This window comes from Hydra vulgaris, chromosome 09, assembly GCF_038396675.1.
Source record: "Hydra vulgaris chromosome 09, alternate assembly HydraT2T_AEP".
Taxonomy (NCBI): Eukaryota; Metazoa; Cnidaria; class Hydrozoa; order Anthoathecata; family Hydridae; genus Hydra; species Hydra vulgaris.
In genome coordinates, this window is record NC_088928.1 from 22,424,841 (window position 1) to 22,496,929 (window position 72,089).

Below are 72,089 nucleotides of genomic sequence, written 5' to 3' on the forward strand. Positions count from 1 at the left end.
AGTTAGTACCTCCTTCCTTACCGTGACGCGAAAATATGTCCAGAGCTCTTTTCGAGCCTGGACATATTTTACTGCTTCTAAAGCATGCACTCTAACCACTGCGCCACGGCTGTAATTTAGCGGTGGGCTGGTAAAACATATTAAAAAAAAGAAAAAAAAAATTTAAAAACGTTTTCTTTAAAATGGCGTAGGGTTTGAATTTACTATTGGATGTTCTAGACGCGAGTATATTACATAAACGAACTTTTTTTTTTCTTTATGTTGACCAAGCAACACCATGTTGAAATATATATATTCTCCACCAATAAATATCGTGTTAATTTTTGGTACTTATGTCATTTAGATAATAGAATCAACAACATTGGAGCTCACAGTTATTTTTGAAACTATTTAGATTAGTTTTTTGAAGTTGTTATACATCTAATTTAAAAGATGTATGCAGATAAAAGTTTATCACATGGAAAAAATTTGGTTTAATTAAGTAAATATTTGGTCGCCATATTGTAAAATTATTATCATAAAGCACATAATTCTGCTGCAGTTGACTGTTTTATGGGTTATATTTCTGAATGACTTTAAAATCCTGATGGTACAAAGATTAACTAATTTCTTCATGCAGAAAATTGGTTCATCAAAGTTAATGTTCAAGATAAAAGGCTATCAGATGTAAGAGAGGTAAAAGGCTGGAAGAGGCATGAGCTTGTCCTTGTCCAGCTTTCTTGTATGATTTGCTTTTATAAGGAAGTAAAGGAAATTTTACTTGGATTCAAAACTCCCCGACAATAGGGCTCTTGGCTGAGTAAAAACTAGAGGTGATATCTCAATAAAAGTACTTATCTTAGACAAGCATTAGTGATTACAGCATATAGTCTTTATTATTCCTTTAATTTTTCCTTATTGTTAGTTTCTTATTGGACCTCTCTCTACGCCATACTTTTCATCTTCTTATAGAACCACAATTTTTTATTTTTAATCGTTTTTTTTACTTTTAACAAAGATCAATCTAGAGAACAAATATGTTTTTGATTTTCTTTTTTTAACAAATTTAATCCAAACAAGGCTGCAAACAACCACTATTTCATTTAGGAATCAAACAGTGTTTACAAAAAACAAACAAATTTAAAGAGCAAAAAGTTTATATGAGTCAGAGAAAATAAAAAAGAATTCTAAAGCATTAACATATAAAAAATGTTATTAGATCCTCCATGCTATAAAGATTTTTATAGCATGGAGGAATAAATACAGTAAAAGGATGCAACTATAAATGACATCGAATAGGATATTGAGTTATAGTTAGTTTAAAAGATGGTAGCTTGTTTGAGCTAAGATTATGGTAGTATCTTTAGAGAATAGAGAGGTTTAAATCACTCTATAAATTACCATAGTTGGATGAATGAAAAATATTTATAGAGAAAGAGAATGAAATAAAGAGTAAGAAAATGTTAAGCAAAATAGTAAATGCAAATTTTATAATCGATTGTAAATAACGTTTTTATGAAAGGTCAGTAGTAGAAAATGACCTATGAAGATGAGAAGTAAGGTCTCAGTAAGAGTGCTGCTATTCTTTAGTAAAGAGACATATGCAACATTGTAGCAGTTTTTAACAGTAAATAAACTAAATTTAGTTTGTATTAAAAACCATTGATGTTTCACAGCTTTTGATAGAATCAACTTCTCCGAGAGCTACCGCAGAGTTGGGATATCTAATTACTAGCCGGCCTCAGAGCCATTAAGCTAAGTTTGAGGGTTTACCCTAACTATGAAAAAGAAAAAAGCAACTGCATAAAAAATTAAAAAGGCATTAGCAAAAACACAAGAGTAAAGTCAAAAAGATCCAGTTCTTATAATCTTAGGAAGGAAGCAATGTAACACAGTTTGATTTTTGTGCCAACCTAATATAATTTTAACAAGTATAAAGTAGTATAAAAACATAATTTTTATATTGTTATACTAAATTCAACCAACTTTAACAATTTTTAAATTGTTATACTAAATTTATTGAAAACTATATGAATTGACTGACTCAGAATCATGTATTTTATTTTTATATGTGAATATCCGTATTTTATCGTAATTAAAAAAAAAAAAAAAGTATTTCATATACTTTGAGTTAATTTTTTAAATTAGCAAAGAACTTATTACGCTACACTGTGCCGCTATTTATTAACCAAATAAATTATATTTTGTAGCCATATAGTAAAGTGGTTATACATTTGTATGTTTCATTTTTATTATCATGAAAGAAAAAAAAAATTATTTTGCAATGTAAATCCCTACTGTTTTAAGACGAATAACAGCTCTATATGTTATGGTGGGTCTTCTTTTAAAAGAAAAAGGTCCTGCATATAATTTATTTATGATAAATTTAATTAGCGATTTAAATTAAATTAAAATTTAATTTAAATCTCACGTGCTCATGTAAAAAATCATCAAGTACACTAGGTATTTAAGTGGAAATAAGGGTTTCTTGCATTTTAATTTGTGTTTACTTTTAATCACTTATCAGATCAGGGGTTATATTAAAGATAAACTGATTGGTTTAAAAAGCTCATTTTTCATATCAGTATTATAAGAAACTTAACTTTGTTAACTTTCAAGAAATACAAGTACTGAAATAAAATATTGTATCCGCCTAAAATATCATAACTCCATAAAACCCATCAAAAAATAAAAAAACGCAGATGCGATTTTAATTTAAAGCATTTAAAAGTGTACCTACGACGTCCGAAAAAATTTTGATTTAAAAAAATTTTTTAGCAGGTTTGTGTAGAACAGAATTTAAACATAACGTGGTATTCTGACTAAAAAAGTTGGTATTTAAGCTATATTTTACAAAGTTTTATAGTGGAAATAATATTGCTAAATAGGTGATATAATATTCTAATATACAAAACGATATAACAAGCAATATTTTTCTAAATTTTTAATTCCTATACGACGAATTTATGATATTCAGAGTATCTTTTTCAGACGGCTTAAATGCAATTCCAAATAATGCAACTTTTATTCACGTCTGCGCTTAAATTTTTTTCTATCGGAGATATGATATTCTTGGCGTAAACGATGTTCTATTATGGCATCGGTAAATTAAAATAAGAAACATTATCAAGAGAAATAAAAAAATTTTCTTAGGAGTATATTTAAAATCAATTTCTCCAACTATTTTACTTAATATTGCAACTGTTACATTGACTACTACAGTCTACGTTAAATCATTTTATACATCCAGGTCTTTGTTTTGTTTAAATTTATTTAGACCAAATAACTATAAAAAAAAACGTGTTATTTTCTTTACTAATTTGGGTATTCAATTTCTTTATTCACAACTACTAATGCTTGAGTTGAGAGATAACCAGCTGTCTCCGATAAAAAACCTTCTTAAACAAAGATTACATACTCAGGTTAATAAAATTTGCAAAAGTCGATTAACGGAAAACGGAAAACGGAAAAATGTATAATCAAAACCATATAGGTTTAAACAACTTGATCAGACTATTGTTCGAAATGAATTAATAGTTAATCAAATGCGTGAGAAGTTAAATAAATTTTGTTATAACTTAAAGTTAAAGCAACTTGAAAATGCAAATTTTGATTTGAAATAGCATCAGCCTAGAACCAGCTATTTTTGCACAAGCAAATTGCTGACAAAAAGCAGAGATCAAATCTTGCAGAATGGTATGTTGATATTACAGAAATTAGTTGGAATCGGTGCAACAAATATAAAAATCTCCAGATATTCTAATATCTTATAATATAATAATACTTACCAAGTATTAGGGCACAAATTTATGACATGCTTATGCGTCATGTTCGTTCTAACAGTACGCCACCGTAACTCCATAAAATTGAAGTACACACACAGTTGTTCAATGCTTTTTTGCACACACACACATACATACACATGCACACACACGCACACACACACACACACACACACACACACACACACAAACACACACTCAAACACAAACACTTAACTGCGGAGTAATTTTCTTGTTGTATATACTTTTTTAAGTTATTTGTTTTAGTTTATTAAATTTAAAAAAATACTTCAATTTTGCAAAGACTTTTTATACATGCCTTTGTCTTTATCAGAGAACAACAAGCTTTTCGGAACTCTACTAACACACTTCAGGGGAGGTTGACCACACTGCTTTCACATGTGAGGAGTCTTAATTCAACACAAAGCTCTGTTAAGTGTTTTCCTGTATTCTGGTGTAATTTTATGAGGAGGACTAAGACACAGCTTGTTCCTAGATTTTATATTAATCACTGGTCCATGGCCTACTATATAACACGGCCGGATTTGTTGCCTTGAACGCAAAAAATTAGTGGGCCGATTTTAGGTTTTTAGCTTTTGAATCAAAACCTGAAGGTAATTCTATAAAGACATTAATAATATTTAAATAATTTGCTCTTAGCTATAATTATTACTATTACCAAAATTCTTAACCTTCAAACACTAAAACAGTTAGCTAATAATAAATCATGATTGCATTAAGCCGAATGAACTATCTATTTTAGCCATCAACTTTAATTTACAAAATCTTAGTCTTAAAATCATTGGTTCAAACAACTAAAATTAACAAAAATGTTAGTAAAACTAGCATAATTTTTAAATGTACACATTTACTGAAAGCATTTACATATATTACAAATAGATTAATCAAGTAAAGTTTCTTTTGTTTCTCAAAAAAACAATATACATATACTATGTTGTTATGGGTTTATTCATTTGTCTTTTTTGGTTTGTCGAATTTTAAAGGCAGCAACTTCATTTTTTCTAATGTTTCCATTTTTAATTTGTTGCTCATTGTTAAAATATATGTTGGTAATAATTGTGTTTACCAAATGCCTTCCCCATTCCTCATGTTCTATACACATAAAATCACTATCACTTGGTTGATATTTTTCTAGCGCTAGCAAGGATGCATTTTTTATATCATGGGAATACTTTGATAACATTTTCTTTACAGTGAATTATAAACCCATTACAAACATAGTTAGCTAATTCTTTGGAAGGTTTTGTTAAACCACCAGGTGAAAGACTTTCCAGATATTCTGTTGAGACTTTATTGAAACTTAATGATTTCAGACAGTTAGAACAGTTATATTTATCCCCAATCTTTTTCGTGATGTAACCAAATATTTTGATTGTAACTTCGTAAGAGTCATGACAAAGCTCATTCTCTTGAATTTCATTGTTATATTTTTCCAATTTTATTAAAAGTTCATTTTTGTCAATTTTTGTATCAAGTTTAAGATTGCTCGTTTAACAATTGATATTGGCTTTAATTAAGTATTTCATGCATAATATCTTTTCAGAGCTTTGAACTTCACGTAAACTGACTAAAAATCTTCCACCGCTCATTTGTCGACATTTACTGAAATGTCTTTCTAATGGATCAGTTTGAAACCTGCTAGTTAAAACATATTTATATCCTTCTGAAAATAAATCTTCAATCAGACTTGCAGTACCCTTCAGTGTTGTAATTAATGCATTAGTTGTTTGAGCAGATAAAGTATACTTATTACATCTTTGAAACTGCAAGTTTTTCCATTCATTAATCCATGTTGCAAAAACTCGAAAAAATTGTGACTTTTTGTCACCTGGAATAACTGCATTACCAATCCTATTGTTTGTATTAAACATTACCTTTGAATTAGAAATAGTCCACCAAATATTAATAAGCCTTAGAAATCCAGCAGCTGCAGTTTCGTTTGGAAAATAGCTGATGATTGCAGCAAAGGTGGTTTCATCAAAAATATTTAAAGCTAAAGGAACACTTTGTTTGTTGTTTCCTGGATGTAAAGTTTGGGCAGACAATTTGAAAGCTTTTTTTAACTTAGCAGGTAACAATTCATCTTTCTCATAAACATTATGCAATAAACTCCAAGAAATTTCTCCAGCTTTAACATGAATAATATCATCAAACTCAATAAAATCAAAAGGTGGAAATACAAACCGTTTTGAATTTAATAAATTATTTCTAATGTTTTTCAGTAAATGAACACTGTCATATAAATTGTAAACCCGGTGTCCCATAAAAGTAAAATATATTTCATTATCTTGTTCACCAAACTTTAAACGTAGAATTTTAAATGCTGAAACATTTGTTGCATGATTGTCAGTTATTATAGCTCGTACATTAAAAGATGCTTTATATAAAGTATCTAACGTTTCTTCTATATGTGAATTCTGGACAGGCCTTAATTACAAAGGGGATAGATTCTTTCAAGCTAACCATCATGAACACAACTATACCAGAATAGAAATTACCATCATCATCAGCACCAATTAAACTTCCTCCATGATATTGGAAACCTTTTTGTAAATACATCTCATCAATTAAAACAACACAGTCAGCACTAATACTACCATTTTCAAAAAGTAATAATATTCCTGATAATGGATCAATGCCACCCTTTGAAAGTGATTTTAAATAAGACAACGAAGGAAGTGGAAACTTCTCTAATAGCAAAGTATAAGCCTGTTTTGATGTATATCTGTGCATTAGAGAAAATCTAATGATTTCATTTGTGTAGATTGAACGTCCTTGTGGTTTATAAAGAGATAATTTATATAAATCTGATAATACACTTTTTGATACGTTCTTTGCAACTTCATGCATATAAGAAACAAAATTAACAAGCATACTGGCACTGGCCAATTTACAAACACTGCCTTCTCTAAACCATTTAGGCAATGGAACTGGGATACCTTTCATATGTAGCTTTACATGTAAGTCTTTATCAATAGTAATACTCTCAATGTTAGGAGTAACATCCCCGTCGTCGAAATAAATTCGAAGAAATAACACACGGTTATCAACTAGTTTAAATGAAAATCCTGCTTGACAAAAACTTTCATTAAGATCTATAATGCTTTTAATTGTATCATGTTTTCTAAAATCGTATGTTTCATCGAGAAAAGGATGAGAATATATACGAACTGCAGGGGGCTTACGTAAAGCTGAGGTTGATTGAATTAAAGATGGCTTTGATAGGGTGTTTTGGTTGGTAATAATTGTTGGTATAGGATTTTCGCAATAATTCAATTTTATACGTTTACCTCTTTTTAAATATTTATCTTCAAAATGATCGATACATATAACTGAGTTTTCTGTGGGGCTCCAATCAGCTCGGTTGACAAACTTAATCCAACAATTTCGAAGATCTAACTGCTATCAGGAAAACTAAACACAGTTTTGTATGTTACGTGGTTGCTGTTACTGGAACATTCTTCAATCTTTCGCTTATAATTACTTCTACAACCAACAACACAACACTTTTTTGGCATTGCAAAATAAAGTATTACTTGAATTAAAAAAAGTTTAATTTAAGATTGTTAAACCGGTTCATTGTAAACTTCAAACTCGTGTTTTTTCGGCGCACTAATTTTTTGCGTTCAAGGCAACAAATCCGGCCGTGTTATATAGTAGGCCATGACTGGTCAGATTTTACATATTTGAAATTAAAAAACGGATTTCAATCTTATATATGGTATTTTTTTTTTTCATAATTATATATGTATTTTTAGGTATAAGGAATTTGTGTACAACAGGTTTAACAGGAAAGTTATTTACAAGCTTCGAAAAAATAAGGAAAAAAAAATTGTGAAATAGATTTACAAAAATTGTATACCTCAGTGAACAAAAAAAGTATTTTGTTATTAAAAAAGAAATAAGGCTGCAGATAGTGAAGATATTCTTGTTGAAACTGTCATTTGGCAAAATATATGCCAGATGTGGTATGATTTTACCGCTTAAAGTCAGGAGATCTACTACGGTAGATTTCTAAGATTTTAAAAAGGAAACATTGGTGTATATATCATTTCTTACTGGAAACCAAATTAGTGTGAGGACGACGACCCTGTTGAATATGAAAGGAATAAGATAAATATGATAAGATAAGTTAAATATGAAAGGAAAATAACTATCTGCAGACGTTACACATGATAGTTTAGCCTTTTAAAAATAATTTGTGAGAGTTGTAAGTCATAAGGTATATATTAATTTTAGTAATATATTTATAATATTATACATCTCACGTTATTACATTTTGCTTAGTGCTTATCGCCTATTAACTATAAACAAAATATTTTTTGCCTAGAATTTTTGAACGTTTCAAACTTAAGTTAGTCATTTTAACGAAAATCATATGCAACTCTGAGATACCTATAGGTAACACAGTTATACACATATTATCTTTACGTTATTCTATATATAGGATATCAAAAAGATAATATGATTGCATACTAAATAAAAGGTATTCTATGTGAGAATTTTTTGTAATACATTAAGTCAAATATATTGCTTGAGTTATATTGAATACAATATAAAAAATTTTAAATTTTATTTAATTTATTAATTTACTTAAGGATATTTTGCCACCAATCTCACTTATTAAGCAATAATAATATCTGTAATGTTTCTGTTACCGTTTGCAGATTCATTTTATTTTAGGTATTAATACAAGGTTTTGAATCAGCACACAGAGCATCTTTGAAAAAATTAACTACAATGCTTAAACAAGACAATAAACATCTTTGTTATACTTCTTTCTATTAGAAAGACAAATTCTTCAAAAAAAGAACGGCTTTTTTTACAGCCACAAATATCTTAAGAACATAATTAGGAAAATAAATGATTGCATATTCAAGATACTAGATATATTTGGGTTTACTGGTGGATAAATTTAGCTGCGGTGGTGCAGTGGTTAGAGTTTTGGTCTAAAAACTCAAGTTCCGCAATTTAGAGCGCGATTTAAATCCAGCATTAGCCATATATGTATTATAGGTAAAGAGAGAGGCGTCAACTTCCTGGTTAAATGCAATTCCGCGGTGCTTTGTGATAAGATTCTTATGACATCATTCTAAACATTGTGACGTGAGAGTTAACAATATAAATCCGAATCCATTTTCTTTATTATTGAGATTTTGATTTTGTTTTTTACAATTTACAAAAAAAAGTTGAAAAATTAATGTGACTCCTACGTTAATGCATCCTCCTAATACGTCGCACTAACGCACCGCAATTTTATTGCTTTCTAAAGACTCAAGAAATATGTTTTCTTAAAACCTATTGTACTCTATATAAACTTATAAATAATATATAAATATATATATATATATATATATTCTATAATACTTATTTTTATGCAAGTTCGTTAAGATTTAGCAAAAATTAATGAAAAATTTTAATTTTTCAGCTAAATGTTTACTAAACGAAAGGAGCATTAAGTCCTCCTAGCCGCCCCTGGGAGAGGACTTAACTTCCCTACTTTTAATATATTATCATTGCTCTGTCCGAAAATCTTTCTTTAGAACAAATTTGTGTGTTCTTAAATAGAAAACATTAATGCAACATTTATTCTGTAAAAGGTTCTGAAAGTGTTTGTTATCTTAGCTCAAGCCCTTTTAAACAAATTTTGTCATTTAAATGTTTATATCTTTTTATAGAACCATCCTAATATGATAAAATTTTTTATCTTTATTATACTTATTAGAAGATTTTTCCAAAATTAAAAAACATCTTAGCACTTGAACATTTACACACAATCCCATAATGTAACTGTCAAAAAAAGCATTAATTCATATTGTACTTCAATAAAATTTAATTGACAATATAGTCGAATCATATTAAATTTATCTTACTTCAATTGAATTGGTGAAAAGAAGAACATTACTAGTCCATTTTTTGTTATTTACACTTTTTTTCATAATTTCATTTAACTTATGTCAGTCTCTCTATCTACAACATAAAAAAATACTAGTTCATCTTTTATTATTTTTTATAATGAAAGAAAGATGGACTAGTATTATTTTAGTATAACTGTTTAAAACTTAAACATAGATTATCTCAAATTGAAAATATCGGACTAGTACTGTTTTCTTTTCACCAATTTAATTGATTGTCACTGAAATAAAATAGTTCAAACTCCATTTTACAAGTCACACTAATTTAAAAATACGTTATTTTCACGCACAAAATAAATGACTTAAATCCCCATGAAATCAACAAATAATTGTCTTTAAAAGCAACAAATCGTTTAAAAATACTTGTTTAATTGAACCTTCAGTAAATGAGTTGGATACTTGTTAAGTTTAATCATAGTTTTTAAATGTTTTACTGCACTAGCCTTTTTAGCTCAGGGCGATTTGTATGCGTTTTTTTCAACATTAATGTATTTAACAATACATTTTACCAAAAAATTTATGCTTTGCGCTGGTTTTATTTTGCTTGTATACTGTTGGTTACTTGGCAAAATAAGTTTGGATTACTGTGTTTTCATGAGTTTGAAATTGAAACAAGAGCAAATATGAAAATGCTGGGTTTTAATGTGGATTGGAGGGAGACGTAGTGGGAGGAGAGATTGCTGTTGAGGGGAAGAGGATGCAGAGGTAGGTTTTATTTCAGTACAAAAATATGTCCCAGAATGCAATTTACTGAATTTAAAGCCAAATGAGGTGGTATAGAATTGTTTAAGTTTAATTATCGTTGTTATTACAACTATGTAACAAAATGGCCTTTTTTTAATTGCTTAAGAGCAGTAGATTTGCCAATATATGAAGATGTGATGAAATGCTATTTTCTTATAAGACATAACCTCAAACGAGACATTATCAAAGGAGCTAACTGTAAGTGAAGTAACTGATATTTTAGATTCGAAAACTAAAAACATAAAGTTAAAAGCTTCTATTTCTTTAGTTTCCAATCCCCGAATATTGTAAATGATAATTTATAGAATTTTGTTATGATTTATGACCAGGAAATGATCGGAAAAGCATACCTCCAACCTAAACTTAAATAACATCCTAAACACATATTTTATATTGCTGCCTGTAAACGTTCAGACTTTCAACAATGTAGTTGTACAATAGAAAGGACAGTTCCTATTTTAGAGCCGGAGTTTTTAAATGACCAACAATTGTCTAGAAAAATGGTTGTGAGTAACGTTGATAGAGCTACGACAAACGCTTCCTTATTGAAAAATTCCAGAAATGCAGAGAAGGTTTAAATTTATTCAAGAAAATCCAATAAATACCACAATGCTATTAACATTTACTGATAGTGAAGATATCATTGAAGATCAAGAGAAAGTTTCAGAATTTTCACTGTTAGTGACAAGGAACAAGATAAGAGAAATTCAGCAGATTCTTCAGCATTACAAGAACATTAAATTTACTCAAATACGCATTAAACTGTCATCAGTTGCCTCCATCTGTGATTGAATAGGAGTATTCAATAGAACTGCAGCAATTACGAACACTTCATTGCAGTACATGGGTTTAATTAATAACGATGACGAATGTAAAATAATTGACCAAATGAAAGTTAAACGAGCAAGGTCAAAAAATCCATTCAAGACTTTCAGGACCTAATAAATGAAAATTGAGGATTTTATTTTGATGCACGAAAAAATAAGATAATTATTCAATAACAGTAAGGAATTAAGTTTTACAATATGATTACTACAGTAAAGCACATTACCCTAATAGAAAAACCAAACTCAAAGTTTTAGGCCACATAACACCATTATCTGGTTTTGGTAAACACATTGCAGAGAGTATTATTGAGTTTTTTCAAGATCGCAACCATGACGAACAACTTGGTGTATTAACCGCAATTAGATGTAATGGATCTGTTGTAAATACTGAGTCAATAATGGTGGGATTTTGTTGTTAAAAAAAAAATAGGAAGATCACTGCAATGTTATTTTACTAATTCCATAGTAACGAACTGCCTTTATGCCATCTTTTTTGTTCTTTAGAAAGTAAAACTATGGGTCGTAATGAGTTTAAAGGGGGAATCGGGTAAGAAATTGCAAAAATGTTATGAGTTGCCTGTAGTTTCTATTTTAACAATTGAAAATAACCTCCCCTTCTTAGAAAATGAAAGTGAGTTAAGTACATGTCAGAAATACTTAATGGAAATGTGTATTGTTGTATCTTGTGAATGCTGAAGTTAAATTTTATTATTGAAAACCCCTGGAAATCTATTCAACTCTAGATGTCTGACATTAGCAAATCCAATACTTTGATTGTATGTGGCAACTTAAAATTCTATTAAAAATCTTAAAATTCTGGCTGATTTTATTTTAAAAGTATATGCACTTGTCTGGTTTAATATTAGGTTAAAACCTTCATGTTGGAATGGCTCTAAACATATCTATAGGCTTATTTCTTACTCACGTTATCTAACTACTGATCTAAAAATAAAATAGATCAAATTATTGAAAGAAATAGATACTTTGCTGCTCCAGAAAATATTCTTTCGTTTAAGTTATGTGATGACCGAAACATATAAGAGAGCTTGGTTTACGTAGACTCCTAAAAGCAAGACCAGAGAGTAGATGTGGTGTTAGAAAATTTATCATTTTAAAAATAAAATTTGGCGCTAAAGATTACATATATATAATCCTATGTACGATATTGAACTAAAAGAGTTCCCAATGACAAAGCATATTACTAATAATTTTCTTAATCAGTTTATTAGAGAAAAATTAGATCCAACTGTTGCAGAGAACCCATTAATTGACTTTCCTCGATTTCCATGACACACACATGCAGTAAAAAAAGCAGTTAAGTTAGTTACTGAGTCATCTGTCTCTGGACCATCTTTTTTTTTTTTTTTTTTTTTTTTTTTTTTTTTTTTAGTATTGTATTTGCCGATTGAAAATAATTTACACTCGTAATTTATAAAAACAAATATTTACATGACTGGGGCTTGAAGAAGACAAAATTCATCTTATCATTAAGCCCCCCCCAAAAAAATGCATATTCATCAAATAAAATGTTTTAACAAAATGCAAAAAATAAAATATATAACGTTTAAAATATTTAGTAATTCAAAGAGTATTTATATTTAAGAACTGATTAGTAAAATAAGATGATATATAAGTATTAATATTACAAAAAGAATTTACAATAACTCTTTTTAATAAAAATTTAAATTATAAAATTTTACAATATTTTTAGTAATTAGTATTTCAAATAATAAAACTTAAAAAAATCGTTTGTAAATTCAAAACTTATAAGATAAGAAATAAATTTACAATAGCAGACTAATGTTTAGAATATTAAATATAATATTAAAGAGTAATTAGTAGGTTAATTTTTGTTTTTGTTTGCTAGTTTAAAAAGCTTTTTAGAAGAACTTTAATTCATTTTCATGTATCATCAGTAATTGCTTAAGTTTTGTTTTAAACTGGTTTAAAGAATAATTAGATTTCAGCTCATTATTTAATATTGTATTCCACAGCTTAGGACCTCGGTTAGCAATTGAGAATTTGGTTGCTGAATAATGTGTTTTGGATTGAATGTAATTGTTTTTTGAAAATCTGGTAGGGTATATGTGGTTTATTTTTTCAAAAAGTGAATTAAATAACATTGGTGATATTTTTTTATCAAGTTTAAACATGAAGATAAGAATATGGTAAAGGTTTAGTTTATATACATTTAGAATATTAAGTTTATTAAATAATGTTTGAGTGTGAGAGAAACGGTCTACGTTTGTAATTATCCTTATAGCCTGTTTTTGTTTACTAAACAGTTTTTTTACTTTTGTTGCGTTTGTGCTGCACCAAGCAACGTTTGCATAATTTAGGTAGCAATGAATTAAAGAAAAATATAAGTTTTTTAAACAAGATAGATTTAAAAACTGCTTGGCTTTATACAAAACACCTATATTTTTTGATATTTTATTTTCAATTAGACCTATGTGGTCCCTCCAGGTTAAATTTTCATCCAGAACCACACCTAAAAATTTTATTGATTGCTCTCTTTTTAATAATGCGTTATCAATAAAAAGATCAGGAAGTTTTAATGGAATATCTTGTTTTTTATGAAGACGATGGAACAAAGTGTATTTGGATTTATTGATGTTCAAAGATAGTTTGTTTGATTTGAACCATTGGGTTAATTTTTCAAGTTCTTTGTTTACTGTTTGAAATAATTTACTGATATCTTTACTAGAATAAAACAAGTTTGTATCATCTGCAAACAAAATTAAGTTTAAAATGTTAGAAAATTTATATAAGTCGTTAATATAAACGAGAAATAAAAGTGGTCCTAAAATTGATCCTTGAGGAACACCACAGGTGATTGACTTATATTCCGTTTTTCCGCTATCATATGAAATAAACTGCTTTCTATTAGACAAGTAACTATCAAACCAGGACAAATTAGTATTTATTATACCATAACTTTTCAGTTTGGATTGAAGGATTTGATGATTGACAGTGTCAAAAGCTTTACTTAAATCGATAAATACACCTAGGGTATACTTGTCTTCATCAAACCCTTTAAATATATCATAAACAAGGTGAGTGATTGCATGATCAGTTGAATGACCAGATTTAAATCCAAACAATCCAAATCTTCAAATAAAAGTTTTATTAAATCAAAAATCTTAAAAGAATATACCAAAATTTGTTTCAAAAAAACATTATAATGTGAAAAATAAACATTTGGAAATCTTGGGAATCTTTTAATCTTGTCAAGTATTTTATGTGTTTTAAATTTATTAGTCTCATTAGAATGAGTTTTTTTGTTTATATGTACGAGATAATAAAGCACTTATCAATTACAATATTTCGTTTTATTTCATTTAAATTCCTGTATCATGTGCTAACAAAGTATAGTATTTTTGTAAATAATGTAATAAATACAAAAATGTGCTCTAAATCTGTTTTTGGTGAGAAGCGTTTGTTTATTAAATATATTAAACATTCATTGTTAAGGATTAACGTATTTCACAGGAGGTGCGTATTTGTATAAATTTTTATTCAATTTTTAAAATTTTTAAATTTTGAGGCTCTTTGCGGCACCTCAAAACGTTGTAGAAGAGCAATGAAATTTAAAAACTCTTTAATGACTATAAACAGCAACTTTTGGCCTTATAAGGAATTCCGAATAATGAAAAAAAAATTATGCCCATTTTTGTGCCACCCTAATGCAAACATACACATTTTTAGACACATCCACACTTTCTTTTACCAGAATTAAAGGTAAGGAGCTTTCTTTTACCTGAATTATTATTTTTTTATATACCTATTTTTTGATTAAATCTTGTATTTTCATAATAACTTATCATTCGATGCTAGAAAATTAACTAGTTTAAAGTCGTCCATAAATTGATATTGAAGAACTAAGTTTTTTTTATTATAACTCATTTTAAAACAAATGTTTGTATATTTCCGTATAAATTTTACCAAACAAATTGAATTTTTAGTGCTATGTATTGTATATCCGTGTTTTGTTTAAAAAAAGCGATAAAATAATCTTGTGTAAATAAATAAAAAGATGTTTTTTTCTGTATTTTGTTACGTTCGTTTTTTTGTTTTTATAACTTTTAGCAGCATTTAAAGATTTTTAATATTTTTTATTTATAACGTAAAATTTTGAAGTCACTATATATAATCACAATCTATTGATCTTTTGAAAACTAAGTTTTCTCCATTTTACAGTATAATCCAAATTTTTATGACATGTCATAATTTCAACCAATAAAAACGAATTTTCGAGTGATATATTTCCCGAACTTCTTATGTATTTTTTCTATATGCAAATCAGCTAAAAACTAATTATCTTGAAAAATTTACCTTATAAATCAAACGGAAGATTGATGAAGTAAATGTTAAAACAAATGTTATGCAAAAAGTATTAGACTCAATAAATTTTGCAGATAAAACAATTTTGCTTGATGTTTCAAGTTCTATAAACAACATTTTTAAAACTGTAAGCCTAATATTTCTTAAACATAATGCTTAGATTATGTTTTTAAGATATGATTTACTAAATGTTTATAAATATATACAAAGCCCAAAAAGTATATGTAAACTCAAAAAAGCGAATTACGGTTTATTTTAATTGGACAAAAAAAATGCTTCATCAACTCTTTAATATCTATTCTACTATACCAAATACCCTGGATTTTGGGGTATGAGGAAACACGGGGCAAGGAAGCGAGCATTTAAAAAATACCGAATTTTTTCAAATATGCTAGTTACGAAGCAAAAGTATTTTTTAAGCATGTTTATTTTATCATAACAATTCATTGTTTGCATTAATTGTTGTTTCGTTTTCACCTAATGTATGTTTATATACATTTTGGACAAATACTTTTAGTATTAAACAGCATGAACCAGAAATCATAATTAAATTAGTGATACTTTAAGAATTACAAAGTTGTTTAAGTAATAGTTACTTAAGTTGATTACGTAAGTACTAAGTTAAATAAATGATTTCGTTTTTTTTAAAAGGCATTTCAAAAGCGTCATTATTTAAAATAAATGTATTTGTCATCAAAATCAATTTATCAAGAGATAATATTTAATTATGTTTAAGTATGCTATAAAAAAAAGAAATTTTAAAACTATAAATAAAATAATGATTACTAAAAACAAATAAAACAACAAAATAATTTTAAAAAAAGCGTTCCTGTTTTAAATAGCTGTATTTGAAAATTTTTGATGTAATGCAAAGTATGTGTTATATAAGGCCTAAAAAGGAATTTGTTTGCAAAAAATTTTAATTTGCATTGCTGTTAGCATTCCAATACTTTAATATGAGTCAACAGGTAGACCTAATTAATAAAAAACATTTCTAAATATGGCTGCAGCCCACTATGGAAGGCTTGGAATGTTAACAATAACAGCTAGATAAATGAAACAGTTTTTATAAAAAATATTCTAAATAATTATAAATTAATCTAAATTCCATCTATGTTATCTAAGCTCCTTACAAAAATAATTAACAATAAACTGCATAAGTGTTTATGATTAAATAATCTTAAGAAAAAATCAGCGCAGCTTTGAAACATAAGTTTCAAGTGTAAATTTACAACAACATAAAAAAACCAAATCAATTTTAACTATTTTTTTAATGACTTTATAACTTTAATTAACTATTACTTTGAACGGTTAAAACCTTTAACAGTAAAACAATTTTAGATAAATTTAAAAATCTGTCGACGAACTGAAATTTAGTAAAAGTTAGTAAAAAAACATTTAATGAACTTTTTGTACTCACACATGATGCAAGTAAGGGAAAAATTTTTTGATAAATTTATCCCAAGGCTTGAACAAAAAAGAAAATGAACAGAGAAGTATGTGTTATATATTTAATTTGACGTGTAAAGTATGTTTTATATAATTAAATATGCATAGAAATGTTATCTAATGTAACTTTTTCAAACAATGTTCAATTTAAGTTGATAGTATTGTCAGCATTTCAATTCCCCTAAGAAAGCCTAAATGACACTAAAGGTAAAAAAAAAACACACACACTTCCACAATGCCCACTGTGGAAGGCTTGGAATGTTAACAAAAACAGCAACGTAAATGAAACATTATTTTTGATAAAAACAATGATGCATTTTAGATAATACGTTATGCCCTTTACAGGTTATATAACACAATCTTAACATGACGTCTGCTACGCTAAATAACAAAAAGATTATACGTACCAATTGTATCTTATATAACTTGATTTATCAGGTTATGTAACATACCTTTCGAATTTCTTGTGCAAGTATGAACTTTATAAAAGCATTGTTATTTATTGAGCAACGGTTTAACTTTACAAAATAATACTATAAATCTCACAAATACTGAATCCAATGTATTTTTATTTTAAATTCAGCGAAAGGAAAATAAAGTAAGGGTTATGATTTTGTTTCTTTATATATATATATATTTATATATATATATATATATATATATATATATATATATATATATATATATATATATATATATAATAATAATAATAATAATAATAATAGTATTAATAATAATAATAATAATATAACAAAATAATATTTTTTTAAGTATAAAAAAAGCTAAAATTTTCTTAAAAATATTTGAGAAACTAATTCAATTAACAAAATTTGAATCTTTGGGACTGAATTTAAAATAAAAATACTGAATCCAATGTATTTTTATTTTAAATTCAGCGGAAGGAAAATAAAGTAAGAGTTATGATTTTGTTTCTTTATATATATATATATATATATATATATATATATATATATATATATATATATATATATATATATATATATATATAAATATATGTATATATATATATTATATATATATATATATATATATATATATATATATATATATATATATATATATATATATATATATATATATATATATATATATATATATAAAATAAAAATAATAGTAATAATAAAAATAATAATAATATAACAAAATAATTTTTTTGTAAGTATAAAAAAAGGTATATTTTCTTAAAAATATTTGAGAAACTAATTCAATTAACAAACTTTGAATCTTTGGGACGATTCTGTGACGTTAATCACGTATTAACGAACTCTTAAAAATGTCTAAGCAATAATTACTATTCGGTAATTCTATTGTTGAGACTGACTTTAACTTATTCAAAATTACCTAAATGCTCAAAACATCTCGTTTTTATAACAATTTGTCACATTCGTTTGTATCACGCGCAGAAAATTATAAAAATTTTGTAGTTTTAAGAATAATTCTACAGCCGTTTTTTAAAACGCCTTAAGGTTAAATAAATCAAAACTGACTTTTTTACAAAAGTAAGTAGTTTAGAATCCTTCAAAGGTTGTTGAATAAATATTTTTAAAGTAATTTGAAAAAGATCATACAAATTATAAATTTCAAAAAACGTTTTACGAAAAGTTTCTCATTTTTTTTTTTTTTAATTGCGTTTTTCTTAAAATATAGGTAAAAAGCATCTGAAGGCGTTTTGAAAAATGGCTGCTGCTTTGCGAGCTATTAGGCTGGGTGAATAAAAATGAGCAAGTGCTTTTACTTAGTAATTGGTCAGTTTTATGTGAATAAAATCTTTAGCAATATTGCTAAAGTTTTTAATCACGCAAAGGTGAGCAATTGCTGAGTAAATTGCTTAACTTTACGAGAATAAAAATTTGAGCAAAACTTTGAAAGTTTTTATTCATGTAATGTTGACCAGTTACTGAGTAAAAGCAATTAATCATTTTTATTCACCTGGCCTATTACGTTGTATGACGTTGCTACTTGGCTAACAGTAAAAGTTTTCTATGCGATCTCTTAGTACATTTTTTATTACATATGTTGCTTTTATGACTTAAATTATATTTAAATAATGATTGTTATTAAAAACAAAATGATCTAAACATATTTTACCATTAAACAAAATTTAGTCATTAGTCGTTTGTCCTTATTTATTAGCCAATACATAGTTATTAGACAAAGTTTATCAGTTTTTGCTAAAGGAATTGATTTACCCTACAGTTAAACTTATTCAACGTTTAAAGTATATTTGCAAGTAAATGATACTTGTTATAAATTAAAGCAAACTTTGCAAAGGTAAATATAAGTTATTTTATGTTTTTTTATTTTAAATTTGACATTTCAAAATTTCTATTGTCAATTGTTTGACATAATGAAAGGAAGAAAATGTAAAAGGAAATAATTATATTTATTATGTCAATCTATTTTAAATTTTAAAAGAAGTTTTAAAGTTCTTAACTTATAGTAACGACCAGTGGTAAATTAGCAAGTGAAACTTTTTATTAACTTTTTAGCTTTTTATTATTATTATTATTATTATTTTTATTATTTTATTATTCCACACGTTACGCTTACTAATCACTTTCACTTGCACAAAAAATTAATTTTACTCTCTATTCTTATATATCGAGTAGTTATTTTAACCTTACAAACTGCGATATTTATATGACAGATTAATACAAGTATATTGCGACAAATGATATGATTAAAAAATATCGACAGCAACTGATCGTTGATTTGCAAATTACCTAAGTTTATGAAATACAATGTTATTTTAAATAGGATCTCTACTTAATTTCCTATGGGTATCGTTTCATATCAGTGGTTCTCCAACCAAGAATATTTATTTTACATAAGACTTCAAAGTTTAATAAAATAAAACTTTGCATAAAACTGTTTATATCAAAAATTTAAAAGTAATCTGTTCTTTATAAATCGTTATATTTAATATATAAATCTTCTTTGATTAATATCAACGTAATATCGTATAATATCAAATATTTTCGGAAAGTTATACTATTATAAGCTGAACAATTTGTTAGAAAAAAAAAAATGTTATTCAATTTGTAAATTAATTAATTAAAGTTCAACGTAGTATGAATTAAATATTTTCAAACTTAAAAACATTTATACTTGTTTCTTCCATAACAAATATATTTGATTTATTAGTCCCATTATATCTTAATAATAAGTAGAGTAGAGCAAAGTACTAAAACAAAACGAAGAAAACAAAAATTAAAAAAACTTCAAAACCTTCAATAGTACTTTAGAATAAGTAAAGTATTTGAAAGTTTAAAAGTATATAAACTTATAGGTAATAAGATAAATAAATATAACACATGCAACTAAAATTTACAATAAAAAATTATGTAACTCTTCAGTACTAAGAACAATAATAAGATAAACAAATATCTAGATACAAATGCATGAATATGTTTAGGAATACTTATATAAACATCTACTTGCATCTATATGATGATATATCAATATTATCTAAGTATTATTGATATATCATCATGTAATTATAAATTTGTGACTTTTTTTCGTAGTTTAATTTTTGTACTTTTCAATTGACATTCGTTACAAAAAACAATTACAGTTTATTTATTTTTTCGTCATTTAAACCAAACTTTGCAATATTTTTGCAACATATAAAGATAAAGTTTTATTATTTCAACTTAATAAAAACAATAGAAATATTAAGGCATTAGCATTAACACAAACACTTAATCCATCTTCATCAACTTTCGCAGCCTCTGCAGCACCGACACCATCTTGCTTAGACACAGCTTCATCATCTTCAATCGTCGACGCAGCACCTACTCCAACTACGCACCAATTACCATCTTTCTTAACTACACCAGATTCAAGTTTTGATAGATATCAACCTAGTGTTGAGCGTTGCAAAAACAGTACCGAGATAGAGTTGGAGCAGTTTTTTCAAGCCAGAAACCAATCCCATGTTAAGAAATCGAAGCAGTGCAACATGTCAAAACTTGGCGAAAAAAGTATTAACGAAAAAAATGTGATCAAGTACCTCAAACAAAAACATGTAAAAAAAACAAAAAAGAAAGCCGCGATAGTTGCTACACTTAACGCAAAGCAACGACTCTCTATGCCAAGTACTCAAATGCCTGAGCATAACAGTGCTGAGCAACCTCAGCAAAGCAATAATGATGAACAAATACTAGCAGCCAAACGATTAAATGTTTCAAACTGTAAAAAGTGTAGGGTATAGTTACACATAGAAATGTTGCATTGCTAGAATTCGATGTGTCGGGAACGGTTGTGCAAATAAACATGTTTACCAAAGAAATATGTAGTTGGAACTAAATTTTTTTGTGGCAAAAAATGTAAAAACTTTAATATAGTTTCTTAAATATAAATTGTGTTAAAAAAAAAGAATACAAAAAAAGTTAAAGTTCAAAAAGTTTAATGTTTTCTCAAGTGTGCGGTTTTATAAAAAAGTCGCATAAAATTGCACTTTTTTTTTTTCGTTACATTTAATATTTTCCAAATTTTTTTTTTTAACATATAATTATATTATCTTATATATTTTTTATTACCTATCTAGTAAAAAAAAATGAAAATAAAAAATGAAAAATAAAAAAGTTATTTAGTTTTTATTGATAGGTGTGGAATTTGATCCAGTTTAACTCTACTTAATTTAAAACTACAGAATTTTAATACAGTTATTGCGTCAATATATATGACGTTTAATAAAAAGGATTAAGAGACGTTTTTAAACTTATTTTCTTTCCATTAAAACAAAATAAGTGCTGTTTTGTTGCACGTTTGAAATGTTAAGTTTATGTTATAATTTAATCAATATTTAATTAGTTAAAATATTGGAATTTTAAAGTTTAAGGCTGAGAAAAGCATCTAACACACGCATAGACCCTGGAAATGATGTGAACTTTTTTCTTTACAATTACAAAAACTTTACTCTTACAAAAAAATTCCCCTTTTTTATATCCTTTGACCGATTATGTATTTTCAGCCGCTTTGTCAATATCTGTTTTTGAGCACACACTCACACATATACATGTACACGCACACTCACACATACTATATATAGTAAAATGAAAAAGTCACGAAATAGACATTTTACGTTCGGTTTTGTGGCAGATACCGAAAAAACATGATCTGGTGTGCCGATACCAATTACAACTGTAAATTCGTATAATTTTAATTCACAGATAACCAATCGAGTAATTTTTTTTTAAAATAAGGTTTTGTTGATTTTACACCTTCGGAGTAATTTAAAAATTGGAAGTAATAATAGAGATCAAATGTTAGAGCGCAGAACTTTTTATAAATCTTGATAATAAAAAGTTAAGAAAAATTTGTTTTAGTATTAACAAGTTAAAAAAAAACCTTTAAAAAAAAAATATAAACAGCTTTAGAGTTAAAACTGTTGAAAACTATAGAAAAAATTTTTTTTGTATTATTTCATAAAGTTTGTGGAAACAGTTCTATTTCGTACTTAAGGTTCACCTTCAACTCCAGCTTCAGTTCTAATAAGTTGAATTTAAGATCTCCAGCCAACTCCAACTCTCTTTAGAAACATTTAATTTAGTAACATTTAATTTAAAAAATTTGATAATAAGTCACACATACACACAAAAAACTCAATCTAAACTAACGGAAAAAAGTTAGGACATATAATCCACGGCCCTGGGTTCCAAATCAGCTCAGCGGGTTATTTGTTTTTAACGTGTTAGTTTTTGAACAAATGCAAATAATAATTTAATGTAAATGTAAACAAAAACTTTAGTTTATATTTAAAAGTGTTTGAAATTGAATTAGAATTAATGTCTATTCAACACTAGAATCCAAGCATGCTTTTGTGACGTGCTTTGGAGTTCTTTGATGTTTCCTCGCGTTATGTGTATAAGGGTGTATACACCTCAGAATGTAACTAATACTATAGTTTACAAACTCGAATTTGTACAATAAAATAAATAGATCTAAGTCTTTTGAACTGAAAAAACTTAAATTTTACAAGATTTGGCCCTAAAAGTTTAACTAATAATTAGACTGCAGTATTTTTTGAAATGATTTAAACTTAATCACAGTTTCTTATAAAATAACACAGCCATATTGGTATAGGAAAAGCGGTTTTTAATAAATATAGGAGCGAATAGGATGACATATTAAAACTTGGCATCTAACTTTATTTTTGATATTTGCAAATATCTATTTTACTAGTTTTAAAATTTATTTTACTAGTTTTAAAAGTATTTTTTTGTTATTTAAGTTAAATCATTACTATTTAAAATGAAACCATTACTGCTCATTATGTGATCTTACAGAAAGAAGTATGTGCATAATTTGAAATATTTAACATAACAAGCTGGGGCACTTAATTTTTATATTTATCTAAATGACTTTAAGAATGCATAAATAAAAGTTAATGCCGCGGTTAAAATAGAGGTTTGCAGCTGCAAATATTAAAACAATGAAAACAAATTATTGGTTGATAGCAAAAAAAAAAAAAGATCATCTTTTCATTTAAAAAATTAAAATTAAAAACAAAATCTTATTTTAATAATAAATTATTCAAATTGATTAAAATCTGATTTTATACGATTTCAGAAATACTAACTAATTGTATTTAAATTGTATTTAAATTGTATTACATTTTGTAATCACGTTTTGTAATTACGTTTTGTTATTATATTGTGCAATACATTTTGTAGTTATATTTGTAATTTAATAATATCTAAAGATAAACTTTATATTTTAAAAACACTTTTAAAGTTGAGGTTAAGAATATTATAACTAGAAATGTTTAGAGAAGAAACTTAGCTGTTGTTGTTTAACAGAATTTATTATTATTATTATTTGAAAATAAAAATTGACTCATGTTTACAATAAATAGTTATTATAAATTTGTGTTTTTGTGTGTTTTATTTGTGTATTTTGATTTTATAGAGAGACCCAGGACTTTTATACATAGCAAGGGCACGGGAAATACCCCCAACCTTCCTCGCCAGACCAACCCTGGTTTAGTCACTGTTTACGTTTTAAAAAAAATTAGGTTTAATCTTTTGCGGTAGTAAATAAAAATTTTAAATTTCAAAGTAAAAAAAATGCCAACTTCAAATGTTTAATAGCACATCTTAGATCTGTCTTTTAGGAATATTTTAAATTTTATTAAGAGCTGCGACAATTAAAAATCAAATGCAAAATTGTATTAAAAACTTCTGTTCAATAACGTACACCATTACCTGCCACTTTAAAAACAAAACAGCCAGTTATATGTGTGCTAAAGTAGTTTTTTCACAAATACTAATAAATATTAATCTCAATATAAATATGTATATATATATATATAAATATAAATATCTATATACATATATATATATACATACATATATATATATATATATATATATATATATATATATATATATATATATATACATATTTATATATATATATATATATATATATATATATATATATACATATATATATATATATATATATATATATATATATATATATATATATATATGTACATAGATATGTATATATATATATATATATATATATATATATATATATATATATATATATATATATATATATATATATATAAATATATATATATATATATATATATATATATATATATATATTTATACATATATATATTAGGCTGCATCAAAAGCTATGTTTTTGTAAACATTAAAAATTTTGACTGGACCTAAATTAATTTTTTTCCAAATATTGTTTTAAGTTTTTGAGTGAAATTTGAGTATTTCAAGTCAGTGTTTAAGGGGTCCTCCATTGATGCAAAGTTTTGTATATAGATTAACGTAGCAAATAATGTATTACGCAAAATTATAACAAGAAAAACAGCTGGAAAACTTAATATTATTAGTTTTTATTAAGTTGTTTAGTGCTTACTTATTGTCAGTAAAGTTAAAAATACATTAGTAATAGTTTACTGTGCATAGTTAATTGCTTATATAAACTTTAGCTTGATTTTCTTAAATCTGGTTGCCTTTGCCAATCCTTTTCGATCAATTTTAATTTATTTTGGTACACTGCTTCATTCTTGGCAGCTATTAAAACGTCCCTGCTAAGCTTAATTACTCTTTCTGCACTGTCATTAAAGAAATTTATTGAATATTAGTGATTGAAGCTTGATAGGCTCCGAATTCAGGCCAGCGAGAAACGTTTTCTATTAAGAAGCTTGGCTGCAGTTTTTCGTAAAACGTTAAACATGAATCTAATAGAACAAAATTTGTAAGTTTAGTTGATAATGTGATATCTTCTTTAGTAGGGAACTGTATTTTTCCAAAACCTGTCTCCTATCGTACTCTTGGAGATGTAACAGGTGCGGCTGGTTGAATTTCAAGCAACCGGTTGGCAAGCAGACGTTTCCAGCGCATAGTGTAAAATGGCTAATTAGAGCCAGAGACACCATTTCTAAATATAGATACCACATATGGCGCTAAAATGCACGTAAGGCACTTTTTGCAATATTAGCATTAACTGTTTCATATTGCAAAAGTTTGCGAAAAAGCTGAAGATTGTTCCAAGGAGCATCTGCAGCTAATGAGCACGTCATATACCATGTGCTGTAGACATGTGTCACAAATACAACAAAATCGTTAATATCGTTAATATGCTGTTGCAACAGGCATATTTCGATAGAATAGATTGGTTCGGCCATCCATCTTGCCTTGTGCAATGCACCCGGTCTTTTAAAAGTGTTAACACTGTCTTCTGTATCCTCTGTATCTAAGAAGAGTGTGCATAGATAAGTTAACTCCTTTTAATCATCACGTTTTAGTTTAAGCTCAGCTTGAGTGTCCTCAGGACTTCAGAGCTGCATGAGGAAAAAAAAGTTTTGGCTTCCTAACTATAAGACTTCCTAACTATAAGACTATTAGTTATACTATTGTCTGCAGTGGCATAAGAAGTAGACATATTAGTACTGTTGCCTTGTAACTCTTTAATAAAAGCTGCTGTAAATGTTACTTGTTGAGCTGGAGACATATTCAAACGTGTTGCTAAAGCAACAAGTCTGGGACGTTTTAATATATCATGAGGAACAAATGCAGATGTCCCAGTGCAACTTTTGGATCAAAAGATAGCATGTTAGATAAAAAGATTCAACGAAGTAATGTGCGAAAGGTAATGGCATCTTTTACTTGTCTTTGCAGTCTCAAAGTTCAATGTCACATTAACCTTCGTTGCTAATATCTGTATCTAATAAGCTTCGAGTTGCTGTTTTTTATCCTTCTTTATCTGCTCTTTGCTTCTCTTTATCAGCTCTTCTCTGTGCCAATTGCTTTCGCACATTACTTCGTTGAATCTTTTTATCTAACATGCTATCTTTTGATCCAAAAGTTGCAGTTCTGTTAGTTTTCATGGAGTGGAGAAATGCAATATTTTCAACATTCGCAAAAAGCTTTTCTATATCAGCTGGCCGGAGTGGAAAAGTTTTACAGAGTGAAGCTTCCATAGCATTTGTCCTGCTTACAACTAATGCATTTGAACTGCGTTCCTTTGGTATCGCCCTGAGTTTATCATTTTCCTTTAGCAGTTGTATGATGCGTTCACAAGCTTTGAGTTCTGAAATCGTTGGAATATTTGCTTTGCCATAAAATACCACTAGTTGGTTCAATACCAATCTTGCTGCTTCCCGTTGAGAACAGTTTACATTAGTGATTTTATTTCGAACATTTGTGTGGTACATCATGCAACGGAGTACTTGACGTCTGGTTGGAAGGAGGGCACCAGTGATCACTGCATCATCAGTAAAAATAGCTACACCCAAACCAAATATTGCAAAGGACTTCCTTGTACCTTTGGATTTTGAATTGGAAAGAGATGCCATTACAGGTCATACTACTGAAAAAAAGGTAAGTTACAGTTATGGTAAGTAGTGTTATTTGAAGGTAAAAAAGCCACCACAGGTACCATTAGCCATTAAAAGTAAGTTGGTAAATAATAATGAGAAGTTATTTAATGCTACTAAATTTCACTATTATCACCCATGCTCTGAAAAATAATAAAAATTAGTAAATATGTAAAATTTTTGTTATACAATTAAAAAAGATAGTTGCTTACCAACTTATATATATAAAATAACAGGAAAAAATTCCAAATTTTCTGTCATAAGGAAGTCCGAATATATTTAATTCAGTCTAATGCGGTCAGCAAGGATATAATAATCAAATATATAGTATTATTAAAGTAATTTAACATTATTTATTTCAAACTTATACATGAAAAACCGTTGAAGAAATTAATAACAGTTTATAGTCTATGATAGGTAAATGTGAGTTTTTCAAATGACCGCAGGACCCCCTAAATGTTAACATAAGTACGAAATATTTTAAATTATATCATTTTGGCACAAAAGGAAACTTTTTAAAATGGGTACAAAGATACATAAAATTCTTGGGGCGTTTGATGCACTCTAATATATATATATATATATATATATATATATATATATATATATAAATATATATATATATATATATATATATATATATATATATATATATATATATATATATATATATATATATGTATATGTCTAGATAGATAGATAGATATTATTTATTAAAATATAAACACACCAACAACAACAGCAGCAATATCAACAACAACTAAACTTAAAACAGTAATAATATAAACTCTTTTTTGATTTCTATTTATCCTATCACAAAAAACATATTGATTCAGAAGACTTAAAAAAAAATATATTACTTTATATTAAAAAGTTGAACCTTTTTCAGTCTTTTATTTTTGTATCAGAATTTGTATTCAGTTTATTAAAAAAAAAAAAAAAAAAAAAATATATATATATATACAAATATATATATATATATATATATATATATATATATATATATATAAAAATATAAAGAATAACAACTTAAATTAGGAAAATAAATATATATATATATATATTTATTTTCCTAATTTAAGTTGTTATTCTTTTTAATTTTTAGCCCCGTGGGAAAAATAATAATTTTTATTTAGGGGGGCGGGGGGGGGACAGTGCTGGAGACCCTTTCTTTTTTTTATTTTGTTTAGTCGTTTTTTCTCCAAAAAACCAGCCCTGGCCCGCTATCCGCCACTGTGGTGGTGGTGGGGGGGGGGGAGAGCAATGCTACTGGGTAGGTCAAATAGTAGTAGTTCGAAAACTTTTGCAAAAGGAACTTACGTCGAAAATACGGTTAACAAATTAGTTCTCTTCCATTCTTTCTTTTTTTTCTTTTATATCTTAACTTTTAATCGTTTGCTATTTTCTAAATACTAACTTCAAAATTTTTTTTATTTTAAAAACTATTAGTGGAGGGAAGGGAGGTAAAGGGGCAAACGTCCCTGCTGAGCCCCCGGTTGTTACGGGACTGATTTTTTGTTTTTTGTTGTTGACTTGCTTACTTTTGCTTTTTGATTTTTAATGCGTTTTGTCATATGTTTTATTTTTTTTGATTTTTCATTTTTTCATATAAAGCGTAAAACATAAAACCGACATTCTCAAATGTAGTTTCTACCGCTGAGGTTGTAGAAACTGGCTTGATGGCTTTATTATCACGATTTAAAGCTTTTTATTGTTGTGGGTTCAAATATTTACGTGACATCGTGTGCAAATTGACTGCTTTTGATCGAATAAGTTTTACAGCCATTGCTAATAGTCAAGTCTTACAATCAGCATTTTTTACTCAATGATGTATTATCTAAAAGGTTTTTTTTTTTTTTTTAAGTTTAATTTTTAGTTTACATTATTTACATGTCGTGATTTACATGTAATATATAAATATACAAACTTGGAATCCGGAAGAAGATCATAACGATCTTGTCGCCAGAACCATATAAAAATTACAATACAAATATAAAACAATACAAGTAGATTAAGACAAAATAACAATCCAACAATTCAAATAATAAATCGTTAAAATGATATCTCAAAAATATTTCAATATATTATCCGATGAAAAAATAATATTCTTTAATTTGTTTTTAAAAACAGAAAAAGAGATAGATGAAAAATTTAGGCTGGACAATTTTATTCCAGAGATAAGGTGCTCGATAATCTATACAAAATTGATTAAACTTTGTTTGACAAAAGGGTTCTTTTAAATAGTTATTTCGCAAACTATATTTATTCTTTTCTTTAAAGGTAAATAGATCTTTAAAAACATGCAATAAAGGGTTGTTCATACAACAAAACGCAAAACATAAAGTATTTTACAAATTAAGTTCAAAAACGTTTAATACATTCATATCTTTGAATAAAAGTTTTGTATTTGAAAAGCGATTTAAAAAATGTATTATTCGCATTGCATGTTTCTGATGGCGGTAAAGACATTGCAATTTACTTTTACCTGTACTTCCCCAGGCAATATTTGCATAGTTTATATAGCTATAAATAAATGAGTAGTATAGTTGTTTTAAATTATTTTTATTCAAATAATTTCTGGCCTTATAGATGATTCCAATACTTTTTGCAACTTCTGTTGATATATAATCAATATGAGTTTTCAATGTCATATTTTCGTCAAGATAAATACCTAGGAATTTTAAAACGGAATCTTTTTTTATTTCTACTTCATCAATATAAAGTTTTGGTAAATCATTAGGCAAAAAACGCTTTTTTGTTGAGGAGTGGAAAAGGATCCACTTTGTTTTGTCAATATTTAAGGTTAGTTTGTTGCATTTAAACTAAGTCGAAATTTTTATAAGTTCTTCGTTCATATTTAAAAAAAGTTTGTTAATTTCTTTGTTTGATAAAAATAAATTTGTATCGTCTGCAAACATGATGCTCATAAGGTTCGAGGCCTTATTTAGATCGTTGATGTATACTAAAAAGAGAAGTGGACCAAGTATAGAACCCTGTGGAACACCACATTTTATTTCAATTAATGTTTTATTTTGAAAATCAATAGGAAGCAAATCTTCTCCGTGGTAGACGAATTGCTTTCTATTTGACAAGTCGCTTTTATACCATTTGATCAATTTACCAGTTATTCCGTGGAACTCAAGTTTTTTAAGTAGGATATCATGATTGATTGCATCAAAAGTCTTTGATAAATCGACAAAAACACCGAGTCTATATTGTGATTTAGCAAAAGAATTTGAGACTTCACGTGTAAACTAAATAATGGCTTCTTCAGTTAAACCATTTTTTTTAAAGCCGAATTAATTTTTATATAGTAAATTATTTGAAATCAGGTAGTTGTATGTCTTTTCAAAGATGATTTTTTCTAAAACTTTTGAAAACGTAGGAAGGATAGAAAGAGGGCGATAATTATTGACGTTTGATTTTTCACCGTCTTTATAAATCGGGATAACTTTAGCAATTTTTAATAGGTCAGGGAAAACCCCTTGTTGTATAGATGTTTAAAAAACTTTAAATAGAATATTTTTCAAACTTTCAAAGCAATCTAGAATTATGTTCCCGTTTATTCCATCGGCACCGATTGCTTTGTGTCTTTTTAGAGATTTGAAGGCTCTTTCAAACTCTTCAATTGATAAATCTAGGAATAAGTCATGGGGAGAAAGTAATTATTAGAAGTTGTCAAAAAATCATTAAAGGAAATATTCGTAGAAGGAATCCTAGCCAGCCTACTTCCGACATCAGTAAAGTATTTATTAAATTCTTCCGCTATTTCATTTGGTTCATATACACATAAGTTGTTTATTTTAATCATTTTCAGAAGAAAATTTAAACAGGTTTCCTGATTCCCCGTTATTTCTTTTAATATTTTTCATATTTGTTTTGAGTCATTTTTATATTTAGTAAAAAGATTAGAGTAATAATTTTTTTTCAGGTTTTTACGAATTTTTTCAAATAGAGTTTTGTAGTTTTTATTTATGCGTAAATTAGCATGAGATTTTGTTTTTAAATATTTTATATACAAATTTTGTTTAATTTTTGAAGATTTTTTAAGACCCTATGGTAATCCAAGGACTTTTTAAGGTTTTTGGTTTTAAGGTTATTTCGAAAACGGGAAAATTTGCATCGTACACCGAGAAGAATGTATTAAAGAACTTATTATAGATTACATTTATGTTTTCATTAAAATTTATATGCTTCCAGTTTAACATTGATAATTGATACTTAAACGTTTCTAAATTTTTTTTGTTAAAAATACGTTTTTTTATAGTTTGGCTTTTAATAGTGTTAGGAGTTAAAATTGTGTTGATTGTTAGAAAAATGGGAAAGTGATCTGATATATCTGATTTTATAATGCCTTTTTGTATGTTACTGTTATATACATCTGTTGTTAAAATATTGTCTATTAGGGTGATTGAGTTTTCTGTTATTCGAGTAGGCCGGTTGATAAGCGGTATTGCTCCTGATACAAATATTTCATCATAAAATTTTTTTATTTTTTTGTTTTCGCTATATCGCAAGCAATCCATATTTAAATCGCCAATTACAAAGTGTTTTTTCTTTTCTTTGATACCTTTATGAAAAATATTGTGCTTTAAGTATAAGCTTAAATTTTCTGACGCACCACCAGGTGGTCTATAACAACAGCTTAGTAGAATGCTTTTGATTTTAAACTTATCGCTTTTATTGTTTAAAATTTCAATTGTAACGATTTCTTGATCGCCATCAGAAACGCACAAATCATTTCTAACGTTGTGCGCAATGTTTTGTTTTACGTAAATCAGAATTCCTCCGCCGCGTTTATTCAGTTGTCTTTCTAATAAAATTGTTTCAAAACTGGGAAGATGGAAGTTAGAGTTATTATTAGGCTCATTTTGTGTACACCAAGTTTCCGTTAAACAAATAATATCAAAATAGTTTTTAATTTCTTCTATAAAATGTCAAAGATATTCAAAATTTTTGTTCATACTTCTTATATTTATGTGGACGATTTTGATTTTTTTGTTTTCATCGCCATTTTTAGAAAGAAATTCTTTTAAGTCACTAGCATAATGATAAAAACAATCTATTTTTAAGTCATTAAAATAATTAACATCTGGATCTGTGTTTTCATCAGTTCCAATATATTTGTTTCCGAAGTTGAAAATAAGTGATTCATAGTCCTCCATTTTACATTATTTGTTGTTATCATTTTGTGTATACTAAATAAGATTTAAAAGAATTTCTTATACTTCTGAGGCGCGCGTTACAAGTTTGGTATAAATAACTTTAGCAAACTTACCCTCAGCTCGAAGTTCTTTTTGCTTTGGTAAATAAAAGTCGTCTTTTTTCGATTGTGTAATTGCTATAGTCTTCGTTTATATATATTTTTTCGTTCCATAGTTTTCTTTTTTTATATTCATTTAATACGATTTCTCTATCTTTATAGTTAAAAAACTTTACCACAATAGTTCTTTTTCTTTTTCCAGATTCGCGCTTCTTCCCAGTCCTGTGTGCTCCTTCAATTGCAATGTTGTTTTTAATTCCGAGTTTCTCCTTTAAGAACTCTTTGACCTTTGATTCGCTATCTTTCCAAGTGTCTTCTTCTCTTTCGTCAAAGCCATCAAAACGAAGATTGTTTCGCCTACTCCTATCTTCTAATTCTGCTAATTTATCTTGAATAATTTCGGTGCATTTTAGGTTCACGTTGTCTTTGTTATAATCATTGAGTTATCAAACTGTTATCAAGGTTATCAAACTGTTCGTGATCTGGTTAAAAACGTAAAAACTATAAGGTTATCAACTAAAATTTAAACATTAAAAACTATAAGGTTATCAAATTGTTCGTTATCTGGTTAAAAACGTTTCAACTTATTTTTAAAATAGTTCATTGAATCAAATCATTTTAACCAATGGCATATTTAGCCAAACATATCAAGTAAAAACAGAAAACACACAAATTTGAATATTCATATAAACAGAGAATTTAGGATTACTTAATGGTACATTGCACAATGCTAGCAGCTAAAGCCATTCAACTATTATAGAAATTTTTTGATTAGGTTTAACTTTAAAAATACATTGTTGCCGCTATTTATGATGGAACTAGCTTGATGAAGAGATTTAGCTATGACACTAAACCTAATTATCAAAAGTGTTACAATCATACTATTTACCTATGAATATGAAGATTTTTGTAAATGCTTTAAAGAATTAATGTAAAAATCTCAAAGAGCTAATGTTGCTGATTTATAGTCGATTTTATTGAAGCATTTCATTTGCTGATTTGTTGTCTATTCTATGATGCACTTTGTTGGCTAATTTATTGTCTCCTCTATTGAAGTACTTTGGTTGATCATTTGTGATCTACTCTATTAAAGTGTTTTTGCGCTTATTTAAGTCGATTCACTTTCTAAAATTATGAATTGACTTTCTAAAACTGACTTGGTTTTCTAAAACTGAAATTTATTCAAAACATCTGGTTTTAAACGAGAGTTAACAACGGTGAAATTGGATTATTTAAAATCTCCTTAAAAAGTAATGACTTTTTTATTTAAACATGAATAAAAATAAAATATGCCTTTTAATGCTCTTGCAACAGTTCCCAACATAACAAAACACAAAAAACTAACAAAAAAAGAAGCTCTTCACATCATGAAATTAACAAACAAATGTATTAATTTTCTTAAAACAAACAAATAGAGTTTTGAATAATATTACATAATTTTTTTTTAATTAAAATGTGATGAAATAAAAAGCAGGTTTCTTTAAACAAATAAACAATTTTTCTTTCATGTACCCTTTCAAGTTTTTTTTTTTTTATAATGAAAGGTGAAAAAAGGACAAATAAGTTCGACTTTTTTCCGAAGTATTCAAAGCTGAAAAAAATCGTATTTTGAAAAAATAGTTCAAATTATTAGACTAAACTTAAAAAATACAATTTGTTACATTTGATAATTTATGGTAATAAATAAATGAGTATTAATAAAACATTAATGCAATCAGCAAAATTATAAATCATACTTATGAAAAGAAAGGTGTAAGATAAATAAATCCGAATTAAAACTTTAGCACAACGTTGCGAGTTTTGTATGCACAACCTCGGGGGAAAATGAAAAAAACCTAACGTTGGCACAACGTTTTATTTAATTTGGCAAAGTTTATTAACTTACGTTGATTCACCGTTGTATGTTTAGTTGGCATTAAACTGCATTATACGTTAAATCAACGTTGTATCTTAAGCTGGCGCAATGCAGCATTTTTTTGGACTACATTTTGTTACTTTACTTTTCACTTTATATATATATATTTTATATATATATATATATATATATATATATATATATATATATATATATATATATATATATATATATATATATATATATATATATATATATATATAGATATCTATATATATAGATATCTATATATATATATATATATATATATATATATATATATATATATATATATATATATATATATATATATATATATATATTTATATATATATAGATATCTATATATATATATAGATATCTATATATATATATATATATATATATATATATATATATACATATATATATATATATATATATATATATATATATATATATATATGTATATATATATACATATATATATATATATATATATGTATATATATATATATATATATATATATATATATATATATATATATTCATAGATAACATATTGAAGTAGCAAAAGTAAATAAAAGATAATTAAGGTAATGATCTATTTTTCAGTAGTAGTATTATTCATGTTTGTTTTGCATTAGGTTCAAATTTTCAAGTTTCACTGAAGATTTTATCTTACTTACTTAATTTTGTACTTTCAACGTTAGGTAGTATTCAATTGTCCTACGTTGAAATATTGAGATTGAATCCATTTTGATTATAAAGATTAGATAAATTTTGGGTTTAGATTGTTAAAAAATCAACTTTTGCAATGCTTTTACATACAGTGAACCAACTTTACTGTGCAAACCATTTTTAATTGCGTCAGTATTGTTCTTTTTATTGATAGTATTGTTAAACACATGACATTGGATCAATGTTTAATTTGCATTAGAAAAAACGGCCTGACATTTACAATGGTTTTACATACGTTGGCCCTATGTATGTGTATTAGGTGGTAAAGGACCATGAGAAATATAATTTTTGGTAAACAAAGTATTTCTGGCAAAGTTAAATCAATAAATGCCTAAGTCTTGTTCATACTTTAGAAAAAAAAAAGGTATTAACAAAGAACCCTGTTACTTTATAACAATTTAATCAATGTTATAAGATAAAATGGTAAATAAGACTTTAAACAGTAAATAAATGGCAACATGTTCATAGAAATATGTAGCATGTATTTAATAAATACATAGTAAATGTGACGTTTCTATATCCCTCAAAATAAAGTGTTAAAAATTTAAACCACATCATTTGAACACTAAAGTATTATTAAAAAAAATTTTAAATTTAATGATAAATATAAATTTTAGTAAGTTAGTAAAAGTATAAAATCAGAAAATTATCAATCTCACATTTGCAGGTTAAGGGAAGGGTTACATACCTAAAAAAGTTTTAGTTCCCGGGCTCCAGCCACTGCAATTTTTAGCAAAGCAATCTCACTTAATATAACATCAAAAAAAAAAAAACTTTTCTCCATTAAAATTGTATAACAAACTAGTTGTAAGTGTTTTAAAAACTCAAAAGATAATCATATTTTAACATATAGAAACAATTTAACCATTTAGACAATGAATTGAAACAATTACATTAAAAATGCAGCAAATATGAAGAGACTAAGTACTATCCTTATCATTTGTACAATCAAGATAAACATGATATAATTTCTTGACATGCTCTGTAACACTTCTAAAACTATTCTTCAGAGTTAGCTCAGCACAGAAAAGTAGCAAAAAAGAGTCTGGGCTCTTCAAACTTGTAAGAGACATCTTTCTTATAACATAAACAAACTAATATTTTTACCTAGTCACTAAAACATTAAAAACACGATTTTACACAGTTGCATATTTATAAATTAGAACAAAATTTGATTTAAATAAAAGCATTGTTTTGAAAAAAAATAAAAAAATTGCTGTGTAATATATTTCATTGCAGTATTAACACCTGCTAACATTAAAAATGTTAATAGTGTGTTTTAAAAGAAAATTTGTTTCTCGTAGAATCAGTAGGAAAGCTTCAATATCTTTGAACAAGAAATATGCCCTATTTTGAGAACATTTGTATGTAAAAATCTGTGAGTGATTGACACAATCAACTAAGAAATTAAAATATATGTATAATATGCTTACAAATAATTATCTTAGTACATCAATGGAAACTGGTGTGTATTATTTTGTTTTGGACCGTGAAATAACTAATAATCAATTATCTGTATATTTTCTAATTTAATGTAAAAAAAAACTATTTTTTTACATTTATATTACTGTTTATAATGAGAAAAAAACTTTCTTTTTGTGATATTAAACTCAATTATTATAAAAGCGACAAAATTTAGAAAAAAAAATAAATCTGGTGAAATCGAGCTTAATTTTAATCAATAATAGCTTTTTTATTAACATATTTACTGACTTATTCTTGTAAACTTGTATACTTAGTTTTTTTATTCTTGTAATACATAATACATAAGCTTATGTACATATTTTCAGAAGCAAATCTAGGAATAAAATGAGGTATAGGTGAATCCTTAAAAACTGCCAAAGACTTTCTGGAAGAAAAAAAAACGACTTTTTTTGTGTTTTTATTATTTGTTGTGTTCGTAAAGCAACTTGATTTTACCCAAACGACGAGCAGTTTTGGATAATTTATTAACATGATCAGGGAAAATTCTTGAACTAAAAAAAGGTGGAGAGGTTGAATCTTTCAAAACAAAAAATAAATCCACTGAAATTTGACTGACATGTGTTAAAGCCGATTGGCTGACTAGCCGACTAGGTTCCTTAAAAAATCGAATATAACTTTGGTCTTTTTTGGGGAATAAAACTCAAAATAGTTATTATCTCCAACAACAACTCCTTTTTTTTAAACTAGCATTTTCAAAATACACCTCTTTAAAACTAAAAAAAAATAGTAGTTTTTGAAACGACACGCTAAAAATAATTGGTAATTGTTGTTGACGTTCTATTGAACTTCTAAGTCGTGATTCATGAAAAATGGTTTTGGTATTAAAAATTTAAGCTGAAACGTTTGTTGAATATTATTCTCAACTTGTGAATAGAAAATCATATTTGCTCTGGTCTTAATGTAGTAAAATAGTATGTTGATAAAATATTAGTTCTAACTAAAAAAAGGGTAAACCTTATCATTAAAAAAGAATGTAAGTCACTTTTTATTAATTTAGAATTCTTCTTAAACTTTAATATTTTTTCTTTCAAAGTTAACCGAACACTATTATAAAAATAACAAAAAATAAAAATCTACAAAAATATTCACACCAAAGATAATTATTTTGTCAAATTTTAAGTGGTATGCCCCCTTCAAAGTTATCTTGGAAGTTAAAACTTATAGTCAAAATTAAAATCAAGCAAATAAAAGATCTTATTTAACAAAATTGATTAATAAAATTACAGGTGGTTATGCTGTCATGACAACCATTTAAAATGGCGGATATAAGAAAATATGTACATTGCACTGTCAAAAATATCTCATATATTCTAAAAGAATATTTAAAATGAAACTTGGCCCAAACATAAAAAACTGTTTGATCTATGCAATCTGCCAAAAGGTTTTAAACCTGACAATTAGTTTCAATGTAGCACTCCACAGATTATGAAGATTTTTAAATAAGTTGTTTTTTAGTGCTGAAAAAGTGATATTTCAAACTCTATAATGTTTTATAATTAACTTTTGGCAGATTGCATACATCATATAATAATAAATCATCGCTGAAAATTTGGTTAAAAACGATCACTAGAAAATAGAATAACTGTGACGGGAGATTGAGAAATAAAAGTTAGCAAAAAAAGACTTTACAAATTAAAAAAGAGAAAAAAATGCAAATAAATATTTTAAAAATAAACAATGCATGTAAAATTAAGAGTAAACTATTTAAAAGCTACCAGCAGCATTTAAAGTTTCTTGTTTTTGCTTCCCCTTATTATTTTTGTTTTTTTACTGCATTTGATTGTTTCTCTATACAACTTTAAATCGGATTTATTTTTAATGACGATTGATATAAACGTATTTTATTTTATATATTGTAGCCATCTTTCATAAATGCTCTTGGAATTATATTGAGTTTTTTACTGATCTCATCACTGATGCTTTTCTTCCAATTTTAAATTGAAAGAAAAGCATCAGTGATGACATCAGTGATGTTTTTGTTACATTGTGCTGTCACCAACTCTTTTTCACCATTTGGACAATACCCAGTGGGCACGGGACCTGAAAAAGACGTCTTTTGAACGTTCAAAAGACGTCCAAAACGTTCAAAACATGTTTAAAAGACGTCTTATTTTTGTCCCGTGCCCACTGGGTAGGTGTGTATTTTTTTTCTTTCTATTTGGATAATACTTTACAATCCAAAACTTTTCCTGTAATGATAAAAATATTGTAGTATAAACACCGTTGTATAAGGGAAAACCTAGACATTGCCAAGTACCATTACAAGAAACACTGGTAAATTAGATTTACCAGCTAAATTGGATTCATCAGTAGTTTGTTGGGATGCTTTTATAATTTCAAGTGCAGCATTAGAAATGGTTTTTACTGCAACTGCTTCAACTTCAATCACAATTTTACAAACAACTTTAATGTAAGTGTTTTTAGTCATTGACGGTAGAAGATCCATATGAAAACATAACCTTTTCAGGCCAAAATAGCCCTGTCCATATGAACGCATAGAATAAATAGACCTTTGGTTAATATAGCTAATAAAGCTCTACAACTTTCAGAGCCACACTTCTTGGATGTAAAAAATTGAAGATTGAATCCACATTTACGGAATATAATCAATGAGCTGGAAAGCCCAAATTTTTATTGTTGCATTTTCAGCTAAACTAAGTCTATAAGTATTATATTTCAGACAACATAACAACTGAACAACAATGGCTAATAGAGTGTTATCAATTATTCTGTATATACATATGTTTTTTTTTTAGAACTTGCTGAACTATTATTAGGGTTTACCTTGAAATAAGATACATTTATTGAGCTCTGCGAATCTGTTAGTAGAAGACAAGTATTTGCTGAATATGTTTTATTTAAAGTAAATTGATTTCCATGAAATCTTTTTTTATTTTGGTATTGAGTAGCAAATTTGACACGTTCTTTACCCATTAAAAGTATAAGGTTTAAATTATATAAACATTAAAAAATGCACAAATATATATATATATATATATATATATATATATATATATATATATATATATATATATATATATATATATATATATATATATATATATATATATAAGTTTAAGATGACATTTCGTTTTAAAAAAACTTTTGGAAGAAATTTATGAAAAACCCAGTTATTGCTTTTCATCTTACAGATGTTTTGATTAATGGAAAATAAAAATGAATTATAAACTTATTTCAACAAGTTCTTTTTCAGTATTAAAAGCTATATTTAAGGAGAATTTCTTGGCCGAGTAAAAGTTGAACTGTTGCTATAGAGGTTGTCAAGGGCGCGTAAAAAAGTAAGGTTTAGTTAAGTTTGGTTTCCTCAAGTTATATACTGAATTCTAAAAAATGGTTTTCAGAATATGATTCTCTGATAAATTTTAAATAAAATAAAACAACAAAAAATTTTTTTAAAAATTTGATATTTTTGAGGGGTATACCACCATAACTAAGATTGCTTTTCGATATTGAAATTTGGTTAAAATTAATGGATAAAGCAAAGATATGAAGAAACAGATAAACCATTCACTTTTTTTTAATACCCTTATACCAATTATAATACCATTTTTTTAGGTCGTTAATCATTTATTAAAAATGTTATAGCACTTATTAATGTATATTATGTTAATGTTTAATTTATAATTTAAATGACAAATTAAAATAACAAACTTATTATTTAAAGAAAAAATTAAACACTTGAATGAGTGTTTTTTATTACTGTTGTCTATTTAAACTAATTTATTCTAATCAAACTGAAAAAGGCGAATTGAAATAGGTATTTATTTGCCTATCAAAAACATGGTTTAGATTTAAAAGTTTAAAAACACTGTTTTACTTAATAAGTTTTGAACCTATTTTCAGCTGAAAAAGAATATTTGAAATATTAGCGAGTTTCAATAACTATTATTGTTATTTTTTTTTTAATCATTCGAAGAGTGCAGGTGTACTTTCAATATTTGATTGAATAAAAAAATTAAAAATTTTGTCACACTTTACTTTCACCAGAAACCAACAAAGCAGTTTTAAAACTTTTTAACTTGTTACCACTTTATTTGAACGCGTTTAAGACTTTAACTTTAAGTACCGAACTTTTTTAAGTTGGAGATGGGAAGGGGAATGGAGAAGATTGGCCACAGCCGGTATTTTGCTGGGGAGCCAGGATGGCCTAAAGACGGGTCTGACGTTGTTTGATTGTACTTTAATTTAAAACAATTTATTCAAATCAAGCTGAAAATGTTTTGTTGAAATACGTATTTATTTGTCAATAGAAAACATTTAAAAGTTTAAAATAACTGTTTTATTTTATAAGTGTTAAACCTATTTTCTGCAGTAAAAGTATTTTCGAAATGTATTAGAGTCTCAAATATGTTTTTCAACCAAAGCGTGCATGTGTGCTTTTTATATTTGATTGAATAAAAATATTGCAAATTTTGTCATAATTAACTTAGTTGCCAGAAAGCGACAAAGCAGTTTTAAAACTTTTTAACTTGTGTTTCTTTGCTATCTGTTACGTCATTTTATTTGCAATCTTAGAATAATTTGGTACCTTTTGATTTATATTTTAAACTTTTAGATTATTTTCACATAAAAATTAAAACATAAATTGAAAAAAGGTTAGTAGCTTTATAAAAAAAGTTAAAGAACTTCTAAAACTTTAAAAAAAAAGCACTAAAAAGTCACGTCTCAGTAAATGTTGTTTAAGTTTGTTTTTTAAAATAATAAAACATTTTATAAACTTGTTATACCATATTAGCACAATTGCAAAATGTTCTGAAGTCTATCCTTATTATGAATTTTCCCAAAAATATTTTGGATTAAATTGTTGAAATGTTCAGCATAATTATTTCACCACACCAAGCTGTTTTGCACAAGTATAAAACTTTAGAAAACAATTTAAGGGTTTTCTCATTTACGCGAACCGCTATCACTTTTTCCTTTCACACTCTTCTCAATCACCAATTTTTTTTTTCCGCAATTACTAATATAGCAGGCAGTACTGTATCTATCTAATTCAAGTATTATTTCTGTGTTGACCAGAAAATCTGCTGGAAAAGAAAGTAGTTGATTAAAAATCTTGCCTCATAGTGTCCTACTACTGCTTGGAAGAGAAATTAGATAGTCTTAAACCAAAAAAGTAAGTCTGTATCTGGCAAAGATAGGAGCAAACTCCTCTCATAAAAAAGTTTCTCTGAAGTACTATGGCATGAAATATTTTAGTTTATACAACTAGATTGTGAAAAAATACAGCATTCCGATACCATTCAAATAGGAAACTTTATTAATCAAGTTTATTAACATCTTTGTCTGTTTGTCGTCGTAGCTATTAAAATAAAACGTTAGGCGTTTGCTTGGATTTTTTATTTGGGCCAAAAATAAGTTTGATAATGTGAGATACATACCTATCATTAGGTCCAAACTAAGGCATGAAAGCATTATTCCTTATAGTTTTTCTTATTTCCTATGTTAGTGGCTGAGGTATTAACTTACACTCAAATGATCTGATTAGACGGTTCATAGTGTTCTACAATACCTTACAATAATAAAAATATCCTGTTCACTTAACTTGATCTTTCAATCTTACAATACACCAAAAGTCAAAAAAGTTAGCTTCAGCAAAAAGAAATACCTTTGCAATCTTGACCTTTTTGAGGTGCTCTTAATTGAACCTCATTATCACTTTTTAGTTACTCTTTATCAATGAAAAAATTATAGCCTTATATTTGGAAAAAATGTCGTTGCTTTTTTAAAAATTCATCAATGCTTTTAACAGCTTTCTTCTGGTAGGCTCAGAGTCACAAGTCTTTTTAAGTATTTATTGACCTTGATGTTAATCTTGACTCTGAATAGCTTTCCTTTAAGTATAAAAGTTTTTTCTTTTCTAGTTTTAATACACAAGTCTCCTTGTCTCATCAAAATGCAAACAAATGTAAATATTTGTTGTTAAAATTCTTTACTCTTGATTACTATAAAATTGCTGCATGTTTGACAATTTTTTATAAACATAAGACTAACCTAGTAATTTATCTAGGTCATGTGTTAAAATAATGTTAAATGTTTAAGTAAAGAACATACTGCCACAAACATTTAGCAGTTACCTGTTTTTAAAAAGCCAGAACATTCTTTTAGCTGACTTTAATAATTTGTTCTGGATTTTTTTTTGAAGCCATTGTCTAAATGAAAAGTGTATAGTAGCTTTTTTTCATAACAGTGAGCAGAGTCGGATTGGCGTGGCAGGTTGGGGTATTTTCCCCGGCCCCTGCTATGTCTAAAGGTCATGGGCCTCTCTATAAATCAAGATACACAAATAAAATACACAAAAAGAAAAGTTGAAAAAACAACTAATTATTGTAAATATGCATCGTTTATGCAAAGACAATAAAGTAAATATGATTATTTCTACGACTAAAATATGAAATATTATAAAATATACAAAGACATCGTATAGCAGTCTTAGATTATTAATTATTAGTGGTAGAGCAACTTATCTTGAGTAAGAGGCTAAAAAATATAACTTTAATACAAAAAAAAATAATTAAATTTTGTGTTTTTATTGAGTCATGCGTATATATTTTATAAAAGCCCAGGGTCCTGAAAAATATAAAAATGTGCTGGTGCAAAATTATTATTGGGCCCACCTGCTTATGATGATTATTATACTAAGACATTCAGAACGTAATAAAGATTACAATGATTATCATAATAAGCATTTACTGCTTCTGGTTCTATCCTCTCTGCATTTATACTAAATTTATGAAACGAGCTCGGGACAAATTTTCGCGTCACGATAAGGAAGGAGGCGGGAACTTCCGGGTTTAATGCACTTCTTAGGGCACATAAAAAAAAAATATATATATATACTCTCTGGTTGGGAAGTACTGGTTTATAAAAGGCCAGTGCTTCCCAACTAGAGAGGTTCAAAAATATATAATTGGGATGGAGATTATATTATTTTAAATATTATTATTATTTATAAGTGAACATTATATTTCATTTTTTTTTTTATATATTAAATACATACTAAAATACAGTTAAAATTCAGCCTTACACACGGTTAAATGGGTTAATCTAAAAAATTTCTCATTTTTCAATAAAAAAAAATTTTGAAATATTTTTTATATCTTATTTGAAAAAGTTTATATTGTAGTAAAATAGAATATGTAACATTACATTATAAAACAAAGATTAAATTTTTTGATTTTAAATTTTGTGATTATGGCTATGTTCTTTAAATAATAAAATATAAAATGTATTTGATTACATAACGTAATGATTACATGTATATATATATATATATATATATATATATATATATATATATATATATATATATATATATATATATATATATATGTATATATATATATATATATATATATATATATATATATATATATATATATATATATATATATATATATATATATATATATATATATATGGTCAAACCCATTAAAAAAGGACTTAAAGATGAATTGAATTAATTAAGACAAATTGAGGTAGAAAAGACATAAATTAACAAAACTGATGTTTTGAAAAAGATTTCGAGACAAGGCTTATATAATATATATTAAAATATTGGCACAAAGTTAACTTGTTATAAATTTGTATAAATAGTATTTTGCGATACACCTAAATTCATATGATTCCATAGGAAAGCTGAAGAATTATTTATATTTAAAGAAAAATTTTTTTTTTTCACAGTTATATATAATGGCTAGCAATATTGCTTTATAAGATATGGGTTTATAATCTTATCTGTAATACTGATATGGATTTCTTATGTTTTTAAACTGGTTGTCATTAAATTAATAATCTTTTTTTTTAAACTTTTAATGCGTTATGATGTACCTGTTCTAAAGTACAGGTAACATGCTTTCTCCATACATATTTGCTTATAACTTGTAGTCATATCTAAATTAAAACTGAAGTATTTTTACAATTATATTGATTTATTTATATATTACAAATTTTTATACAGATTTATTATTGTACTACTAATACAAAATCATAACTTTAATCATTTCAGAACATAAACTAACCCTAAAGTTTACAAACAATCATTAAAATTATTTAATTATAAACAGCTTTTTTTACTAAATTTGGTGTTTTTAGCAAGAGTCACCCCATGTAGTGGGCCAGACGCTTCCCATTTTTTCTGAGCTCCTTATATAAACAATTTATGAACTCTAAGCTTCGAAAACATATGATCAAACACTGATAATTTAAATTTAGCGAATACATCAGTGAAATACCTTTACAAGTGCTGCAATAAATGTAATAGTTTGCACAACTAATATAACAAGGATTTAGGTGCTCCTACCAAAGTGCTGTTTATAGGAATTTCAAAGCGAAATATAAATTATTAGTAAGCTCGACTAAATAGCTAATAATTTTCCCACAGTGTTTCAAACTAAAGTAACTTAGGTTATTGTCCCCCTTAGCTAAACCTACCCTATTTTACGGAATTTATATATATATATATATATATATATATATATATATATATATATATATATATATATATATATATATATATATATATATATATATATATATACATATATATATATATATTTATATATATATATACATACATATATATATATATATATATATATATATATATATATATATATATATATATATATATATATATATATATATATATATATATATATATATTTATAAATATATACTTACATAAATTTTTGAAAAACAACTCATCAACTAATATTTACTTTAAAAAAACTACTCAGATTATTTGTGACTGAAAAAATAAACTTATGTTTTTGAAATGATAATGAAAAAAAAACAGCCTTTGCACAAGGTTAAAAGTTTTGTGTAAAAAAAAAATGCTTTTTAAAAACGATAACTAAAGCTTAATTTTACAAATTCAGTAAGTTAAATGGCTGCATTTTTTCACAAATTTATATATAGTTATATATAAATTTAACATATAATTTAAATGAAAATTTGAGAATATGTATATATATATATGTATGTATGTATATATATATATTTATATATATATATATATATATATATATATATATATATATATATATAAATGTGTATTGTTATACATGCATGTAAATATATATGAATATATATATGTATATATATATATATATATATATATATATATATATATATATATATATATATATATAAACACACACACATAAAATAGATTGTTTTGATTATATTTATCAGTTTCGAGTATAAATGTAATTGACTTATTAGTCATTAAAAAAAGAAAATTGTCTGCAAAATGTCACAGTGTTGAATTTTTTACGTGCTGCCTAAAATCAAAGCAAAAAAAGAACTGATTGATTTTTACATATACAGGATCAAACATAGTTTATAGAAACTACTCACTAATAAACAATTTACAATCAAACAACAAAATGTACGTGCAGAATATTTGATTCGCTTTAAAACTTTTGTTTATGTATTGAGCAATACAGTTACAGCTTTATCTTTAGGTTTAAGCTTTCTTTTTTATAACTCATCTTTGATTGGATATCAAATAAATCTTTTGATTGGACAGCAAATCTTTAGGAAAATGTTATTTTTCAATACGATTACTCTCAAAACTCCATTTACAGGAACATAACAAACATATTTGCGCTAAGGTGTGTTTCCAATAAAATAATAACTTTGTTAAATAGGTTTAGTGACTTTTATTTGTCAATATGGTTTGCGTAAATGTTTGTTTATAGTTTCCTATAAATACATTGCCAAAGTCTAAATTGCACAAAAACAATCAAATCTTTTAAAGTATTACGGACAGCTCCCAAGAGTTCATTTAAGGATGAGTTTTTTTGCAATTTTGATTTTAATGGTTTCAATTGAGCTATTTGAAACGCAAGGTAAGACTTTTTTCATTGAAATCTTTTAGTTTACAAGGCGACAACATGAAGTAAAAGTTTTATGATTTATTAAACAAAATGTTCATATAATGAAATATAAATCTGTAGGACCACGCTTCGGAGTAAGAGATAACGACGTAATAGATGTAAAAACAAACACAAAACACTTCGATGAATGTAGCAATTGTACTGATGATAAATCAATTCTTCTTATACATGCTGGACTCAAAAAATATCACAACTTGAACTTAGAAAACTGCAACATTTCCAATAGTAATTTGAGTAAATGGGTAGGATTACTTTCGTATTATAGATTTTAATTTTTGTACAAATTATTTTTTCTTTATAGTATATGAAAAAATACATACATATATTTACGCATACATGCATAAATATGTTATAAATACATAAATATATTATAAATACATACACACTTAGACAAATACATACATACATACATACAAAAATACATACATACATAAATACATACATAAATACATACATACATACATTCATACATACATACATACATACATACATACATACATACATACATAAATACATACATACATACATACATACATACATACATACATACATACATACATACATACATACATACATACATACATACATACATACATACATACATACATACATACATACATACATACATACATACATACATACATACATACATACATACATACATACATACATACATACATACATACATACATACATACATACATACATACATACATACATACATACATACATACATACATACATACATACATACATACATACATACATACATACATACATACATACATACATACATACATACATACATACATACATACATACGTACATACATACACACACATACATAATTACCTTCAGATATGCATATAAATTCGAATTTAATTTTAGTGTATTAAAAGAATAAATGTTATGTTAAACAAAGCAGATTCCATTTGTAAGATTTATTCGGAGGAATGTGAGGTACTGATATTTATTGGCATAAAAGAAAACTCTTTAAATCTACTTACCTAATTTTAAATTTAAAGGCTTTTTGGTAAGTTATTTTTTTAGTTTAAATATAACCTTTAAATGTTTAAATTCTATCATTTTAAATTTCACTTTAGTGCTTCAAATTATGTTACCGAATGAAATGAATATGAGCGCCATGTTTATTTAGCAACGACAATATTAATCACATCTATGATTACTATATTTTGATTAGTATGATTTAAAAGTAATGATTTGTTATTAAGCAATAACATTTTTTTAAAGTAACCAACGAGAAAATTTATTTTATTAATTTTTTTATTATAAAATGTTTTGTGATTTAAAGATCTTTGTCTAACCCTCGCGATATAAAAACACCCTTAATAAATTTTACGAGGTCAACACCCAACTCTGTTCTCAGGCATTTTGAATTTAACAATGCTATATGAATATAAAAAATCTTGATAATAGCAACACGTTTTGCAACAATTCTTGCTTCAGGCTTTTTTTTATAAATTTGAAACGAGTCATTTTTATGTGTGCTTGTTAGAGTTTTATTGATACTGAGTTATCAAAGAGCGTTTCCTTTGTGATTCAGATAGCTTATCTCAATCAGATTGTAGCTCAATTTGATTGGGTATTACCAACAACATATTTTAAAGTAGTTCAGCACAACATATTATTTTTTATTTTTATAACTTATCATGTTTTTACTTCTTGCATAGTTTAATTCGATATAGGGTCTTTCGGCCAAAAACTCGTATATAACTAGTATAAAAATCAAATAAGGTTTAATATCATATTAAAAAAAAATATTTTGCATAACATGTAAGGGGATCTCAGAATGCAGAGGAACCATTTATTTTAAATGAAGCAACATTAAATTCCTTTTATTAAACACTGAAATAGCTGAATAATCTGGATAAGAAAATGTGAAGTCTTTCATAAAAAATATAACATGTTTTAAAGAACATTCTAAATCACCAAGGCGTTGAAAAAAGTCTAATGAGAAAGTTTCTGTTCTGTGTTATACTTCGGTGTTAGCGAGAATAATGTTGTAACTACTTGAAAAAAATTTATTAACTAGACTTTAACAATCAATTTTGCATAAAAGTTTAGTTTTTATAAGCGTTTCTGAAAAGAAGTTTTTAACACCTTATCAGAAATAATGGTTATTGGCTCTAAAAGAAATCGCTAAATACATGCGTGAGCAAAATTAACACAGTATTTTTCTAAATATTCTATAAAAGCAATATGCATTTTGAGGTACTTCATACTTCACCTTGCGTTTTTGACGTATTAATTTAAAAAATTATATAAACCAAAGTATTTTGTTGATAATTTTTCTTTAAAAAAGAAACATTAAAAAGTTTAAAAATCGTACAATGAACAAAAAATGCATAAATTAAGTCTATAAAAACTATAAAAGTTGACTGTATTTTGTAGCTCTAAAAACATTCCAGCTGACACGTCTAGAATTATAAATAACCAGAGTCTTAATCTGCTGTTGTGTACTGCTTTTGATACCAGAAAAACGTGCATCTAGTGTTAAATTTTAAATTTGAGTTCAATACCAGGTATTTTTTAAAAATACGTTTAATTGTGCCCGATTTTGTTTAAATATAAAGAAGAAGAAAAAAAGAAAAATCAAAATTAAGCAAGAAGTTCAGTAAAAAGTAACTTTTCTAACTATCTGATATTGTAATGAAGTTTCATTTTTTTTTTTTTTAATTCAAAATTGTTATTTTTTTATTTGATACACTTATTCTCACAATGAGTCAAAATACCATTTTCAATAACACTGAATTTAAATCAATTCTAAATAAAAACAGTATTATTAAAAAAAAGATACTGATACTGGTTTTAACTATTATAAAGAAGAAATTAGAAATTCCAACCCAATATACTATGATACAGAATCTGAAAACCTTATTGAAGATTTGGATATTAATTCATTCCCACCTCTAGTTTTAATACTAATTTATGTTATGTATCCATACTGTCAAAAATATTCAGGTGTACACAAAAACGGGGAAAATTCCTTGATTTATAGAACATTTAAAAACTTTAAAAAGAATACGTTTTATGGTATCTCGTGTATCTATGACTACATTACAATTAATATCATCAGGACCAACTGCTTTATTAGTTTTAACCATTTTAAAAGCACTTTCAAAATTTGAAGAAGGTACTTCAAATTTTTCCAAACTAGAGATTAATGGAAACACGTAATCATTTATTGGATTAATCATACTTGGAATATTTTTGGCTAAATTAGGGCCAACAGACACGAAATATTTATTTAATTCTCTTGCTATTTGTTTGGGTTCATATAAAAATACGCCATCAACTTTTATAGCGTTAGGCACAGAGCATAATTTTAATTTATTATTTCCAGTAATTTGACTTATAATTTGCCATGTGCATTTTGAATTATGTTTATATTTTTCTAGTAAATCATAGTAATATCGTTTTTTAAATTTTTTTCTTTGACTTTCAAACATTTTAGCGTAATTTTTATAAATAACTTTATTTTCTGGTGTTGGTTTTTTTAAGTACTTTATAAATACACTTTTTGCTTTATTTTTGAGGATTTCCTAAGATTTTTATTGACTTTAAACTTTTATTGGTTATAATAAATTCACGTTTTGGAAAATTTGCATGATATATTTCATAGAAAGTTTGAAAGAATGTATCGTATACTTCATTAGCTTCAAATGAACTGTTAATATGGTTCCAATTACTTAAAGATAATCGATCCTTAAACGATGATAAATTTGCATCGGTGAAAAAACGTTTGATAATGACTTTTTTATGTTGTTGTATTAATTTGTTGTCAATATTAATTGAGAAAAAAACAGGGAAGTGGTCAGAAACGTCACTTTTTATTACACTTTTTTAAAGAGTTTCATTAAAGATATCGGTTGTTATAATGTTGTCAATTAAGGTAGCTGAAGTTGAGGTTACTCTAGTAGGTTTGTTAATTAGTGGAATTGCTCCATGTTCTAATAAGTCATCGTAAAACTTTTTAATGTTGTTATTAACGTGATATTCAAAACAATTTAAGTTTACGTCACCAATTATATAATTTAGTTTCTTTTCCTTAAAACTATTTTTTTAAATATCATTACACAAAAATGCATTAAAACTTTCGATATGGCCAGATGGTGGGCGATAACAGCAGCTTATAAGTATGTTTTTAGAACTATTGGTTAAAATTTCAATTGTTAAAATTTCTTTATTGTCATCAGAAATACTCATCTCAGGCCTAATAAAAGACCTCAAATTTTCCGTTATATAAAAAAGTACACCACCTCCGCGTTTATTTGCTTTACGTGCTAGTGGGATCATATTAAAACCTCGAATATGGAGATTTAAGTTAGATTTAGCGTCATAAAATTCACACCACGTTTCAGTTAAGCAAACTATACTAAAAGTATTTGAAGTTTCCTCAATTAAATTACACAAATTTTCAAAGTTTTTTTTTAAGACTTCTAATGTTAAAATGAATAACATTTAAATGATCCCAAAAAACGAAATTCTTTTATTTCATTGTTACAGAAGTAGGAACAATTGTTTCGCAAAGCTCCTACATCACTAAAATTGTTTAGATCCGGGTCTGAATTAGTGTCAAGCACCAAGTCGTTAAATTGAAAAAAGTTAAATGATAGCGATTCAAAATTGTTTTGATAATAAGAATCCATTTTTAAAATTTAAATAACTAGAAATAAAAGAATTCCTTTAAAAATCGCGCGTAACAAGTTTGTTGTAAATAACTTTAGCAAATTTACCTTTTGCTCTTAATTCCTTTGCTTCTTTAAACAACTTTTTCCTAATTTCCGTTGTTCTTTCGCTAAAATCTTCATTAACATAGAGTTTTTCATTCCAAAGTTTTAGTTTGATAAATTTTTCAAATACTGCGTTTCTTTCTTTGTAATTAAGAAACTTGACTATTATTGTTCTGTTTTTTTTAACTCCTTTGTCATTTCTTCCTATTCGATGCGCCCTTTCAATTTCTAAATCATTAGTAAAACCAAACTTAGATTTTAAAACTTCTGAAATTTTCTCTCGCTGTCTTCCCATGATTTGTTCTCGCTTTCTTCGACTCCATTAAACCTAAAATTATTCCTACGACTTCGATCTTCAAGTTCGGCAAGCTTGTCTTTCACATCATTGTTTTTGTCATTAAACTTTATGTTATCTGTTAGTTCGACATTTGGAATTGCATTTTTTTCAGTTCTTTCAATTCAGCTAGAGTAGTTTCATACTTCTCACTTACAAAGTCGACTGCCTTTCTTAATTCCCTCATTTCACTTTTAAAATTTTTATTTTCTTCTTGTATATTATTAAATTTAATTTCCATTTTATCAAATTTATCATTAAAAAGTTTTATTAATGTGTTTTTATGTATCTCCAGTAAATCCTTTATATTGGTTGCTGAAAATTTTGCCATTATTTATTTTATTTTTTTATTTTTTTTTTTCCATTGATAAAAAAATCCGTCCGTTCACGATCGCGGTTGGTTGAAAATCTATAGAGGTATAGTGGTAGTGATATAGAGATACAGTGATTCAAAATAAACCTTTTTTATTTTCTAAACAAATAAAACGTCGATTGGAATTTGCATCAAAGTAATTAAAAATGCTGATATCATACTGGAAATAAATTTGATGGTCAGATGAGTCAAAATACAATCTTATCTCATCGGATGGAGTCCAAAAAGTGTGTCGAAAAAATGAGAAACTTATAAATTGAGTTGTTTGCGACGTAGTGAAATGCATGGAGGAGGAAATGTGATGGTTTGGGGTTGTATGAGTTGAAAAGAAGTGGGGAAATTGATATTTATTGATAACAAAATGGATGCTTCGATGTATTGTGAAATCCTTCAAGCTAACTTGCAACCATTTACTTAAAAATTGAGAATGGGAAGCAGTTACATACTCCAGCAGGATAACAATCCAAAACATACCACCACGAAAACGAAGGTATACTTTGACATAAATAATATCAATGTTTTGGAATGGCTATCTCAAAGTCTGGACTTGAATCCAATAGAAAATTTGTGGTTTTTTTTGGATAGAAAAATTGGCAAGCGAGCCTTTAGACGCAAAGACAACTTGAAAGAAGTTATAATGAGGGCATGGGGTATTATAACAACAGAAGAGACAAAAATTTTATATACGCAATGCCAAATTATCTAGATGAGGCCATAAGACTAAAGGAGGCCCCACTCGATACTAATTTCCATGGAATTTGATCAATTTGACATTATTTTTGAACTCTACGATTATTTTTTTTGCAGTCAATTTTATGCATCATTAGTCAATTTTATGCATCATTAGTCAATTTTATGCATCATTTTAAGCAACATTATGCATCATCAATTGCGTAAAATTCAATAGGTTTGAAAAGCAATGATTTCCCCAATACACAAATAAATTCTTAAAACAATACTTAATAAGATATCTAAAAAAAACTTTTAAATATTTTAACGGAAAACTCATTTTTTTTGATGCAATCGTTATAAGGCATGCTATCGGAAAATCTGCTAACGGTCGTTTTTTGAAATTTTTTGTGTGTGGTAGTGTTTGTATAATAAAACATTTTGGCAGAAAAAAATAATTAAAAATATTATTTAGTTTCAAAATGTCAATCGAGCATACTAAACAAAGATTTTTGATTGTGAACAAACACTTCAAAAATCCAACTTTATCGAATAGAAAGATGGCGAAATTATTAAAAATATGAAGAAGAACTGTAGATACTGTTCTTAAACGGTTTACAGAACAGGAAACTATTCAGAGAAAACGCACAGCAAATCCTAGAGCTCTCGAAAGGTTGGAGACTTCATTGGAAGAACATCCTGATTGGTCTGATAGATATCGAGCGAAAAAAACTGAAGGTTTCCAATTTTTTTGTACACAAATGGCAACATAGACTTGGATATCAAAGTTTTAAAGTAGTTAAAATACCAAATTGAAACGATAAACAAAATTCAACCGCAAAGAGTCGAGCTCGAAAGTTGGATGACAACTTGTTAACAAAACATAATGAATGCATTTTGATGGATGAAGAAATTTATGTTAAAACGGATTTTAAACAAATACCTGGGCAGTTCTACTATGTTTCTAAAATAAGAGAAAATGTGAGTGATAAATACAAGTATGTAATGACTGATAAATTTTCGAAAAAATTGATGATTTGGCAGGCACTTTGCTCTTGCGGCAAAAAATCGCCAAGTCTTTGGGCACAATGAAATCTTCGGAACACTTGAAATGCTGTCTTTCTCGTATAAAACGACTAATTAAAGCTCATATAAGTGCTTCAGTATTGTTTTGGCCTGATTTAGCCACAATACATTACTCAAAAGATGCTCAAAAGTTTTACGATGATAATGGGGTGATGTTGGTTCTGAAAAAGATGAATCCTCCAAACTGCCACCAATTACGTCCTATTGAAAAATATTGGATTATCATTAAAAAAAAATTGAAATTAAGTGGAAAAACAGTAAAATCAGCAACAGATTTGAAAAAAAAAAGGGATTACGCTGCTAAAACTTACAAAAATCAATCTGTCCAGAAACTTATGGGAGGCATCAAAAAGAAATTCAGAATTTTCTGTAAAACCTAATTTTTTTTGTTTTTTCCCTATTAATATGAAATCTTTACAGTCTTAATTCTTCAGAAATGTATTGATTTAAATACATTTAAGCTTTCTTACATCTTTTTTTGATCAAGAAAGGTGAGCAGATTTTTCCGATAGCATGCCTTAAAAAGACTTGTGGAAGGAAGTTTAGAACTAAGTAGTTGTGCAGTAAAAAACGTTGGGAATTTTAAATCAGTTTTTAAACTTGAACAAGAGCAAGAGTTAGCTTAACACCTAATTTTTTTAGAGAGTCGCTTGTTTCCAGTTATAATGAAAGATTTGAGAAAATTGGCATTTCAGCTAGCTGAAAAAAACAAGATGTCACATAAGTGGGCAGAAAGCTTTCTTAAACGCAATCTTGTTATTTCTTTGCGAATGCCACAGGGAATTTCTGGAGCTAGAGCTATGGGATATAACCAACCTGCTTTGAATAAATTTTTTGAACTATTGACTAAAAGCATAGATGAAAACAACAAAACTCCAAATGTTTTATATAACGTTGACGAGACAGAATTTTCTTCAGTACCAAAAAAAGTGTCAAAAGTAATTGCTAAGAGGGGTAAAAAACAAGTTGGAACTCTAACATCAGCTGAACGAGGGAAAATCATAAAAATCGAAATGTGTATGAGTGCCTCTGGTATATACGTGCCCCCAAGAATGTTAATACTATTGAAGAAGCTCCTCCGGATACTATTGCATCATATCACCCTAGTTGTCGGATGCAAACAGGTATACTTTTTGTAGTGGTTAGACCATTTTCTGTTCTTTGTAATGCCATCCAAAAAAAGGCCTGCACTGCAATTATTAGATGGTCATGCAACACATACAAAAAATATGGAGTTCATAATGAAAGCACGTGAAAATGTTTTTATTGTTATTTGCTTTCCACCACATTGTTTATACTGTCTGTAGCCACTAGATGTCTCCTTCATGGGACCATTTAGTTGCAACTGTTCGAATGAAGTTCGTATTGGGTGCGTACATATTATCTTAGAGTTGCGACCGAATATCAGATTCCGAATATCAGATTCGGAATAGCTTGTATAAAATGTGCAAATTTTTTGACAGCTGTAAATGGTTTTAGAAAGACTGGAATAAGTCCCTTTAATCCTGGAGTTTTTGATAATTGGATGTTAGAGCCTTCAGAAACAACCAACAGGTCATTTCCTGAGATGGATTCAGCAACACCAAATCTAACTACCAAGTCTCAAACACAAACTATTTCACTTCAAAAATTATCAACAATTTTTTGTTTCTACAGTCTTGTCAACACTTGTAGCGTTTTTTCTTTTTTTAGATTGGGCAAATTAGCTATACTCACCAGTTAACCACAAAAAGCGGAACAGGCAAAACAGATGGTTATAAAAACTAAAAAAAAATAAAAACGCTGAAACAGTTGACAAGACTGTAGAAACAAAAAATGATACACCTACAGAAATTGTACCACGAAAAGTATACCCCCAGTGATTTTTGTGATTTTTGTTTTATAAAATTTTCAGAAACTGTTGCATTTTTTTCTAAATTGCTAAAATTAAAAGCTTTTTTTTGTTGTTGTTGGTTGTTGAAGTACACTGATAAAAAACACAGGTTGTTTTTATTTTCATTTTTTATTAATCTAAACCTTACGGGGGCTGTTTGCTGTTTTGACCCCACTTTCCTATATATATACATGTATATATACATATATATACATATATATATATATATATATATATATATATATATATATATATATATATATATATATATATATATATATATATATATATATACATTTATTTTAGGGTGCGGTTGTGCCCCACTATAGGGGCACAACCGTTTTTTTCACCAAGTCTAATTTTTGTGTTATAAAATTTTCAAAAACCGTTTTATTTTTTTCTTAATTGAAGCAATTTAAAGCTTATTGATGTGTTTATCAAAATACACTGTTAAAAAAACGCATACCGTTTTTACTTTCATACTCCATTAATCTAAATGATACGGGGGCTGTTATGCCTCCACTTCCCATACTTGGTTTTAAAATCATGTTAAAAAAATTAACTTTAAAAAAAAAAAAGTATAATAAAACAACAATGAATTTTGTAGGTAATTTCAGGCTCTTTGCCAGAACAGAATTTTTGCAAATTTTGTTTTTCACCATACGTAGGTGCATTTTTTGCACACAACCAAAAAATGCTGTGACGTTTAAAAAATTATTTTATAAATGTATAAATATATGAATATTTTATTATATTTTTGAAATTTCATGTCCCTTGCCAGTGCAGAAGATGTTGTACTAGAGTGACAAAATTTTGAACATGTTATGTGTAGAGACAAGTTTTTTGCTCTACTCTGAAAGCGTTATGTAAAATTTTGTTTTTCGAGCCCTCCCTATCCCCCCTTCCACCCTTTTCCCGGTTTAAACGCCGGTCATCTCGCAAACCTAAGAAAAATTGATGTTATACATCAATTTTACTTATTATACATCAAGAGACTATATATTGAAAGCAATTTCCGCAATTTTGTATTTATAAGGAAATTAGAATCCTTGTATCTTAGTTATAAGCAGTTAATGGTTAAACACGATATAACTTAAATATCTCTAACTAAGATGACAATGCTATAACATTTCTTTTTGTTTTTTCAAAATTTTTTTTTATTTTTTGTTTTTCGAAATTTAAACTACAAATAAAAAAAAAAAATGAGAAAAGACATCACATATAAAAACTGAAAAGTTTTCAGAATGTTTTAAAAGACTATTTTATAACCTTTTGATGAAAACAGTTTCTCTACCATTCCTAACATAGTCGTTATTGGTGACTATAATTAGCAGAGAGCATAAGATTTTGACACCTTTTTTCTTAATAAAATTTCACATATAATTAAAGTTATAGATTTACTAAAATGATAAAAAACAATTGGGTTTCCAGTAAAAAAAACTCGGTTTACAGTGAAACTTATAACAGAATTATCTTAGAATCATAAGTAATATAGTTGACAATTACATGATATTTCTTAAACTGTTTTCGGGAATTTGAGGCTATAATAAAAGTTTAACCGTTTCTGTTTAAAAAGGAGAATAGTACACAGAAAACGGGTCACAAATCCTTGTTATGTCAAATAAGTTAACTCTATTTGTTTGACATTTCACGAAGAAACTTTTCTGCAACAAACTCTCAACAAATTCTTTTGAGCTTTTTTTAACCACCGGTTTTAGCAAGTTATTAAACTACTATAGCTATTACTTGTATTAAAAATCAATAAGTCTAGATTCGTAATCACCAAAGTAGTAAAAGTATAACGGTTACCATTCATCTTTACCATACATCTTATATAAAAGTTTACTTATATACTTATTTAAAAGCTACCATACATCTTATATAAAAATTTAGCAGAAATGTTTAAAAAAAAAAAGCAAAATAAGCAATGTACCCATACAACACAATCATTCCAAAGAGAAATATTATAATTTGTGTGAGAAACATAAAAAAGTTTTTCTTGAGATTAAATTAAAAAGTACAAATTTTTTTTTAAAAATTACACAAATATTTTATATTTAATATAAAACAGTATCAGAAGTACTTTATAAAATCAATTTGAATTGTTTCTTTATTATATAGATTTTAGTAAATGGTATAAAAAATAGCAAAACTTCCCTTTGGCTTTTTGAAAACAATCAACATAAAAAGGACGAATTCAACCTAAAAATAAAACAAAATTATTAAAAACACATATTACACTTTTATGTTTATATACTCTGTAAAATTCAAAATGTGACTAAGGTGATAACAAATAAGAAACTTACTTCTAGATATATATTTTTTTTGTGAGTTTTGGTTTAAGATTTATTGTTAAAGGTTTGGATTATAAACTATTTTTCTAGAAATAGCAACGCTAAAAAGATAATCTTTTACGGTTTAATATAAAAACTGAATTTTTGGCTTTTAGTGAACGATTATATATAGTCAGTTCTAGTAATGAAACAACCAATAATCATTTTTAAGGATAGACATTGACGTGAAGGTAAGCCAAAACGTCTATCAACACAAAACATCACAACAATAACATCACAAAATTAAAAAATAGCACAAAATGTTACAATAAACACTCGATAACTGAAACCACCAATGGACCGAGAAATTAGCTTAATAGAAAATAAATCAGTTATTGGGAAAATAATTCATAAAGAAAGCCTCAACTGGAGTTTTAAAATTAGGTCAAGTTTTTAAGAATTATTGAGTCATCCAGAGTTAATTGTAAAAATTTTATTTACTAACATTATTACATACATGTAATTAACGTTTTATGATTACAAACACACTTTATTATGTGTTTTATGTCAGTACACCACTTGGCTAGCAAAGACAACACTCTTGCCGTAAACAAAGTCATACCACTCTGAAACCATGAAAACAACATAATAACCACATACAAACTATAAACACATAACATTATACGTTATAATGTAATAAATGTGTAAATGACTGTTATATATGAAGTGTAACATGTAACAAATGTGTAATTGAATAATATATATGATGTGTTTCTATGTGTATTTTATGTTATAATTTGTATTATGTAACACACATAGAAACACTTCATATATAACAGTCATTTACACATTTATTACATATAAACTCTTACAAATGATATTTTAAAAAATATACAAAATATAACCCTAACACATACATAAACACATAATAAATAACACACAGTACTGCATTAAATGGCGCAAGAAAATACTTACCTAAAAACTATAAATTACAGTTAAATTATTTAAAAAAAATGAGGCGTTTAATAGTAAAACAATAATTATTTATAAGTTTAGTACATTGGTAAATAAAACATTGTTTGTATAGCATTTATTAATTGACATACCTTATAAAGAATGTTCATCAATTAAAAAAAAAAGGTAATAAACTATCTTGTTTTTGAACATGCAACATACTGTTGACCATGGAAAAAGCAAGGGTTTTGAGATAAATACGAACTATATCAAAAGTTTGACCTTGACTATTATTTATGGTCATTGAGTATGCTAATCTTACAGGAAATTGACTTTGTTTGAGAGTAAAAGATAAATTTGAATCGGATTGTGTTAACTGAACCCAAGAAACGAATACTTTCCTTCCTTGTAAATAAAAATTATTTTGTAAAAAAAATTACTGAACATATTGGGAATCTTGAGAATATTTTATACAGGCTTCAACAATATCAGCTGGACGCCTTCTCTTTACAATCAAGAGTATTTTCCCAACTCACAAGAGTAACTATACCACCAAAAAGAAACTTGTTATTGCAAACAACTTCAAGTAACTTATTAATGGCATTTAAAGCATGTTTGGGTATCATGGATGCCTCATCGAGTTAATACAGGCTAACTTCCCTTAGGAATTGGCTGTGTATAGAACTTGGAGTTACATTAAATGTGCTGTTTTCCAAGATCGGTACATGAAGTTTGAATAAACCATGAAGTGTAGATCGTTTTTTCAAAAAAGTTGCAGCTATTCCTGTCTATGCAGCTGTTGCAGTAATTATATGTCTATTTTTATTGCAAAAACTGCTGTTTTTGAGCAAAATATATAACAAAACTTGATATACATTTTATATAACATTAATATCTAATTTATATAAAATACATATATATAGCATAAATATATATATAGCAAAAACTGCTGGTTTCAGCGATTAAATAATTGTATGTAAAAGTTTTACCAAAACCTGCATGGACCATCTGAAAAAAATAATCTAGACTGTTTATGTTTATTATTAGGTTGCTCACTTATAGCAGAAAAGAATACATCAGAAATATGACGCTGATTATTATTTAATAACGATCTAATTCGATTTGCTTCGTCAATAAAAAACTGAACTTTTTTTTTCTCTTCATTTTTCGGGAAATAATCTAAATACTTGTCTAAAGTAGGCAGATTATAGTAAGCTAAACGTTTACCAATCTGATTAATTATAGATTCAACTTGGCGCAGTGCTGTCTGCTCAGTAAGTACTGGTGCCATTGAACGATGAATATAATCCTCCATCATAATGAGGTTGATGAGGCTCACAGAAAGTCAAAAAATGGAAAACAATAGTCTAATTTGTTTTGGGATTCAATTAGCAACTGGTTCAGTTAACATATTTCTTCATTCAGCGTCATCTTGTAACAGACCTAATTCAGAAATGCTTCACGGAATGTAATAAAAACTGTACCATTAACAGTACGCAAATCTTCAAAAGAAACTGCACCTCTAACATGCAAAAGTAACAGTCTAAGATAAAATACTTCACCTGTTGGACTTTATACATCCTCAAAATCACCATATTGCTACCTCTTTACCTAACTTGCCATTTACAATTTTTTCTATCAAAAACAAAGTGAGAAGGAAATTGAACATACGGATAGTGTTGGGCTTGTTTATTTTCAGCATTTAATTTAAACCACGCAGTTAGATGAGTGTCACACTGTGCTGAACGGTCCAATAGCTGCCGGTTCTTCACCTTCTGCAAAATATATCATTTGATTATCTAGTGGATGAGTAGATGAACCTGAAGTCAAATGATGTTATGTGACATATCACTTAAGTGATACTTAAACATTTGCCACAACGCTTCTGAAGCTGAGACATAGCAACGATTAAAAAACTTTTTTATTTCATCATTGTTAACTTGCTCATTTATCAACGCATTGCCACATCCATGCCCTTTGTAAATGTACTTAAATAAATACTTAACTGACTTATAGTCATGCAGGCTTCAACATTTATGTGCGCTTGATGTTTTTAAGATAACCACGGGTTATATTGATTTAAGATTTTTATATTGATAGTTATTCCTTTTATATTGAGTTATAGTTATTCCGTTATTGGCACATCTAAAGCGTGGATAACAATTAAAAACTGAAATAGCGTGGGGATGAAATTCTTTTAGAAATTTTTTTTGCATTTCCCATCTTTCATGCAGAGAGAATTAGGATTTAAAATTCCACATGGTCCATTAATCATGCATGAATTTATAAATTCATGAAGTTCAGGATCAACAGTTTGGTCTGGAATTTCTGCTGATATAAAATTATCAATATTTTTTACTGTTTCTAGCTTCTCAACATTTATAAAGTGCAATAAAATATGTACATGTGGTAAATCACGTTTTTGAAACTCAATAACCTGCACATGACTTACAACTTTGCCTAAGACTTCATGCTTAAAAATATCCTTTTAAAAAAGTTTTATTGTAAATACCCGACAAACTAAATCAGGTCAGTCAATAGCAGTTTGAGATTTAAAATTCCTACTATTTCTCTCCATTTTGGATTGCAGGTAAAAGTTATGAATAGATCTGGTTTACCATACTTCTTTATTACTGTTCCTTATTATCTTAAGATCATTAGCACGGTTAATTAAATTTTTATGCAATGCATTGTTTTGTTCACTTCTAAGTTTTTTATAGCTATTTCTAATAAATGCCTTGTAGGATACGCCTTTTTAGGCAAAGGCTAGGAGATGCCAACTCCGACTTAAAACACCTCCTGTCTTAGAGCTCTTGGTTGAGTAAAGGCTAGAGATGGTGTCTCGATAAAAATACTCATTTTGGGCAGATATTAAATGCACCCGGCAACTGTCTTGTAGAAGGTCTCCTAGACAAAGGCTTAAGGGGTAAACAGATTCTATCAACTGACCAGCCTCGCACCCCTTCTTCATCTAATAGGCTGGCGCAGATTTATTTTTAATATATTGTTTCCAGTTTAGGATGTTGAATGCTGGATCTTCTTGACTCAATGGATAGGTTTTGCTTGTGTCTCTGTTTTTATGACTAGGCAACTCATTCTATTATCTTCTAATGAGGTTACAGCTCTAAAACTCATTTTTATGGTACTGAGGCTGGCTGGTTGTCAGGTTTCCCGAACTCTGTGATAGTTCTCAGAGAAGCTGATTCTACCAACAACTGAAAAATATCAAAGGATTAACAGTGCCATGTTGCGCATGGATGGTGTCCCTGTTTGTACTTTTAATGTGCATTGCGGAGGCCAGATTTGAAATCCTCTGTTACAACTTAAGGTTTATTAGTAGTAATGAGGCAATTGGGCTATTAAACAGTGTTCTGAGTATTATCTATGCTTTGAGTCAAGTTTTTCAATATAATTTAAAAATGAATAAAATACCAAAAACTATTAAACACAAAAAACCATCATCATCACCAAGTTCTCTAAACCTATCATTCACTAATATTTGTGGTCTTTGAAGTAACTTTTCTTCTGTTGAGTCTTATCTCTTGAAAAGATTACCAGACCTACTTGCTCTATGTGAGACTAATTTGAGTTCAGCTGTCTCATCTTGTGATCTTAGTGTTGATGGTTATCTTCCTTTAATTCGTAAAGATTTCAATAGTCACATGCTCGGCCTGGGCATTTACATTCTTTAGAACTCGCCCATTTGTCGTGAAACTAGATTTGAATCCACAGACTATTCTTTTATGTGGTTTCGTTTAGAACCACTTTACTCGATTGCCTTTCTCTTTGTTCTATATTGCTCTCCTTAATCTCAAGACTGCAGTCTTTTTGATGTTATTTCTGATCATATTGATTAAGCCCTCTCTCTTTATCCATCAGCTAATATACTTGTTGTCGGTGACTTTAATGCTCACCACTCTGAATGGCTTGGCTCTAGTGTCAGTGATTCTGCAGGCATTATAGCCCACAGCTTTCGCCTTTCTCAATTCCTAACTCAAATAGTTAACTTTCTAACTCGCTTTCCTGACAACCCGAATCATTTACCTTTTCTACTTGACTTATGTCTTGTTTCTGATCCTAGTCAGTGCTCAGTTTCTCCACATTCACCCTTAGGTGCTTCTGATCACAGTTTGATCTCTTTAAAACAAAAATCTAATTCTTCTTCATCACCTGAATCCTCCTATTATCGAACCTTTTACAACTACAGTAAAGCTGACTGGGATTCTTTCCATGATTTTCTTCGTGATGGCCCTTGGGTAGAAGTCTTTTGTCTTCCTGTCGACAAATGTGCTTCTTACATAACTTCGTGGATTCAGACTGGCATTGACTCTTTTGTTCCATCTCGACGATTCCAGGTCAAGCCTCATACTCCTCCACAGTAGTCCTCACACTGTGCTGCTGCGATTGACAATCGAAATCGTTACTTCCATATTTGTCAGCAAAACATATCTCCGGAAAACAGACGTCTGTTTATTACTGCTATAAACAATTGTAAAAAGTTTTGTCTAACTCCAAAACCCGCTATTCTCATGAAATCTCGTATCTCATCTCAAAAATTAGGCTCTCGTGACTTCTAGAGAATCTTTAATAATATCAATAATAAGGGCAAATCTTTAATTCCACCTCTCTTATATGGTTCAGATTTTGTCACCTCACCTAATGACAAAGCTGAATTGTTTGCTATATTCTTTTCATCAATATCATCTCTTGATTCCACTAGTTGCGTTCTACCTGATATTGCCAACAAACAGGTTGATCCATTGCTTGACATTCATATCACTCCAGCTTCTGTATCTAAAGTCATTTCCTGCCTAGACTCTTCTACAGCTTGTGGCCCGGACAACATACCTTTTATTGTCTTGCAGACTTGTTCTCCGGAGCTGTCGTCTATACTCTCAAATCTATTCAACAAGTGCTTATCAGAGTCTTGTCAAAAATTCTGGAGAGCAATCTGATTTGTTTAACTACCGTCCCATCAGTCTTCTTCGTATCATAAGCAAGGTTTTTGAGTCTTTTATTAACAAATACTTAATTTCTCCTCTTTAATCTAATAACTTACTTTCTGACCGTCAATATGGATTTCGATCTTCTCGTTCTACACCTGATTTGCTAACAGTATCAACTGATAGGTTTTATTGTGCATTAGATAAAGGTGAAGAGGTTAAGGCCATCGCTCTTGACATTTCAAAAGCTCCTGATAAAGTTTGGCATGCTGATCTTCTCCATAAGCTTTTTTCTTATAGTGTATCCGGCAACATGTTTAAGATTATTGAATCCTTTCTTTCCAATCGTAGCATAAAAGTTGTCCTCGACGGACAGCACTCTTCTTTTTATTCTGTAACTTCAAGGGTTTCTCAAGGTTCTATCCTTGGCCCTATACTCGTTTTAATTTACAATTACGATCTTCCAGATATTCTCACATCTAAGGTGGCATTGCTTGCTGATGATACTACCATTTATTCTTGTCGTGATAAGAAACCAAAACCCTCTGATTGCTTGGAGGGGGCATTTGAGCTTGAAAAAGATCTCACTTCAGCTACAGCATGGGACTCACAGTGGCTGGTGAACTTTAATTCAGATAGATCTCAATTTTTTCAGCCAATCGTCATCGCAATAATTTAGATCTTCCTATATTTATGAACGGTGACGTACTCGATAAGTAATCTACTCTTCATCTTCTAGGATTAACTCTTACTTCCAATCTTTCTTGGAAACCATATATCAAATCTGTTGCAAAATTAGCATCTGCTAAGGTTGCATCTCTTTATCGAGCTCGACACTTTCTTACTTCGGATTCTATTCTCTATTTCTATAAATCTCAAATCTGGCCCTGTATGGAATACTGTTGCCATATCTGGGGCGGTTCTTCTAATGATGCCCTTTCTCTTTTAGAAAAGGTGCAAAAACGCATTGTAAACATAGTTGAAGCTGCTCTTGCAGCCAACCTCCAACCATTGTCACATTGTCGTAATGTTGCTTCTCTTTCTCTTTTCTACAAATACTATAATGGGCACTGCTCTAAAGAGCTAGCGTCTCTTGTGCCATCTACTATAATTCATTCTCGTGTTACTCGTCATTCAATTAAGTGTCATCCTTTTTCTGTGACTGTTCCTAAGTGCTCCAAAAACGCTTATTCGTCTAGTTTTTTTCCTCTAACGTCATCTCTTTGAAATTCTCTTCCTTCATCTTGCTTTCCTGATTCATATAATTTGCAATCCTTTAAGTCGTCCGTCAATCGTTATCTTGCTCTACAATATTCATCTTTTTTCTTTCAGTAACTTGCAACTTTAATTAGTGACTGCCTGCAGCCTTGTTGGAAGCGATGATGTTTAAAAAAAAAAATTTTTTTTGACATATGGATCAACAACATATTCCTGAACAAGTTTATTATAGAATATAGGACAAAAAGTTTGTCCAACGTCAAGCCTATAATCATAATACTGAGACAAAGTAACATGGTTTCTAACACAATTTACGCGATCAGGATTGTGTTCCAGTTGATTGCGTCTTCCAGCATCACCTCTTGGGGAAAATATTGGATATACCATAGGATCTAAATTTGCAGACTTATGAAATTGTTCTCAAAGGATGACCTCAAGGATATATAACAATTATGCTGGATGCAAGTGGAGCACCATCATTGCCCACAAACACAATAGCAACTTCCATATGGGAAGGAAGATTGTATTGGTGTCTATCATGAACTTCAAGCAAATACATTTTGACAACAGAAGTTGGTCTACCTTTCATAGCTGCTTGGCGGATTTCTTCATCCTCTACTTCTGCCATGTTTTTAAATGCAAGAGCAAATGGGTTTTCTTGATGAATTAAAGTTTGAAAGAGTTGCATTAACTGATGTATACAATGATCATTACCAGGTTGCTCCATTCTGAATTACACTGGTGCATTAGGATCATAGGTATATAACTGACAATATGTGAGCAGAACACTTTCTTCAGGCCTTAAATTTCAGATACGATGCAAAATTTGTTCACAGACCCAAAAACTGAAAAAGCCATTATTTGGGGGAGGAGCCGTTTTGGCGGTGAAGGAAGCAAAAGGTAAAGAGTAATTATAACTTAAGGAACTAAGTAGTTAAAGAACTAAGTAATAACTTAAGGAACTAAGTAACTACATAAGGAACTTTAAAAAAGGTAGAGAGGATTACAACTTCATATGTGAGAGCATGATCAATATGGCTTTCTGTCATAAAATCAGTCATCAATGGTAAATATGGAGACAGAGGAGCTAAAACAACTTTTCCTGATTGACAGCACTGAAAATAAGTTTCATTTAAAAATTCTTCGCACTACTTTACTGAAAAATATGATTTAGTTCTCCGAGGTAGTTACTCCGTATAGCAATATTATTTTTTGCTATGAGATGCATAATATACCTATTGAGCTCTCGCCTAGCCAGATTTATTTCATTTTGATTACAATTTATTTCAGCTCGCCTGGGCTCATCTCTTTCATTTCGACGATAATTTATCTTAGTTCGTTTAAGCGCATCTCTTTCATTTTGGCAACGGTTCAATTCATTTTGGCAACGGTTTAATTCATTTTGCCTAGCCTAATTTCTATCGTTTTGAGAAAGTCTAATAATTCCACTTCATAAATTATTTATACATGATTAAGCATTGAAGGAGTGTGTAAAAATGATGCCTAATATAATAAAAGTTGAACTTTTAGTTATCTTTCCTCAACATATCTAAAATAAAATGTTAGCAAATAAAACAGAGCATAATATAATAATCTAACTATATTCTACCTCTATTAGTCTCTATTAGCAGAAGGCAACCCGTAATCCGGGTTTGAAGTAAATAAATTATTAATAAAAATTTCATTTGTGTTCTCTAATAAAATATAAATTTTTTAATACTATTTTAGTTGTGCTTACTTTTATTTTTCTTGGCTTCTTAGTTAAAAAAACTGCTAGTTTCATTAAAGATACAGTTTACCAATTGTTTCGCAACGTTCGGACATTAAATGCGCTAATCACAACAAAATCGTTTTGTTAAAATATGACTTGAATTATATGAATAGATCATTCAAGCCTTATTTTAAAATTGCGAAAAATTGTTTTGGTAAAATATCCGGAATATATTTTCCCTTTCCTTCCTCTTAATTTTGCTGAGTAGTTTATAATTGTTTTTTCAAACTTTTCTCTATTTTGGTAAGAGTGATGATTGAAGCTTAAAAAATAAATATTCACAAAAATTATACCTCAACTTGTATCTTAATATAACTTATTAATATATAACTTGTATGAAATGAAATTGTTTTGGATACCCGGAAAAAACTATAAGTTGAAAAATATATCCGAAATTCCCGGATATATTTTTAAATCTTTTTAAAAATATTTTTAAAGCTAATTTCTGTATACTGCTCCTATAATATTAAAGCTTATTACTCAAGCTATCTTTTTTTTTTAAATATCCAGCAGAAATTAATATAATAATTGAAAAAAAAAAAAAAAATACCGTAAAGAATTATGTCGATTTACTTTACATTAACGTATATTAACAAATATTTGTTTCATCATTCATCCAATCCAAATTTACACTAATGCAGAAAATATTTAGCGAAAAATGTCCGGAATATACTTTGCCTTGCATTTGTCTTCACTTAGCGTTAAAATTATTAGTTTTATTTAAAAGTCTTTATTAATTTTTTTTTTTAAGTCAGGTTGATAAAAAAATGCAATTGCTTTTACTCAACATTTTTGAAGTAATTGTTACGCTTTACGTTAATACAAATTTGAGCAAAATCGATAAAAGGTGAGCAATTAGTCTAAAACCGTTGAATAAAAGCAATTGCTTTTTTTATTCACCCGGCCTAACGAGCTGAAAAGGCTATAAAAGAAATGTTAAAACCATATAAAACAGTTGTAAAAATTAAATATTTAAAATTGCGTTCACTTTGTTTTTAAACAAGTTTATTTACATGATAAATAGTTAAATATGTAACAAAAATATTTAAAAAAAATCTATATAAAAACATATTTTTCTTAAAAAACAATTAACGTTGAAGTCGCTTTTTCAAATGAGTTATTTTAGCCGCCATCTTCAGGTCCGAGGAGTCAAGAATACCCTATTGTAAAGAAAACCATATTAAAATAATTAAAAACATCTATTATCGATAGGGACGACGATTAAACATTAAAAAAGCTACGTGATTCCATGCTATTAGAAAGTTATAGAAAAATAAGTAAAAAGTAAAAAGTAAAAAAAAAAAAATTAAAAAAGAACAAAATAGAAAGATTTTTAAAAACTACTTAATTTTGTATGCACTTCGGCTATGGTGTTCATTTTTGAAATCCAATATCTTTATCTTTAATGAAAAGCCAACTCGTTTAATCTCATTCAAAGACCAAAAATATTAATAACACTAAAGATAAAAGAAAATGAGAGATAAACAATTGTACTATAGTAATATCAAATGCTATATTAACTTTTAACAAATAAATAAAAGCAGAGAAACTACCTGTAATCATTTTTAACGATAGACACCACGGGAAGGTAAGCCAAGCTGTCTATCAACACAAAACATTGAGCCTTGAATCATGCAAGTTTTAATAATATCAAAAAGTTTACAATTATCAATCGGATCTGGAATTTCTGCACATATTAAATTATTGATATCCTGTGCTGTTTCAAGTTTATCATCATTGGCTAAATGAAGTAAAATGTGGGCATGCGGCAAACCACGTTTTTGAAACTCAATAACCTTAACCTGCGTTAAAACTTTGCCTAATACACCATGTCTGAATATATCATTAAGGAGGTTATTTAAATTAAGTTTAAATACACAAGTGACCAAATCAGGTCTATCATTCGCTGTCTGACCCGGATATAAATTTTCTGTTATTTCATGTCATTTTGGGTTGCAAGTAAAAGTAATAAAAAGATCTGGTTTACCATACTTTTTAATAATTGCTATAGCATCTTTAAAATTTTTTTCTAAAGCTCTAGGACTTCCTACATAAGATGATGGCAAAACAACTACTCGCCCTGGTCTAACATTACGTTGTTCGCTATGTTGTTAACACGTTCATTTAAGGCATCATACTGCTCGCATCTCAGTTTATTTTGATAATTTCTGATAAAAGCAAGACACTGGCCTTTGATTTTTACATATGCATCTACAGCATATTGCTGAAATAATATTCTTGCAATAAAATAATGAACAGAAAAATTGCCGAACAGAAAGTCTATAATTGTAGAACTGAGATAATGTAACATGATTTCTAACCAGTGTGGCACGCTCAGGGTTATGCACTGACTGATTATGCCAACCAGCATCTCCTCTTGGGAAAAAGAGAGGATAAATCAGAGGATCTAAGTTGGCTGACATACTTGATACAATTTTTAAAGGATGACCTTTAAAAATTGTATCAAGTTGCTATAGTCTACCTTCGTGTGAAGGTAGATTATAGCAACGTCTATCACCCCCTTCAAGTAAAGACAATTTTACAACAGAAGCTTGGCGACCTTCTATAACCGCTTGACAAACTTCTTCATCTTCTACTTCAGTCATGTTTTTAAATGCAAGAGCAAAGGGACTTTGTTCAGTAATTATAGTTTGCAATTGAAACATTAAATCACGTAAACAAAGATCATTACCACGTTGTTGCATTCTAAAATTTACTGCTGCAAGTGGATCATATATATATAGTTGAGAATATATTGGTGGAATATCTTGATCTGGCCTAAGATTACCTACACGATGATAAATCTGGCCACTTATTTTAAAACATGGAGGCCCATGATTTATTGTTTGAACTACAGTTGCTTTAAAAGAAGCGAAAGAAAGACATGCATTATAATTTGGAATATGTTTAAAAAAACTAACACTAGCATTACGATCTACATAACTCCCTGTAAATAAATCCTGTCAAACTTGTGTAAATGGTGAAAGTGGAGGCAAAGCTACCTTACCATTATGGCATCATAAAAAATGTGTTTTATCTGAAATTTCTTAGCACCACAGTGCTGACAAATTTGATTCATTCCTCCTAATTAATTATAATCTGGAATAGCATTACTTCTTGCTATAGAATACATTTGTCGTTGTCTAACAGATCTTCTTACATTTTGGCGACAATTAACTTCGCCTCGATTTAGCCTATAACTTTTATTTTGTAAATGATTAATTTCATCTCGCATAAGTCTATTTCTTTCATTTTGTCTACGATTTATAGCATTTACATCATCTTGTAAATACATAACTTCATCTAGCCAATCATCCATTTCAATGTCATCATTTTCATTAAATATATTTATCAAAGCAACACTAATTATTTCTTTTTTTTACAACTCTAAAGTTAACAATAAAATAAAAAAACTTAATAAGTAACTAAATAAATTTTACTCGAAAAATCATGAAATAAAGAAACCAAACAAATGCAAAATAAAATTAACTTGCCATTATCAAAAGTAATACACCTGTATTACTTTTTCTTAAGTTTATTTAATTAAAGTTAAGAAAAACCTGCAACCATATTAGCAAAGACTTATAGAAAAAAGGGAAAATTTATTTTGTTTCTAATAAAAAAAATTTAGAAACAAACAAATATCCTTTTTTATTAGAAATAGTAAAGTGTTTCTAATAATATATATATATATATATATATATATATATATACGTATGTATATATACATATATATATATATATATATATATATATATATATATATATATATATATATATATATATATATATATATATATATATATATATATATATATATATATATACAATTATATACAATACAAAACAGGTTATTAACGTGGGTTTGTAAATTTCACACCCCTTCCCACCCAACACACAAACTATGACGCTGCCGCGACTCCAAAGATATATATATATATATATATATATATATATATATATATATATATATATATATATATATATATATATATATATATATATATATATATATATATATATATATATATATTGAACTATTTATTAGTGAAAACATATGAAAACCAAAACTTTGTTTATAATATATATAGCATATTTTATGAACAAACTTCTACAATTTGACATGGTATAACAACTTTATTATAATTATTAACAACTCTGTAAACATGAATTTTCTAATAATCTAAATCTTAATAAATTATAAACAATTAAACTTAAATAAAAATGTATGAAATTGATTAATTCTATATAAATTCATAAAAAAAAAAACATATAATAACACAATTGAATCCTAAACCACAATTCATTCATACAAGAGAAATTATTATACATTTACTGAAAAGCCAGAAACATTTTTTTTAAAGATAGAAAGATTTTATCAATACTATTGATAAATTTTATTTATAACAAAATGTTGTAATGGTTTTTATCCCAATTATTAAAAGCATGTGAAAGCATGAAACTACCTATAAATATCTTCTAACGCTAGATCCCACCTAAGAATTATATTAATCTATATTTTCAATATTAACATCTATAACACGAAGCTTTAATTTTAGAAGTACAATTTAAAAAAATATTACAATAAATTATTTACTTAATAAAATTTTAAAAAGATTTTATATTACCTATCATTTCAAGCTACTAAACATTATCTACCTAATGTCTACTTAAACATTTTGAACTTGTACAATGTAAGGCCGTGACTTCTTTAAGAAAACACTTGGTTAAGAAAAGTCAGAAATCTACTTTCAAACTAAGAAATAGTGTATTTTACAGAATACAGATCCGTAACTAATGACAAACAATAGGCGTAACTATGCGCACTAATAATAATAATATTCACTGTGCTATTTATATTAAGAAACAAAAGCAGTGAGTTTTTGTAATGAAACTACCTAATAATCATTTTTAACAACACACACTAAGATAAAGATAATCAAATGGTAACAACATTAAGCAAAATATTCTCAAAGAAAATGTTATGTATTTTCAGAATAGTTATATTGAAGGCTAGACAACGCTTAGACCTAAGGCAGTGACACCGCCTGACTGGTAAGGTCGACGAATCTTGCTCTAGATCTATATCTCAAATATAATGTGTTTTATAGTTATACTAACTATAAAACACAATATTTTTTTTAATGTTATATAACATATAAAAACAGCTCATTTAACAATCATGTACACATTAGATATAATACATTTCATACTATTATAAAAACACATTTATATAAACACATTTATAGAACAAGTATATAACATATATCACCACATACACGTATGTATCAAAAACTTTTTAACTTTAAGCATAATATAAACAAATATGCAAACTTTTAACAACTATAAAATAACATTTATTAGCATTAATTATTTTTAATGTAACAAAGAATGCAGACTACAATTCACAACATTGTAATGAAACCATTAAAGAAAAAAAATAAAAATTTCTAATAAATACATATTAAGATACCTTAAAATGAAGCAAAACACACCATTCTTTTGACAAATTCCAGAAGAATTTTTTTTTTATTTTCTGTTTTTAATTTTTCTATTTTTTATTATTTTTCCTAAGAATATAAAATATTACATATAGATATAGAGAAATATAAAATAGA

The 72,089-nt window shown here is 27.5% G+C and overlaps 1 protein-coding gene and 1 long non-coding RNA gene across 2 annotated transcripts; both read left to right on the forward strand.

Annotated features, from left to right (window-relative positions):
- The first annotated feature begins 17,313 nt into the window (after nt 1-17,313).
- LOC136084649 (uncharacterized) lies at nt 17,314-21,487 on the forward strand. The gene is made up of 2 exons (XR_010640720.1): nt 17,314-17,659; nt 20,811-21,487. It is a non-coding gene; the product is annotated as an uncharacterized LOC136084649 (long non-coding RNA).
- A 24,398-nt stretch (nt 21,488-45,885) lies between these two features.
- LOC136084648 (uncharacterized) lies at nt 45,886-47,518 on the forward strand. The gene is made up of 4 exons (XM_065805064.1): nt 45,886-46,175; nt 46,284-46,465; nt 47,112-47,183; nt 47,327-47,518. Exons 1-4 carry the CDS (start codon nt 46,118-46,120, stop codon nt 47,354-47,356), a joined length of 342 nt encoding a protein of 113 aa, XP_065661136.1. The 5' UTR covers nt 45,886-46,117; the 3' UTR covers nt 47,357-47,518.
- The last annotated feature ends 24,571 nt before the right edge of the window (nt 47,519-72,089 follow it).

Coding starts and splice junctions, on each gene's coding strand:
- LOC136084648 (XM_065805064.1), top strand. CDS start 46,118: ATGAGTTTTTTTGCAATTTTGATTTTAATGGTTTCAATTGAGCTATTT. Junction 46,466..47,111: donor ATAGTAATTTGAGTAAATGG/GTAGGATTACTT, acceptor ATTTAATTTTAG/TGTATTAAAAGAATAAATGT. Junction 47,184..47,326: donor TTTATTCGGAGGAATGTGAG/GTACTGATATTT, acceptor ATTTCACTTTAG/TGCTTCAAATTATGTTACCG.